Consider the following 71,568-nt stretch of genomic DNA (forward strand, 5'->3'; position numbering starts at 1 on the left):
TACTCTGTTTGAAGTCCTCCGTCTCTAATCTCTGGGAGTGAAAAAAAATTCTTTCAATGCAAATTTGTGAAGAGAGAGAGATGTGACGTCAGGGTGTGTTTTAAGTAAGAGATGGTTAATGAGAAACCGTGTGTGTGTGTGTGTGTGTGTGTGTGTCAGGGAGGAGTGATCCGAGCTGTGTGCAAAAACCTAAACCGCCCTTTGCAGGCAAGTGGAGGGTCAGCATGTTGCAGGCTGGATTCGCTCAACATGTACGTCAGCTACCTCCTGGATAAAGAAGGCAGCATGTATCCTAACTCTGTGCGGCACCCCAGCTTGAACCTAAACCCCCAGAACTTTGCTCCCCCTCCTCCTCCCCCTCAGTATTCCGACTTTTCCGGTTACCATCACCATGTCTCCGGGATCAGCGCTGACCTGCACCACCCTCAAGCGGCTGGCAGCTGGAGCACCCCTTACGTCCCATCACGCGAGGAATGGCATGGCTACGGCACTGGTGCCCCTGCCGTCACCTCCCCACCGGGGCAGCTGTCATTCGGCCCCTCCGACTTTGCTGCCGTGCAGCCCCAGGGGGGAGCTGGCCTGCTGCCCTCCATGAACAGCATGGTGCCCCAGCTCTCGCCGAGCTCCCCGAGGCGCAATCCCTACGATTGGATGAGACGCAACCTTCAGCCGAACCTTCAAGGTAAGACAGGAGCGCGGAAAGATGGTTTGGTTTCGGCCCAGCTGAAAATCGGTGCCAAGGGCCGCTCAAGATGTGTGACTTTAACTCAGGTGTTTAAAGCAAATCAGGTCCGATTGGAACTCCCGAGAAGCCCCTCGGGATGGTTTGCTACGTCGAGTGCGCTATATAAATGCAGGTTGCTGTTGTTGCTGAACTGCTGTGCTATCGGCAGCCTCCTACACGCAATGTTGAAATAGAACGGTGTGCTGAGAGATTGAAAGCTCATCAACAGGGAGTTTCAGAAGGTGTTGAGGAGCGGTTCCTTCCGCAGGTAGTGCTGAGAAGATCAAGAAGTTTAGCACAAAAATTACAGAGGCCCTGGGTGTCGGTTGCAGGGGTGCGAGGGGAGAATGAGGGTTAGTGGGAGAGAAAGTTTATGATGGCAACAATCGTGTTCCTTTCTGGATGATTGGGTGGAGCAACGAGTACGAGCCGAAGGAGGTTGCGGTGGGGGGAAAGAGGTCATTAAGTGTTTGAAAATGGAAGAATATCAGGATGGAGGGGGTTGATTCGTTTTGCAAGAAAGGATTCCACACCGGGTTGGAGAGAAAAACTTATTTTTATTAAATATGTTAACTATGATGTACAGCTCCAGTCGTTCCCTACTGGGTCTTCTCTAGTCATTGCCTGGCTGGCTGACTATTTATACAAAGGCACATGGACTTAGTTAAGGGCCCCCCCACCACGGGGGAGCTCATATTCTGCAAGCTCCCCGGGTAATGGAGCATCCGTACCCGGTGAGACCCGTGCCGGTTCTAACAATTAGGTGCAAGAATGTGGACTACATCCTGGCTGGGAGTCCCTGGGTTTTCTCTCTATTCCTCCCTCAAACCTCGAGATGTCTCCTCCTCCGCAATCTCTCTCAGGGGATGGTCTTCGTGTTTCACCGTGCACTCTCATACTCAAACCCAGATCACCCTCAGACCCCAATGCCTCAATCCTCCCCTCTTGCAGCTGACAAGCTTTCAAAGCTCAAAACGTGGGGTTGCTTAATTGGTGACTGGCCTCACCTTAACGGACAACGCCTTCACTACAAACACTCACGAGACAAAACAAAAGAAAGCCCGCTAAATGGAAAGAAGAAATCATCAAACAATTATTCAAGAGTTTAATTTATTGCACAGGTAACTGGATAAGCCCAGTGAACCACGGCAACTAGTGTTAGTTAAATGTTAGAAAGCTCATATCGTGGTTCCTTCAGGCGTGGGGTTGGTTAACGAGATGGCGGAGGTCGATCTTGAGTTTGTCCAACTGTGTTGTTACCGAACTGGCTTTACACCTCTCCCCAATCAATGGCAGTGAGAATAAAGATGGAGTTGAGTTTGAAAATGCTCCGCCAGTTCACCGCCGCCAGTGTAGTGACCTCGCCACAAGCATATATCGACCATCAGAGAGTTCCCAGTCCAGCTGGGATCAGGCTAAAAGCAACTAGGATCCCCTCAATGCCGGCAGCGGAGGAGAAAGCTCCAGAGAATCAGAGGAAATTCAGGCTCATTGATTGCGATTTTATTACAATTTGTATGAAAAAAAAACAATGCCAGGTATCCAGTCCGGGAGCGATCACTAGGTGATTGGGTGGGGAGGGAAACAAAATAGTCAGAAAGACTCACAGTTATAAATGACATTTCACAACAATCGGGCATCACAATTCGCTTTGCAGTCAATGAAGTGCTTTTTGAAATGGAGTCTCTGTTGTAATGTAGGAGTCGAGCAGCTAATGTGTGCACAGCAAGACCCCAGAAACTGCAATAATGCGCAGATAATCTGGGTTTTTTTCATGGTGTTTACGGAGAGATAATGGGGAAACTACGGGTAGACTCCCTTGCCCTTATTTCACATGGTGCCATGGGATCTCCTACCTCTACCCAAGCAGGCAGATGGGGCCTCAGTTTAACATCCCGTGCAAAAAGACAGCGTATCCAACAGTGCAGTTCTCCCTCAGTACTGCACTGGCGTTCCAGCCTTGATTTTGGGCTCGAGCCCTGGGGTGGGGCTTGAACCCCGAACCTGACTCACGGGGAAGAGTGCGACCGACTGGGGCTTTGCCTCTCACTGATTGGATAGTCCTTCCAGCACGGAGAACTTCCATTCAGCCCAACCACGCCGCAACGGCGCTTAACCTCTTCCCACCTCTCTTCACCTCACCCCATCAATGTAACCTTCTATTCCTTTCTCCCTCATGTCTTTATCCAACCTTCCCTTAACTGTATCAATGCTGTTCACCTCAACAACGTCTTGTGGTAGTGGCTTCCACATTCTCGCCACTCTCTGGGTAAAGGGGTTTCTCCTCAATCTCTTATTAGATTTATTATATTCATCTTATATTCAAGGACAATGGGTCTGGTCTTCCCGCACAGAGAATTTGTTGCACTGTCATCCTCTGTTCTATCACAATAATTGAACCTGTTTCCTTGATTCCATAGGGAAATACGGCTAGAACAGGTGAAAGAGCTAGTAGCAACCTTGGCTTTTTGGACTGTTGCCTGGTATGGAGGGTGCTAGCTATGAAGAAAGGTTGAGTAGATTAGGATTGTTTTCGTTGGAAGGACGGAGGTTGAGGGGGGTCCTGATTGAGGTCTACAAAATTATGAGAGATATGGACAGGGTGGATAGCAACAAGCTTTTCCCAAGAGTGGGGGTGTCAGTTACAAGGGTTCATGATTTCAAGGTGAGAGGGGGAAAGTTTAAGGGAGATGTGCGTGGAAAGTTTTTTACGTAGAGGGTGGTGGGTGCCTGGACGCTTTGCCAGCGGAGGTGGTAGAGGTGGGCACCATAGCATCATTTAAGAGGCATCTAGACAGGTATATGAACGGGCGGGGAACAGAGGGAAGTAGATCCTTGGAAAATAGGCGACAGATTTAGATAAAGGATCTGGATCGGAGCAGGCTGGGAGGGCTGTTCCTGTGCTGTAATTGTCTTTGTTCTTTGTTCTTTGTTCTTCGAATGGCATCTCTCAGCGCTGTGCATTTATACGTCCTCTAAAATCTATTTCAATGAAAGTTAAATCAACAATCAAATTAAAAATTTGACAGGGAGGCAATTGCAGATCTGATCATTGGCGAATCAGCAGGTAATAGGGAAGGCAGATGGAATTTGGCCTTTATTTCAAAGGGAATGGAGTATAAAAATAGGGAAGTCCTGCTAATACGATACAAGGCACTAGTTAGACGACACCTGGAATACTGTGAACAGTTTTGGTCTCCTTATTTCAGGAAAGATATACTAGCATTGGAGGCTGTCCAAAGAGGGTTCACTGATCCCCGACATGGAGGGATTTTCTTATGAGGAGGGGGTTGAGTAGGTTGGGCCTGTCCTCATTGGAGTTTAGAAGAATGGGAGGCGACCTGATTGAGACGTATCGGATTCTCAGGGGGCTGGACAGGGGAGATGCTAAGAGGCTGTAGCTGGTTCCTCTTGTGGGAGAGTCTAGGACCAGAGGGCATCATCTCAGAGTAAGGGGTCACCTCTTTAACACAGAGATGAGGAGGAATTTCTTCTCACATAGGGTAGTGAACCTGTGGAATTAGCTACCACAGAGCTGTAGAGGCTGGGTCGTTAAATACGTTCAAGGCCGAGATTGCAGATTTTTAATTGAAATAAGGCTTCAGGGGATTAGGGCATGAAAGTGGAGTTGAGGATTATCAAATCAGATCATTGAATGGCACAGCATACCCGATGGGCTGAATGGCCTACTTCTGCTCCTACACCTTATGATGCTACGGGTGTTAAAATTCTCATGGCTGTTTTCCATCTGACCTTACCCCTCCCCAACTCTCTAAACTTATCCAATGTCAAGACCCTCCGAGATCTCTGCGCTCCCTGATTCTGAGATCACTGCGCTCCCTGATTCTGAGATCTCTGCGCTCCCTGATTCTGAGATCACTGCGCTCCCTGATTCTGAGATCTCTGCGCTCCCTGATTCTGAGATCTCTGCGCTCCCTGATTCTGAGATATCTGCGCTCCCTGATTCTGAGATCTCTGCGCTCCCTGATTCTGAGATATCTGCGCTCCCTGATTCTGAGATCTCTGCGCTCCCTGATTCTGAGATCTCTGCGCTCCCTGATTCTGAGATCTCTTCGCTCCCTGATTCTGAGATCTCTGCGCTCCCTGATTCTGAGATCACTGCGCTCCCTGATTCTGAGATCTCTGCGCTCCCTGATTCTGAGATATCTGCGCTCCCTGATTCTTGCACGTCCCTGATTTTAAATGGCTGAAGATTGTGCCTTCAGCTGCCTCGGCCTGAAGCTTTGACTTTCTCTCCCCAACGCTGCCTGCCTCTCGATCTTTCCTTTAAAGACTTTTCTTCAAACCTTCCCCTTTGACCAAGCTTTTTGGTCGCCCATCCTGATGTACCTTTCTGGTTACATTCCTTAGAAGGTTTCGCTCTGTTAGAGGAGCTGTGTAAATGCAACCTCATGTTGTTTCCACCGCCGAAGTTCTTCGATCAAAACTTCTGAATTAAAATGGGATAACTCTTCGGGAGGAGAAGCTTCAGATTTGAGAGTGGGTATCTGGCGACAGTCAGCAGCTTCGATCAGTGTTTGATATACGGGCCCGTGATTAACGCTGTTTGTGCAGAATGCAAGATGACCCCCGACACAGCTGTGTGTGTTTCGAAGAAGAAAAGTTTATATTGTCTCTTAGCATTCCGTCTTAGCGGTGACCTATTTCACTGTTGACATCATTTTGTTTCTGAGGCCCCTTCACTAAAGCCTTGTAAAAACCCTTTGGAAAAATCCTCGAGACTTGTCAACGTTGCTTCAGGAATTCTGACTGTCCCACCCACTCGCTCTTGTGTATTGCAGCAGGCTCCTGTGAACCTCAAACATGGCTCTTTCCCAGAGACCCCGCTCTTCCCCACAGTGATCTCCTCAATCCACCAGTATCTGCACATCTTTAAGCTGTCAGTTTTATGTTTCACAATTCGCAGTGCAGTTAACTGATCGTTTTACAGTGAGTTGCATTTGTATAGCGCCTTTCACATTGTAAAATGTCCCAATGTGTGTTTCACAGCGGCAATTACAAACATATTTGACTCCAACTCACATAAGGAGATATTAGGACAGGTGGTCACAAACCATAGCCAGAGGGCGGGTTTTAAGAAGCGCCCCAAAGGAGGAGAGAGGGGTAGAGAGAGACAGAGAATTTTGGGACGGAAATTCAGAAGCTCAGGGTCCAGGTAGCTGACAGGCATGGCCGCCAATGGCGGAACAATTAAAATGGGAGATGTGCAAGAGGCCAGAGTGGGGACGTACAGTGATCTTGGAGGGTTGGAGCTGGAGCAGACTGCAGACAGCGGGAATGCACGAGGAGGCTTTGGTGGGATGTCTAAACAATGATGAGGATCTTAAAATCGAGGCGTTGTCAAATGGGGAGGCAATGGAGCTCTACAAGCCCGGGGTGTGATGTGTGAATGGGACTTTGCGTGAGCTACGACATGGGCAGCAGAGGTTAGAATGAGTTAAATTTATTGAGGGGGGATACGAGAGGACGGGCAGGCGGACATTGGAGTAATCAACTCTGTAGATCTTTCAACTGTTGGGGAGAAGGAAATGCCGACAGATGAAGCAGCTACGGGGAATAGTTTATGTCAATCTGCCTGATGTTGTGCATTAGTTGAAGTTTTCTCATGATTTGCTACACATATTTTGTCAACAATTATAAATATATAGGGCCCAAGATCTGGTTGTGAATTGAAAATCCTATTGTTAAATATGTTGAGGGGGAGTTGGTGTCTGTGAATACCATCCCCTGTCCTCTGACGAGGCGACACTGTAAAACCGAGGACAGTGCAGCATATTGAACCACGTCCCCTCTGAAAACAGCAATTTTCTTTCTCAACCCACGATGATCAGCCGGGCCACTTTCAGGAGAATTATTGGACTGAATTTTTAATCAGTTCCGGTGGTGAGGACAGAGCCAGGCATGTCCGGAATTTCCCACCATTGGCCCACGTACCAGTTCCCGGGAATGATCCCGCCTCCAAGCTATTTTCCAGGAAGCTGGGTCAAGAGTGAATCAGCAGCCTGCTCACATGAGCCAATCGAAGGGCCAATTGAGGCGCGTGTCCTGCGCTGACTAGAATTTTCCAGTCGGCAGGCAGGTGTCCTTGCAATGGCTGTGTGATGATATGATCTGCATACTCGTCTGCCATTGGGCCAGAACGTCGGCTTACCATTGGCCCTGGTCGGTCATGTGCCTCTCGACCGATTGGCCGAGAGGCTGAGTTAACCACGCCTCTATCAACGAGGTATAAATGCTCAGAAGCCTGACGATCGTTCCTTTCCACTGTAGACGATCGCCAGGCTGTGTTCTAGTTAATTAAAGCCTGACATTGGTAAATCACTCGCCTCGCGTGCAATCGATGGTGCATCAGGCTGAAATGTGACCAGGGAAAGGGGGTGGGTGGGATGGGAGTGGGGTTCTCCCTAGAATAGAATAGAAGTTCATAGAATCACTACAGTGCAGAAGGAGGCCATTTGGCCCATCGGGGCTACAACTACCCTCTGAAAGGGCACCTTACCTAGGGTCAGGCCACCACCCTATCCCCATAACCCAGTAACTTCACCTAAGGTTTTGGACACTAAGGGGCAATTTAGCACGGCCAGTCCACCTGACCTGCACGTCTTTGGACTGTGGGAGGAAACCGGAGCACCCGGAGGAATCCCACGCAGACACGGGGAGAACGTGCAGACGCCGCACAGACAGTGACCCGAGGCCGGAATTGAACCCAGGACCCTGGCGCTGTGAAGCAACAGTTATAGCCACTCCAGAGTTCCTGCAGCTCAAAGTTTCCCAGTGCCACTCACCACTCTGATTTGGAGGTCTGCTGGATACCAGGACCCAGCTGGGTCCCAGCTTGATGCTGCGCTTGTGGTACAGAGGTACCCGGAGCAGATACAGCCAATAGGGGATTGGCCGGGACATTCTGAGGGGGATGGCAGCGTCACCCCAGCAGATCCATAGCCGCTTAGAGGAGTTCCAGACACTACGGGTGCAGGGGATGTCGCCGGCAATGACTGGCGCAGTGCTAACCACTGCGCCACCGTGCTGCCCTTACCAGGCCGGCTTTGATGGGGTTCTGCGGGACATGTCCCGCTCTCAGCTGGGAGTGGCCGAAGTGCTGCGGAGCTTGTCCCAGTCGCAGGTGGGCATAGCCGAGGGTGTCGACTCGCTGGTGCAGACCATGGGGAGCCTCCAGGGCTGGCACAGTTAGATGATGTAGGGGTGGCCGGGGCTTGAACCAGCTGCCTCTGCATCCCAAGGTGAACCCCAGGGCCCTATGGGCATTGACCGGGAGGCGGGGGTGCTGAGTGCCAACCTGTCCCCGGAGTGGCACACGGGACAGAGGGCACGGCTGTGCATGTGCACCATCGGGAGGGGGGGGACTTGTGTGACACAGTAAACACCCTTGTGCACAAGCAGTATGATGCCTCTGTCACTTCCTTCCTCAATTGAGGCCGACCTCCGAACCCTTGGCCCATCTCTCTGGACATCCCCCTCTCTCTGTGGCACCCACCCACCCTTCGGCCATGGACATGTCCCCGGAGCTGTGTCCCATCCCCTGGGTGTTCGGACGTTGGCTGCTGCATGTGTGGTGTTGCGTCCCGCAGTGTTCAGGCACAGTGGCCAAGCATCAAGGTGTGATCGGGATGGTGGGCAATGACTCCCACATGCTACATGGCCCGCCCAACCCTGGGGATCCACTTGGGTTGTGTGAAATGCTCACTTAATCACAATTGCCAATTCCCTAATGGCAATAGCCTTCAGCTGCACAGCCAGAGGCCTCGGCAGTCAGTGATGGGTGATTGGTGGGGCAGACGGGTAGGGGCAAGGGTTGCCCCCAGAACAGATACACATGACCCAGTGGTTGGATGGTGGTTCCGTGAGCATTTGCACCCCCCCCCAAATGCCCTCCAGCGCCTCCCCCCACTCTCTTATGGTCGTCCACCCCTGCGGAGGGTCCCCCAACCCAGCACAGGAGCAGCAATCCCAGCACCCCCGGGCTCTTTGCCTGTGACCAAAGATTTTTTTTTTAATAAATGTTTTTATTGGGTTTTTTGAACAAGGTATAATTACCGTTATGTACACAGAATAAGAAACACACATATATATATACACACATTTAGAGGAGAAGGGCACACCCCAACATAAAAAAAAATACAATAACATATGAAATGGAATAACTGGTGGGGTATTGTGCACCAGCTCGACAGCGGCATCTCTGAACATCTGGCAAAATTACCCACCCCACAGAAGTAGGCGACTGCCTGCGGGGGGGGAGGCGGGGACTGGGGGGGCGGGGGTGGTGGGGACTGGGGGGGGGGGTGGCAAGCACACCTTTGGGTGCCGGGGAGAAAATCACAGCGTGCGATATTTGGCTGTGCTGTGTGTTGCTGTCGCCCGTCCTTCCCGGACGGGTCTCGCTGCCGTCCCACGCTCGCCCCCGCTTCTGCCGCTCCTCCCGTCCTCCACCTCCAGTTTCCTCGTTCCCCGCTCCTGGAGATGTCATGCACGTTTTGGCATCCCGTGCCCTCCCTCCGGCTCCCGCTTCCCTGCCCCCCGCCGGCCCTCCTCTCCCGCCCCCCCCCCCCCCCTCAAGTTTCTAAAGCTCCTCTGCTCCTTGCCATAGTGCATTTTGTGTTCCCTTGGATTACGTTTTATACAGACCGAAACTTGGCAGTGTAATAATAATAATAATCTTTATTGGCGGGCTTACGTTACCACTGCAATGAAGTTACTGTGAAAATCCCCTAGTCGCCACATTCCGGCGCCTGTTCAGGTACACAGAGGGAGAATTCAGAATGTCCAATTCACCTAACAGCACGTCTTTGGGGACTTGTGGGAGGAAACCGGAGCACCCGGAGGGAACCCACGCAGACACGGGGAGAACGTGCAGACCCCGCACAGACAGTGACCCAAGCTGGGAATTGAACCTGGGACCCTGGAGCTGTGGAACAACAGTGCTGACCACTGTGCTACTGGGCCGCGCACAATTGGAGTTGAATGTGATTAGCAGCATTGTCCCTCGTAAATGAGATCAATACCTGGGGCTATAAATAGAAGATATTCACTAATAAATCTAATTGGGGATTTGGGAAGCTCAGTAACGACATGAAATGAAAAGCAGGGTGAGATAAAGAAAGGTGAGCTTGTGCACAGGGTAAATACCCACATGGACAGCCTGCGCTGTTTCTATGTTGTACATTTTGTATAATTCTCTGCAACACGTCAGTCATTCATTTCCCTCTGTGCTGAAGGCCAGAGAGGGAGGCAGCGGGATCATCTCTGCACACAGACCACAATAGAATCATGAGGGCATCACTGTCAATCGCATAATCATTAAATACAATAAAAGCAAAATACCGCTGATGCTGAAATTCTGAAATAAAGCCAGAAAGTGCTGGATAAACTCAGCAGGTCTGGCAGTATCTGTGAAGAGGGAGAAACAGGGTTAACATTTCGGGTTTAATACGACGCTTCTTCAGAACAGAATAATTATAGCACAGGAGTCCATTCGGCCCATCGCATTACAGGAGTGGTCCAGTCGCCAGACCTCGCTCGAAATGGCGGCCCAATAGCCGGATTCCCCAGCGAGTCCCTCCAATCTTCACCATGTTTACAATTGCATGGTTAAGGGTGGGAACCCGCTTCTGGATTTGTGCTCCCAGCTCCCTGGGGTTTCTGGAGCGAGTGCCGTTGTAATCTTCTGCAACAATAAAGTCGATTTACTTGACTGTTGGAGGTAGAGATGGAAACTGGGTAATGTTGAACAACAAGAGGCTGCTTTCTTGCTATTGTCTTGGCCTGGGCTCCGTTATCCATAGGGCTGCAGTACATATAGGGCTGGATTCTCCGACCCCCTGCCGGGTCGGAGAATCGCCGGGGGTGGGGGGGGCGCGTGAATCCCGACCCCACCGGCTGCCGAATTCTCCGGCACTGGGGATTTGCCCCCGGCGATTCTCTGACCCGCGATGGGCCGAATGGCCACCCACTTTAGGCTGGTCCCGCCGGCGTAAACAGGTACTTACCAGTGGGACCTGGCTGCGCGGGCGGCCTCCGGGTTCCTCGGGGGGTGCGGGGGGGGATCTGGCCTCGGGAGGTGCCCCCACGGTGGCCAGGCCCGCGATCGGGGCCCATCGATCCGCGGGCGGGCCTGTGCCATGGGGGAACCCTATTCCTCCGCGTCGGCTGCTATTCCTCCACGATGGCCGACGTGGAGACGAACCACCCCTGCGCACGCGCTGGGATGACACCAGCACACGCTGGCGTTCCTGCGCATGAGCCAACTCGCGCCAGCCGGCGGAAGCCCTTCGGCGCCGGTTGGCGTGGCACCAAGACCCTTCCGCGCCGGCTGGCGCAAAGCAAACCACTCCTGCACCGGCCTAGCCCCTGAAGGTGCGGCAGACTCCGCAGCTTTGGGGCGGCCCGACGCCGGAGTGGTTTGCGCCACCCGTTCGCGCCGGTGTTGCCCGGCCCGCCGATTCCCACCGATTCCCGCTGATTCCCGCCTGTAGTCCCTGTCCTTTGATCTGCCCTTTCTGGCTTTCTGTTTTTCCCAGTGTTTGTCAAACACCTTTTTAAAATCTCTAACCCCTTCCCTCAAATTAACACCAAACAAATCTTCTTGGTTGGAAAAAGAGAGATACAATCAGTGCCATCTGCTCTGGTTTTATTCTAGAATTGTCTTCAGCAATGGAAGGTCAGAGGTCAAAGTTCGTCCTCTCTGTTTGATCAGACCTGCTATGTGTGTGCATGTGTGTCTGTGTACACGCACATGTGGATATTTCCATGGGCACTCGTGTGTCTGTGTTTCTGAGTGAATGTGTGAGTTTGAGTCCATACTTGTGTATTTGTGTCGGAGTGTGTGCATGGTGTACATTTACATTTTCACTGTAACTTCACTGCAGTGTTAATGTAAACCTACTTGTGACACGAATAAAGATTATTACATTACTGTCAATGTGTGTGTGTGTGTGTGGGTGTTGTGAGTTTGTGTTAGTGTGTGTGAGCCTGTGTGAGTACGTTGAAGTATGTGAGTGTCAGTGTGTGATTTTGTGTGTGAGTGTGTGAGTGTATGAGTGAGTGTGCGTGAGGGAATGTGTGAGTATGTGTGTGTTAGTCAGTTTATGTGTGTGAGCATCAGTCTGTGTGAGTGTGAGTGTGTGAGTGTGTGTGACTGAGTGTGCCAAAGTGCCCAGGTGGCTCTGCCAGCTAGTAAGGGCGGCATGGTAGCACAGTGGTTAGCACTGTGGCTTCACAGAGCCAGGGCCCCGGGTTCGATTCCCGGCTTGGGTCACTGTCTGTGCGGAGTCTGCACGTTCTCCCCGTGCCTGTGTGGATTCCTCCGGGTGCTCCGGTTTCCTCCCACAAGCCCCGAAAGATGTGCTTGTTAGGTGAATTGGACATTTTGAATTCTCCCTCTGTGTACCCGAACAGGTACCCGAGTGTGGCGACTAGGGGCGTTTCACAGTAACTTCATTGCTGTAAGCCTACTTGTGACAATAATAAAGATTATTATTATTAGTGAGTTGGGGCTTGGGGGTGTTGGGGTTGCGCCCAGAGATTGGGACGCCTATGGACCATTGTATCACATTACATCGCACTGTATCATGTTGGTGCCCATATGGGCTCTGCCCCTGGCTCCGCCCCCTCGGGGGAGGTGTATAGATCTGCTGCCCTGCAGGCGGCTCTCAGTACAGAGCAGTCACAGGCAGGCACAGTTCTAGCTGATTAAAACCACTGTTCGCTTCAACTCTCCGTCTCCTGTGAATTGATGGTTGTATCAGTGGGGCTATGTGAGGTCTGAGCCTCGCGTTCCCCACTGAGACCCCGTATCTAACCGGGGGTATGTTAAATACCGTTGTGTTTCTCAGTGCTGGGAGCGCCGGGAAACATGTGACCAAACGCGCTCGGTATGGGAGTTTGTTCCCATTTGGTTAGATTACTCCTTATATGTATGAGTGCCAATTTGTACGAGTGTGTGAGTGTGTGTGTGTGAGAGCATGAGTCTGTGAGTGTGATTCTGTGAGTCTGAGTCTGTGAGTGTGTGTGACAATGTGAGTGTAAATGTGTGTGAGATAGCTTGAGTCTGAGTGTGAGTGTGACTCTGTGAGTGTGAGTATGTGTGTGTGTTTGAGAGCGAGCCTGTATGTGTGTGTGTGCGTGTGAGCATGAGTCTGTGATATGAGTGTGTGTGTGAGAATGTGAGTCTGTGAGCTTGAGTATGTGTGTGAAAGCGTGAGTCAGTGAGTGTGCGTGTATGAAAGCGTGAGTCAGTGAGAGTGCGTGTGTGAAAGCATGAGTCAGTGAGTGTGCGTGGGTGAAAGCATGAGTCAGTGAGTGTGTGTGTGAGTGTGAGTCTGTGAGTGTGAATATGAGTGTGTGAGAGCATATGTGAGTATGTGTGAATCTGAATGTGAGTGTGTTATGTGAGTGTGTGCATGTGTGTGTGTATGTGTGCAAGCGTGTGTATGTGAGAGTGCGGGTCTGTGCAAGTATGTGTGTATGTGTGAGTATGAGTGTGTTTGTATGTGTGTGTGAGACAGTGTGAGTTGTGTGAATGAGTGTCTGTGAGAGCGTGAGTCTGCGAGTGTATATGTGTGAGTGTGAGTTTGTGTGTGTGTGTGTGTGTATATGTGAGTGTGTGTATTTGCGAGTGTGTGTGTGGGTGGGTGTGTGAATTTTAGTGTGTATGTATGCGTGTGTATATGTGAGTGTATGTGGATGGGTGGTTGTGTGAATCTGTGTGTGTGAGTGTGTATGTATGTGTGTATGTGAGTGTGTGTGATTCTGTGGGTGTGTGTGTGTGGGGGTGTGTGTGTGTGTGCATGGGGTGTGTGTGTGGGTGGGAGAGTGCGTGTGTGTGTGTGCGTGGTGTGTGTGTGCATGGGTGTGTGTGGGTGTGTGTGTGCATGGGTGTGGGTGTGTGTGTGGGGGGTGGGGTGCGTAGCCACATACCCCGCAGTCATCCCAATACACATGAAGCTGACATGAAATATTCTCAGTGTGAAGAGCTGGACTGGGCTAACTGCAGTGACAACTTCCTTGAAAACAAGGTAGGCCTGGAGGTTGAAGTCAAAATGAAGCTACAGATCTAAGTACATATCTTGGACTCTGAGCCTCTAACAGGATGGAGTCTAATAGGTTTAATTTATTGGATCTATATTGTATTTCATGTTGGCACAGGTTTTATTGCTTTGATTTTCTTTGCCTCACTGCCCCACTGAACTTTCACCTCTCATGTTGGCCTACTGCTCCAAGACTGTGCACTCCACACTGCGGCCTGACTCTCTCTCAGGACTGGTCTGTCTAACTCGCTTATCTGCCAGCACCCGTACTCTCCCCCCCCTCTGCCGCCCCCAGCTGCCCTCACTACTGCCTCCAGTAATTCATACCCAGTTGAGGTTGTGTGGTTGTTCTGATCTGAGGTGAGCTCCTGTCCACACCCTCTCCATCACCAGGACACTCGACTTCTCCTTCTGGAACATCACCTGACCCCACCCCTGCCTCAGCACATTGGCTGCTGAAACCCACGCCTCTTATTACCTCTTGGTCTGACTATTTCTGATTGACCGCCTATCTTCCATTCTCCGCATACAGGAGCTCTTCAAAATCTCTACAGTTCCAGTCCTAATTTGTCCCAAGGCCCGCCCACCCACCCCCCACCATGCCCGCCCACCCACTCCCCGCCATTGACTTACATTGGCATCCAGCTCAACACAACCTCATCTTTAAAACTCTCAGTCTCGTGTTCAAATCCCTCCATAACCTTTGGCCCTCGCTACCCTCTGCCACCTGATTCAGTCAGTCCTACAGCTCCCCCAGACTGGACACTTGCCTACCCCGGACTTCCGTTCCTCCATCACTGATGGTCGGACCTTCAGCTGCCTGGGACCCCAGCATGGAAACCCCTTCCCTATTCCTCTCCTCATCTCCCTGAGAGAGGGAAACCCGCATGACTCTTACAAGCCGGGTTTAATTTTTTTAAAACTGCACGCATCCCGAATACATGTCACAAAGTGGTTTTAAAAGCCACTCATTTGGATCAACCCGCTGCTATTGCTGAGTGCAGCGCACTACCACTACCTCAGGACAGTTGGAAACGGGCAATAAATAACAACTTTGCCAACAATGCCCAATCCTGAGAAGAAAATTACGTTGAAAATCCAGCTTTTCTGTTGTCCTGCTAATTAATTTATCAGATTGGCAGAGCTGTGCGCTTTCACCTCAGTCAAGAGACCAATAATTCCTAGGCCTCTTTGTAGAAAATCACAGGCTGGCTTTCGTTACATAAACCACTTTCTCAAAGCTTTTAAAACAGTCTGGGGTTGAATCCGACTCCAGAGATCAAAGCTCAGAATCCAGGTTAAAGGTGATACTGAGGGAGTGCTGCACTGTCAGAGGGACAGTACTGAGGGAGTGCTGCACTGTCAGAGGGTCAGTACTGAGGGAGTGCTGCACTGTCAGAGGGTCCGTACTGAGGGGGTGCTGCACTGTCAGAGGGGCAGTACTGAGGGAGTGCTGCACTGTCAGAGGGTCAGTACTGAGGGAGTGCTGCACTGTCAGAGGGTCAGTACTGAGGGAGTGCCGCACTGTCAGAGGGTCAGTACTGAGGGAGTGCTGCACTGTCAGAGGGTCAGTACTGAGGGAGTGCCGCACTGTCAGAGGGTCAGTACTGAGGGAGTGCTGCACTGTCAGAGGGTCAGTACTGAGGGAGTGCTGCACTGTCAGAGGGTCAGTATTGAGGGAGTGCCGCACTGTCAGAGGGTCAGTACTGAGGGAGTGCTGCACTGTCAGAGGGTCAGTATTGAGGGAGTGCCGCACTGTCGGAGGGTCAGTACTGAGGGAGTGCTGCACTGTCAGAGGGTCAGTATTGAGGGAGTGCCGCACTGTCAGAGGGTCAGTACCGAGGGAGCGCTGCACTGTCAGAGGGTCAGTACTGAGGGAGTGCTGCACTGTCAGAGGGTCAGTACTGAGGGAGTGCCGCACTGTCAGAGGGTCAGTACTGAGGGGGTGCTGCACTGTCAGAGGGTCAGTACTGAGGGAGTGCTGCACTGTCAGAGGGTCAGTACTGAGGGAGTGCTGCACTGTCAGAGGGTCAGTACTGAGGGAGTGCCGCACTGTCAGAGGGTCAGTACTGAGGGAGTGCTGCACTGTCAGAGGGTCAGTACTGAGGGAGTGCTGCACTGTCAGAGGGTCAGTACTGAGGGAGTGCTGCACTGTCAGAGGGTCAGTACTGAGGGAGTGCTGCACTGTCAGAGGGTCAGTACTGAGGGAGTGCTGCACTATTGGAAATGATGAGATGTTGAACTGAGGCCGGTATCATGTATCTATTTGAGGATTTATCTTTGTGTAAATTAGTCGCCATAATTCCCACGTTACAACAGCAGCTAATTTCAGAACACATTGTAGTAATAATAATAATAATCTTCATTATTGTCACAAGTAGGCTCACAGTAACACTGCAATGAAGTTACTGTGAAAAGCCCCTTGTTCCCACATTCCGATGCCTGCTCGGGTACACAGAGGGAGAATTCAGAATGTCCAATCAGCCTAACAGCACGTCTTTGGACTGTGGGAGGAACCGGAGCACCCGGAGGAAACTCACACAGACACGGGAAAAACATGCAGACTCCGCACAGGCAGTGACCCAAGTCGGGAATCGAACCCGGATCCTTGGCGCGGCGAAGCAACAGTGCTAACCAATGTGCTACTGTACGTTGACCAGCTGAGTAGTTTGGGATGTCCTGAGGTCCTGTGAGATCAGGAATGATTTTCAGGTTGTCTGTTACATGACTGTGCCTTCCACGGCTATGACACCCTTTCTTTCGGCTAATTGGAAGGAGGGTATACAGTGGGAGGGTTTTGTGAACCATCACAATTCATATGCGAGAGTCAGAAGGGCTGGAGTCACCCACACCTACTGGACACGAGGATCACCCTGGATGCCAACCCTGAATTTCCTGAGCCAGGCCTGTGGTTTTGAATCCTGTACCTCCTTCAGCGACCAGGCCAGCTTCAGTTGGATTCTTTTCTGAGCTGGCCACTGAAGGGTTAATGAATATTCCTGCACTCACATTCACACGAGCCCCTGCTTGGGGAATAAAGTGGAAGCCAGAACTGTGAGAGGAGGAGGCTTCGAGAGTGTTGATTACACCAATGTCCCAATACCTAACTCTTAGAGCTTGTTGGGAGATAAGAAAAGGTTAACTACCATTGTGTACGGTGACCTACAAAGAGAAGGAGCAAAGGCGAATTGACATTTACCCAATGCTAGTGCGTTCCTTGTTGTTTGAAAGATGCCCTTATCTATCTAGTTACATAGAGATGAGTGGGGGACAAATAGGTGGTGCTGCCGAGAGTAAGGGCCAGTGGCTGTTAGGATGTATTTGATGTGCTTTCTCCCCATCCCAGTTCTTAAATTATGAGTGTAACTCTGCCTCGCAGGCATTGGTATACCTTTTGAGGTCAGGGTGGCAGTATCGGGATCACAGTGTGGGGGTGACCGTGGATCTTTCAGCCTCATCCATTCAAACATGAACATGCCATACAACGGAAGAGGAAAGATGTTCACGGAATGTTTACACCTTTCATTAATAATATCAATAACCTTAACAGAATATATTACACTTGAATGACTATTAAATCGTATTAAAATGTGATATGATAATACATGAAAGGTTGGTGGACGTAGATTCCACAGGAACTTTCAAAAGGCAATTGGACATGTGCTTCAAGCAAAAAGTGGATCTTTATTCACTCTTGCGATGTGTGTGTTTCAGGCAATTCTAGCTCAACCCTGATTTCTCTGAGAAGGTGATGGTGTGCCATCTTCTTGGAAACACTGAGTGGCTTCCTCGGCCACTTTGAGATGGCCTGCGATATTTTCTTACGTTAAAGGAATTATGGAAACATACATCACTGTTAATGTTGGAAGCCCAGTGTCATCTCTTTCAAAGGATCAACTTAGACCAATCAAAAGTCAATGATTCTATGAAATGTAAGATACATCACAAAGTATTATATTCAAGTGACCTTTAAATCAGGGAGTCACATGGCAGAATTTAATGGTTAGGGTGTTGGGCCTTCCCCCTGGTGGTGGTACCCTGACCACAGCTATTTCGGGAGCCCGCTTGAGGATTCGTCCCAATTAAACAGATCTCGGCCCCATTAGGACAATTTCCCACCGCACTTTCTCCTGAAGGGCGGTTTTCCTGTCTCTGAGAGCTACCCGTCAATGCGTGAATGGCAGCTTTTTTAAAACTTCTGTGAGAATGGTTGTTTTAAAAATATTTTGGAGGAGTGATAATAATCTTTATTGTCACAAGTAGGCTTACATTGTCTCCTAGTCTCCACATTCCGGCGCCTGTTCGAGTACACAGAGGGAGAATTCAGAATGTCCAAATTACCTAACAAGCACGTTTTTCGGGACTTGTGGGAAAAAACTGGAGCACCCGGAGGAAACCCATGCCGACACGGGAAGAACGTGCAGACTCTGCACAGTGACCCAAGCCGGGAATCGAACTTGGGACCTTGGAGCTGTGAAGCAGCAGTGCTAACCACTGTGCTACCATGCCGACAACTCCTCCTACTTTCTATGTTTTCTCATACCTGTAAACCTCAGCAGCAATCTTCATCCTCAAGCCTGTGTGTCTGAGCCGGTGTGTGTGTGTAAATGATTTCATTAAGTAGGATTACGAGAGTCAGGTTGTCTGGGAGGTTTAAGACATGGAAGAATAGAGTTGCTAGGTTTGTGGATTTGGAATGAGATATTATGGTGGGTTTGAGGTACAAGTAAATAGGCTGGCACTAACATTTGCATATTTAGATACGTTGAGAGTTCATTTGAAAATCACAGGGATGTCAGAAGTGACATGAATCATTTTGCACATTATAGGAGTTCCATGGGTAAACAGAAGAGGCAATATTACATAGAGTCAGAGAGGTCTACAGCACAGAAAAGGCCCTTCAGCCCAACCACAATAGATGCCATTGCATTTTATTTACCTGAGAACAGATACAAAGAAAATGAAATGAAAAAATAGGAATATGAAAGATTATGGGCGGCTTTCTCCCCTACGGGTGGGGGGTCCAGGCGCCGAGGAGAGGCGTGAAACGCTCCGGCATCGGGCTGCCCCAAAGGTGTGGAATCCACCGTACCTTCAGGGGCTCGGCCAGCCCCGGAGTGGTTTGCGCCACGCCGGTAAGCGGGGAAGGGGCTTAGCGCCACACCAACTGGCGCTGAAAGGCCTCCGCCTGCCGGCGCGAGTTGGCACATGTGTGGGAGCGCCAGCATGTGCTAGCGTCATCCCAGCGCATGCGCAGGGGGGTTCATCTCCACAACGGCCGACGCGGAACAATAGAGTGCCCCCACGGCATAGGACCGCCCGCGGATCGGTGGGCCCCAATCGCAGGCCAGGCCACCGTGGGTGCACCCCCGGGGCCAGATCCCCCCGTGCCCCCCGGCGATTCGCGCCACTCCCCCCGGCGATTCTCCGATCCGGCAGGAGGTCAGAGAATTCCACCCTATATTTGGACAGGTTTGAGTTTCAAAGAGGAACCTGAGTTGAAAAGAGGAAAAAAGTATTTTAGACTTATTGTAGAGGGCGTAGGTGTGATAAGATCTCTTAGAAACAACACTGGGCTGGGAGAAAGTGCAGTTTGAATCAGCCGTCCAGTCAAGCCAGTAAAGTTTTGAACTGAAAAAGGCTTCTTTCTGATGGTTTCCTCGATTTCCACAGCAGAGTGGGTGTTGGTTTGAGAGGTCATGTGGTATACTTTATTAAAGCAACAGCAGCTTTGCCTTGGGTAATATTACAGGATTTTTATAATTAAACATTGAAAATGGAGTGATGCCTTGAAGATGTTGGAGTATTGTGTGCAGTTCTGGTCACCTCACTATTGGAAGGACGTGGAAGCATTGGAAAGGATGCAAAGGAGATTTACCAGGATGCTGACTAAGTAGGGAGTCTTTTTTGTGGGGAATGTTTTGTGGCTCTAATTTTAACTGTGCAACTGTAATCTTGTGTGCTTAAGTTTTCTTTTCTTCTTGTTAGTGAACCTTTTATTTTTTTAAATCCCAAAAGTGTTACTGGACTTCTTGCTGTTGAGATAAGTACATTTTTTTCTCATTTTCAAGATATGGGATGGTAAGGGCGGGACAGTAGCATAGTGGTTAGCATTGTTGCTTCACAGCACCACGTTCGATTCCCGGTTTGGGTCACTGTCTGTGCGGAGTCTGCACGTTCTCCCCATGTGTGCGTGGGTTTCCTCCGGGTGCTCCAGTATCCTCCCACAGTCCAAAGATGTGCAGGTTATTTGGGGTTGCGGGGATATGGAGGGGGAGTGGGCGGTGCGCTCTTTCAAAGGGTTAGTGCGGACCCGATGAGCCGAATGGCCTCCTTCTGCACTGTAGGGATTCTATGGAGACTCACTTTTTAAAAAAGTAACAAAAATAGTTTGTGGGTGCAAAGTTATCGAATCCATAGATAGATTTCCTGACCCTAATGATGTCAAGGGGTAGAGAGCGCGCAGGAGTATGGCACTGGGGTAGAGGATCAGCTATGACCGTATTGAATGGCGGAGCAGGCTTGAAAGGCCAAAAGTCCTACTCCTATTTTCCATGTTTCATTGCATCAATGACATATGGAACACAAGAGAAACCCAGGGCTGTTTAGCACACTGGGCTAAATCGCTGGCTTTGAAAGCAGACCAAGGCAGGCCAGCAGCACGGTTTGATTCCCATAACAGCCTCCCCGAACAGGGGCCGGAATGTGGCGACTAGGGCCTTTTCACAGTAACTTCATTGAAGCCTACTCGTGACAATAAGCGATTTTCGTTTCATCAGCAATGCCTGCACGGTAGCCTTCGGATTCAATGGGAGGAGCTCAAACAAACAATAGTATCATTCCTTAATCAGCTCCCTTAGAGCGCAGGCAAATTCCCACAAATCAACTTCAATGGACTGGACACAAGTCCTGATAGCTGAAAAATGCCTCCTCCTATCAGGTCCTGTTTTCCCAAATCTCAGCTGACCAACGTTCCAGGGGAGGACATTGAGGTCCCCCTTGAAGCACGGCAGCATTGACATTAATGACCAGGAGGAGCTTGCTACAAATCATTCTAAATGGCGACAGTTTATCCATCAAACTGGGTCACGCTTTGCGTCCAAACACTTCAATGATGAAGCAAAGTTGTGGCAAAGAAGGAAAAGAAATTAAACAATCGCTACCTGCAAGTCCACTACCTCACCGGACTTCCTGCCTCACATCCTAAAAGACGGGTCGAGAATCGGCCTCTTCAGGCACATGGTAAAAACTTGTGACCCTGAGGAGACAATCGAGGGATATCTGATGGCAACACCCTGACCAATATCTGACCTCTTGGACTTCTCAACAAGTGGAAACATCTATGTTTATCCTGCTGAACCTTCCATAATCTTGAAAGTCTTGTATTTGATCACTCTTTGACCTCCTCTTCCCTCTGCTGTCACTGCTATTATGGGGACAATGTCAAGCAATAATATTGGGTGGGCAATGTCACTGTGCTATCCGAGTCAGGCTGGACTTTATACGAGTTGCCAATAGGGGGCACAGCAGTAACGGAGATTGTGCTAAGTGCACAGTTTGCTTTATTTAGATTTGGTTGGGGTCAAAGTTGTGACCATTGATTGCTAATTGCTGGAGCACAAGGGTTACTTCACATGAAAACCAAGTCAGCTAGGACAATGCCCATTGTATTTGCTCTTTAAGGATGGACATTACGCAGACTGACACCTTGAGACTGAAAGTAACTTCAGCCCAGAAAATGTGAGGTGTATTTATAGCAGTTTTATTGCCGGCTATCCTGCGTTTCTGAGATAAGATTGATCGCAATAGCGTCTGCCAAGAGGTCAAGAATCCAGGTTGTATGGATTTTGAGGAGCAGCCACATGGTGATGTCATTGTCATACTCTATAGCTAAACTTTCCCCTCTAATTATCTCTCCCTTAGGGGCGACATAGGATTGGAAGGCAGGAACATTCAACGCCTCCGGCCCGCTCTGCCATTCAATTAAATCATGGCTGATCTGGCGATGAACTCCTTAATCCCATTTTGCTTCCATGAACCTTGATTTCCTAATTCAACAAAAATCTATCAATCTCAAGTGCTGAATCTTTCAATTGACCCACAGCCATAACACTCATTTTGGGGGGAAAGAGTTCCTGATCTCCACCCTGCTTTGTGTGAAAGAGTGTTTTGTTGACACTATCTCTGAGTGGCCTAATTGGAAGTCCGTTCCTTGGACGGGGGAGTGATAATCAGTGTCTGAGACTTTAGAGCGGCACAATCCCGGATTTAGTGCTTGTGAACTTGGACAGTGTTCAGCGAGCAATTAAACAATGGGTTCAAAGGGGACGTCACTCCTCCCAGGTGGATGGAAGGGACCACCTGGCATTATTTCGCGGGAGCGCAGGGAGGATTTATCTCAAATTAAGGCCTATATTTATCCCTCAACCACCACCAAAGTAGGTTGAACAACCTTATGGAGTCCTGAAGCATTTTACAGCCCAGGAAATACATTCAAAGTGTATTCACTTCTGCAGTGTTGAAAATATGGCATCCGCTTTGTGCATAGCAAGATCCCACAAATGGTACTGGTTTAATGGCCAGATTACCTGTTTCAGTGATGTTGTTGAGGGATGAGGACTGGCCCAGGACACAGATGAGAAAAGCCCAATCCCCCAAACCACTATTCTTCAAAATATCGCAAAGGGATTTTTCAAGTCTGAAAGGGCAAATGGGGCCTCAGCTTAACACCTCCACTCTGCATCTAACCCCGTGCTGTACCTGTCCTGGGAGTGTTTGATGGGTCAGTATAGAGGGAGCTTTACTCTGTATCTAACCCCGTGCTGTACCTGTCCTGGGAGTGTTTGATGGCGACAGTGTAGAGGGAGCTTTACTCTGTATCTAACCCCGTGCTGTCCCTGTCCTGGGAGTGTTTGATGGGTCAGTGTAGAGGGAGCTTTACTCTGTATCTAACCCTGTGCTGTACCTGTCGTGGGAATGTTTGATGGGGACAGTGTAGAGGGAGCTTTACTCTGTATCTAACCCCGTGCTGTACCTGTCCTGGGAGTGTTTGATGGGGACAGTGTAGAGGGACCTTTACTCTGTATCTAACCCCTGCTGTACCTGTCCTGGGAGTGTTTGATGGGGACAGTGTAGAGGGAGCTTTACTCTGTATCTAACTCCGTGCTGTACCTGTCCTGGGAGTGTTTAATTGGGACAGTGTAGAGGGAGATTTACTCTGTATCTAACCCCGTGCTGTACCAGTCCTGGGAGTGTTTGATGGGAACAGTGTAGAGGGAGCTTTACTCTGTATCTAACCCCGTGCTGTACTTGTCCTGGGAGTGTTTGATGGGGACAGTGTAGACGGTGCTTTACTCTGTATCTAACCCCGTGCTGTACCTGTCCTGGGAGTGTTTAATTGGGACAGTGTAGAGGGAGCTTTACTCTGTATCTAACCCCGTGCTGTACCTGTCCTGGGAGTGTTTGATGGGGACAGTGTAGACGGTGCTTTACTCTGTATCTAACCCCGTGCTGTACCTGTCCTGGGAGTGTTTGATGGGGACAGTGTAGAGCAGGGGTGGGCAAACTTTTCCGTGCAAGGGCCACATTCAGAAATTCACAATTTTAAAGGGCCACATAGTATATTAAGTAAAATAATTAATATTTTAAATAGCCAAAATAAAAGGTCTTTAAAGAAAAAAAAGCACATTTATTTGAAAAACAAAGTAACTCAGTAAGTAACAGAACAATGTCAATGAGAATGATGCATCTGACTGCAGTCATTTACCAGTTTGTTGAAATCAGGTGTCAAGTTGCTTGTGCTGATCCTTAACACTGACAGAAGCACAGCCCGGCCGAGTCAACGATAAAAACGCGCGTAGTGGGGTGGATGAGTGGGGCTGCCTTATTGGTCGGTTTAGTTGGGTGTGCGACCAATAGGAGTCCAGGTTACAAACAATAATAAGGCTTATTGTTTGTAACCTGGACTCACCCCACTACGCGCGTTTTTATGCGGCCCGCCAATGAGGTGCCCGGAATCATTTTTTTTTTATAAATGTTTTTATTCAGTTTTCATATTTTATATTGAACAAATTACAAATTGTTAGGAGAAAAAAAACAACAAACAAACACGCAAAAATTAACATACATATTTACAGGTAAGCATCTTCGTAGTAGTAACTGTGCCCGCCCCCCCCCCCCCCCCCCCCCAACATGTTTATTTAGTTTGGTTTTGGGCCTTAGCTAGCCATCGAACCCCCGTACCGAACCTGTAGCCCCTCCCGCTACCTTCCCCCGACTATTCTTCCTCTTGTACATTGGCCACATATAGGTCCCGGAACAGTTGCATGAATGGCTCCCACGTTCTGTGGAAGCCGTCGTCCGACCCTCGGATGGCAAATTTGATTTTCTCCATTTGGAGAGATTCCGAGAGGTCGGACAGCCAATCCGCAGCTCTGGGCGGTGCTGCTGACCGCCAGCCAAACAGGATTCTACGGCGGGCGATCAGGGAGGCAAAGGCAAGGGCGTCCGCCCTCCTCCCCAGGAATAGATCTGGCTGTTCTGAAACCCCGAAGACCGCCACTATCGGGCATGGCTCCACCCTCACTCCCACCACTTTGGACATAACCTCGAAGAAGGCTGTCCAGTACTCCACGAGTCTGGGGCAAGACCAGAACATGTGGGCGTGGTTGGCCGGGCCTCTTTGGCACCGTTCACATCTGTCTTCCACCTCCGGGAAGAACCTACTCATACGGGTTCTTGTTAAGTGGGCTCTATGTACCACTTTTAGTTGCGTCAGGCTGAGCCTTGCGCACGTGGAGGTGGAGTTGACCCTATGCAGTGCTTCGCTCCAGAGTCCCCACCCTATCTCCATCCCCAGGTCGTCCTCCCATTTCCTTCTTGTTGCGTCCAGTACGGTGTCGTCCCTATCTACCAGTCGGTCATACATGTCACTACAGTTCCCTTTCTCTAGGATACTTGCGTCCAGTAGGTCTTCCAGTAGTGTCTGTCGTGGCGGTTGTGGGTACGTCCTTGTCTCCTTTCGTAGGAAGTTTTTGAGCTGCAGGTACCGTAGCTCGTTCCCCCCAGCTAGCTGAAACTTCTCTGTCAGTTCGTCCAGTGTTGCGATCCTGTCGTCCGTGTATAGGTCCCTGACTGTCAGTGTCCCCCCGTCCTGCCTCCACCTTTTGAAGGTGGCGTCAGTCAGTGCTGGTGTGAACCTATGGTTGTTGCAGATGGGAGCCCTGTTCGACATTTTGGTCAGGCCAAGTTGCTGCCGCAGTTGGTTCCAGGATTGGAGGGTGGCTGTCACCACTGGGCTGCTGGAGTGTTTTTTGGGTGGGGATGGGAGTGCTGCCGTGGCGAGGGCCCGGAGGGAGGTTCCCACGCAGGAGGCCTCCTCCGCACGCACCCACTCAGCCTCTGGCTCCTGGATCCATCCCCTTACTCGCTCGGCGGTGCCCGGAATCATAACCGGCATTTTTGAAAAGCCGCCGGGGAAAAGCCGCTGAAGTAAATGCGCTTATTGAATAAGCACATTTACTTCAGCGGCTTTTCCCGGCGGCTTTTCAAAAATGCCGGTTATGATTCCGGGCACCTCATTGGCGGGCCGCATAAAAACCTTTGTCGGGCCGCATGTGGCCCGCGGGCTGTAGTTTGCCCACCCCTGGTGTAGAGGGAGCTTTACTCTGTATCTAACCCTGTGCTGTACCTGTCCTGGGAGTGTTTGATGGGGACAGTGTAGAGGGAGCTTTACCCTGTATCTAACCCCGTGCTGTACCTGTCCTGGGAGTGTTTGATGGGGACAGTGTAGAGGGAGCTTTACTCTGTATCTAACCCCGTGCTGTACCTGTCCTGGGAGTGTTTGATGGGGACAGTGTAGAGGGAGCTTTACTCTGTATCTAACCCCGTGATGTACCTGTCCTGGGAGTGTTTGATGGGGACAGTGTAGAGGGAGCTTTACTCTGTATCTAACCCCGTGCTGTACCTGTCCTGGGGGTGTTTGATGGGTACAGTGTAGAGGGAGCTTTACTCTGTATCTAACCCAGTGCTGTACCTGTCCTGGGAGTGTTTGATGGGGACAGTGCAGAGGGAGCTTTACTCTGTATCTAACCCTGTGCTGTACCTGTCCTGTGATGTGAATCATATTTCTCACCACAGATGCTACCTAACCTGCTGACTATTTCCAGCATTTTCTGTTTTTATATTAAATTCCCAAAGGCTGCAGTATTTTTAATTTGTTCTTTCTGAATGTTCTCACTCTGACTTTAAGGTTATGTTCCCTTGTTCGAGACTCCCCCACCAGCAGAATTAAAGATTTCCTCTAAATAAATTCAATCCAGTCGCCCATTAACCCTTGCATTCCAGGGAATACAAACCTACTTTCTGCAATCTCACCTTACAACACTTCCTGTGGATCCAGGTTACACTGCTTCCAAGTCCAATATATCCGGTGGCTACCTCCATATTGGAGGTGGGCCTGGAACGGAAGACATAAGGGCAATATCCATGCTTAATTTGACTATTTTTAGGGTCATGCCCTATGACCTTGGAACTGAACATTACTCTTTAATTAAGCAAAATACTGCGGATGCTGGAATCTGAAACAAGGACAAAGGGTGTTGGATAAACCCAGCAGGTCGGCCAGCATCCATTTGGAAAGAAACAGAGTAAACGTTTTGAGTCCTTCAGCTCCTCAGCAGAACTGAAAGGAGGGAAAATGTAGAAATCGTAACAAAAAGTAGCAACTTTAAGTAGCAACAAAACGCAGATGGTTGGCCGTGAGAGAGGGAGGAGGGGGCGGTTCGTATTGAGGCAGTACATGTTTGGGATATTAAAAGAAGGGGTTAAAGATGGATGAGAAACGGGCAGCACTGCTGCCTCACGACTCTGAGATCCCTGGTTCGATCCCGGCTCTGGGTCACTGTCCGTGTGGAGTTTGCACATTCTCCCTGTGTCTGCGTGGGTTTCGCCCCCACAACCCAAAGATGTGCAGGGTAGGTGGATTGGCCACGCTAAATTGCCCCTTAATTGGAAAAAATGAATTGGGTACTCTCAATTTTGAAAAGAAAGATGGTGGAGAAAGGTCAAAATCTGAAGTGGCCAAACTCAACGTTGAGTCCCGAGGGCTGCAATGTGCCCAACCGGAAGATGAGATGCTGCTCCTTCAGCTCGCACTGGGCTTCACGGGAGCTGTAAGAGCAAAGTGCTCGAGAGTAATTGGATTACTCTTTAATCATTGGTTCTGGAATTGATGAGATAGTCGGCCATTGTCTTCAGGGTTCAGCAAATCCCCTCATTCCTCCTGCTCTGCTGTGGGTCAGTGAAGGGTTAAATGCCATCCCCCTTCTCACCCAGCAGGAGCTCGTTCCTCCAGAACTGCCTCACTGGCACACTGACTCTCCTTCCCATTCCCCCATTGGGCAGACATCCTGGAACAGCAACAACAACTTGCATTTATATAGCACCTTTACCGTAATAAAACATCCCACGGAGCTTCACAGGAGTGTGATCCGGCAGACATTGACACCAAGACGCGTAAGGAGACATGAGGACAACTTGGTTAAAGAGATGGGTTTTAAGGCATGCCTTAGGAAAATAGGAACAGGAGGAGGCTAGTCGACCCCTTGCGCAGCTTCAACCATTGCAGATCTGCATCTTAACTCCATCTAACCACCTTTGTTCTGTAACCCTTAATACCCACACCCAACAAAAATCTACAAATGTTAATTTTGACATTGACAACTGGGTATTGCTGAGAAAAGAGACATCCTGTCGAAGCTTTTCATCCTGCACTTCTCATGACAGAATCGCAAGAAAACCAAATCTCAAAGTGAGCAAGAATTTATGCTATATGATCGGTTGGCTAGTGGACTCTGATTGGAGAGATGCTTTGCCATGGAGCATGCACCAAGGAACAGTTAAATGCAAAGCTTTTGTTTAAATTCAAATAGGTAAGTTGGCTCTGATTGATCTAGGCACTACCAAGGGGAATGAATCAGAGAATGGCTGTTTCCCGAGCTTTTGTTCAGTTGAGAAAGGACAACGTGTGGACATTTGTGAAGGCCAGGTCTGTGTGTGTGTGAATATATATAATTTCTAGCATGCGTAAGTGAGTCATACTGCCAGCTCAACTGATAAATTTAAATTGTTAGTCAGAATAATTCTTTGCACAACCAGGATTGTTCAGCAAGTGCTGTTCAATCGTGAAATCACATCTCATGTTGGACACTACGGGCGCGATCGAAAAGCCTCATTGAGCCTGACTCGGTGGTGCGGTCAAACCGTGGAGAATTTGCGACGGTTGGAACTGATGAGATCTTGTGATCTGTATCACTCCCTCGCTGGGCGAATTACAGGTTAAGGTACTTAAGTAAGTCATTAGGCTCATTTAAATATGTCACCCCCACCTCCCCCACCCAAGGGCAGCCTGGTGGTGCAGTGGGTTAGCACTGCTGCCTCACGGCGCTGGGATCGAACGGTCCCAGGTTCGATCCTGGCTCTGGGTCACTGTCCATGTGGAGTTTGCACTTTCTCCCCGTGTCTGTGTGGGTTTCGCCCCCACAACCCAAAGATGTGCAGGCTGGGTGGATTGGCCACGCTAAATCGCCCCTTAATTGGAAAAAATGAATTGGTTACTCTAAATTAAAAAGAAAAATATGTCAGCTCCCCATTTGCCCGAGGCCTGGGAACGAACGTCCGCCCTGGGAGACCTCACCATGGCGCTGATTAACATGGGTCCACACAACGTGGACCGGGCACAGCAGCAGCTGGGAGGGAGTCTCCAGCCCATCAGAGGCCCTAGGATGGTCGATCCCTGGACATGCTGGTACCCTGTAACTTCTACTGCCACCCAGATCCCTTGGCATTGCCAGATTGGCATGATGGCACTGCCAGATTGGCATCATGGCACTTCTATGGTGGCACAGCCAGGGTGCCAGGCTGGAAGTGCCAAGGTACCAGGTTGTCTGCGCCAGGAATCGGGCCTGGGGGTGCAGTGCCCTTAAGAAGTGGGGTGAGGGGTGCTTGAGGACCCCTTAAGAGGTATGTTGGGGGGGTCCGGAGGCTGTGCTGGGGAGTCCGGTGGGGGCCTGGGGTTCGAGAGATCGGGCGGCATTTAAAATGACCCCCCAATTTCTCCCTGCACTGACAATCATTAAGCGCTGCCTTGGTGGGGCGTTCCTTGCCAAGACCAAAAAAAAGAAGAGCCTCGTTTGTTAGCGGGTCGTTCATGGCACTGCAGGCACCGAGAAACACCCCGCTATATACGTCCAAAACGTTGAATCACATCCAATGTACTGAAATTTGTAAGCAGGAAACTTTTGTGTATGGTCAGTACTTGGCCTGCTGTGAACAGCTGAAAGGGCTACAACCTTAATCAGCTTGATACAATCCCCAAGTCATTGGGAAGTATGACCTACATACATGGGGGTGGCACGGTGGCACAGTCGTTAGCACAGCTGCCTCACGGCACCAGGCACTCAGGTTCAATTCTGGCCTTGGAGTTTGCACGTTCTCACCGTGTCTGCATGGGTTTCTCCAGATGCTCCGGTCTCCTCCCACAGTCCAAAGATGTACAGGTTAGGTGGATTGGCTATGCAAAATTGCCCGTAGTGTCCATGGATGTACATGTTAGGTGGAATTACGGAAATAGGACGCTCTTTTAGGGTGTTGGTGCAGATTCGGTGAGCCTCCTGCATTGTAGAGATTTCTACAAGGTATCACACTGGCACTGAAATTCATATACCACATTACTCATTTGTTTGGCAGGCTGGATGTTGGTTTGAGAGCAGAAGCTTGTTCGTTTGCTAGTGGAGAAGACCACCTATGTTGTTACTGCTTAGTAGCAGAGTGAACCAGCTAACTTCATCTGATTCTCAAAATGTGCGTTGGATTGAACCCTGGCCCATTCTCCATGGTGACACATCTACCAATCAGAGTCCACCTGCCAACTGATCAGCACTCTCTTATCATGCAGTATAATTGTTGTTCCCTGTGAAATTTGGAATTCTTGGGTATGTCCTGATGAGTACAAGATGAAAAGCTTTGACAGCATGTCTCTTTTTCAGCAATACTCAAGTCCTGGACTAACAAGCGACTATTTTCAATTCTGTTTTGAGGGACAGCGTTTCCAAATTTCTCCAATCCTCATTATCCTTTATTAAAGGAGCTATTTGAACAGGCGCCGGAATGTGGTGACAAGGGGCTTTTCACAGTAACTTAATTGCAGTGTTAATGCAAGCCGACTTGTGACAGTAAAGATTATTTATTTATTTTATTTATTTTTCAATAAAAGTTATGGGGAGGGATTTTCCGTTGGCCGATGCTGCAATCAGGGCTTGCATTCCGGCGGGGAAAACCTCCCGATGCCGAAATCGCGGCAGGCGTCGGTTTGACGCTGGATGGCGACGCTCCGCATCCTCGAAAACGGCATCAGTGCGACGCCCACCACTAGCATTAGCAGGCCCGCTCGCGATTCTCTGCCTCCGATTGGCCGAGTCCGCAAAGGCGCGGAACCCGTGTTCTCTCACAAATTGTGGCGGCTGCTGAGAGAGAGAGAGGGGGGCATGGACAGTGTCCAGCACCACCGTACTTCGCCGGCAATCGTGCCGCTGGCCGGGGGTCTTCTGCCAGGGCTGGGGGAAGTAGTGGGGGTGGCCAGGAGGCGCGCTGTAGGGTCGGGCTGAATGGGTACGCAACACCATTACCGCAGCCGGCAAGGCAGCCATGCAGCTGTGCATGCTGCAGGCAACCCACTTTAAACCTGGTGCCCTGGGTTATATAGGTAACCCACCCCCCCCGTGGGGCATCCCCTGGTTACCCTCTGGCCCCAAGCCAACCCATCAGCTGGATGGATGCTCCGGCATAACCTGTCCTATCTTTTCAGCCCCGATCAGTGTGTGTGTGTGTGGGGGGGGGGGGGGGGGGGGGGGGGGGGGGGGGGGGAGGTATTGTTTAAGCGCGGCTGCAGCATGTCAGCCCTGCGAGTGTCCATCATGGGCCCCGCGATTCCCGCAATGTTTTTCGTGGGTTTCGATGGCGATCCAGGTGGTGCCGGTGCTAGCTCCTCACCGGTAGCAGAATCGGTGCCGGTGCTAGCTCCTCACCGGTAGCAGAATCGGTGCCGGTGCTAGCTCCTCACCGGTAGCAGAATCGGTGCCGGTGCTAGCTCCTCACCGGTAGCAGAATCGGTGCCGGTGCTAGCTCCTCACCGGTAGCAGAATCGGTGCCGGTGCTAGCTCCTCACCGGTAGCAGAATCGGTGCCGGTGCTAGCTCCTCACCGGTAGCAGAATCGGTGCCGGTGCTAGCTCCTCACCGGTAGCAGAATCGGTGCCGGTGCTAGCTCCTCACCGGTAGCAGAATCGGTGCCGGTGCTAGCTCCTCACCGGTAGCAGAATCGGTGCCGGTGCTAGCTCCTCACCGGTAGCAGAATCGGTGCGGGTGCGGCGCCAATTTGTATGACGTGAAAGTCCGCGGATTCTCCGTTGGCGTCAACACTGAGACGCAGAAACGGAGAATCCGGCCCGTTGTTATTCCAGCCCTCAAATGGTTTTTTTTCTTGGAATGGATAAGTGACAATTCCTCTTCTCAACCGGAGAATTCACTGGGTATCTTCAGCTGCTCCAAGGCCCCCCTTTCACTTCCCTCTGAAGAGAGAATTGGACCAATTGGCTCCCAGCCTCAGCAGCCTTTATGAATGGAGACTTCCAGCTTTCACTGTTCCTTTTGCAAAGAAACCTTAAAGAAAGAGAGAGATATAGAGAGGCGGAGAGGTTTAGGAAGGCAATTCAAGAACAGCTGAAGGCACGGCTACCACTAGTGGCATGGGAAGGCCAAAAATTGGAGGAATACTGAGATGGCGGAAGATTGTGGGGGTGGAGGAGGTTATGGAGACAGAAAGTTCCGAGGGATATGAACACAAGAATGAGGATTTACTCATCTAACCGCATAATGTCCATCGACATTATGTCTCTGTGCAGTATCGGACGTTGGGCAGGAGGGAGCGAAGTATAGAACTGGGTGATCGGGTTATCTTAGACACAGTGCAATTAGCAACAGAAAACAAATGAGTTAAATCAGTGTGCAAACCTTCACCATGAGTCATCTCTGTAAATCATTCACAAGAGTCATAGCAATTTGAATAGGCGCCAGTGAGGATTATTACTCGGAGAAGCAGCAGAACGTGGAGTACAATATGTGTCTGGTGTCGATGAACACGGCCAAATCATCCTCAGTCGTTAGACCCATCAGCTTCTAAACTATCAGATTGTCAGGTATATCGCTCTCTCACCCTCACAACTCACCTCATGCCATTTGTGCCCATAACCCAGGCTGACGTTCCAGGTACAGGGAGTGCTGCAATGTCAAAGGTGCCATCGTTTTGGGGGGCAATGTTACACCCACGCCCCGCCCGCTCTCTGAGGTGGATGCAAAATCGTCCCACGGCCAGTCTTGAACAGGACAGTTCACCTGTGGCTGAGTCAATATTTATCACTCAACCAATACCACTAAAAACAGCCCAACTGGCCATTTATCACATTTGTGGGATCTTGCTGTGTGTGGAATATGCGCCACATTAACCACATTTATGCCAGCGACTCCACTGCCAAACACCTTCATTGGTTGTAAAGCATTTTAACATTAGGTGGGGTTACTGGGTTACGGGGATAGGGTGGAGGCGTGGGCTTAAGTAGGATGCTCTTTATAAGGGCCGGTGCAGAGTCAGTGGCCGAATGGCCTCCTTCTACACTGTAAATGTTATGATTTTGTGATTCTATAACCTTCAGTCCAAAGATGTGCAGGTTAGGTCGATTGGCCATGCTGAATTTCCCCTTGGGGTCCAAAGATGTGCAGGTTAGGTGGATTGGCCGTGATAAAATTGCCCCTTAATGTCCAATGATATGTAGGTTAGGTGGGGTTACGGGGATACGGCGGGAGAGTGGGCTGGGCCTAGGTAGGGTGTTCTTTCAGAGGGTCGGAGCAGCCGAATGGCCTACGTCTGCAATGTAAGAATTCTATGATTCCTTGAGTCATTAAGGATAGGATGAAGGGTCTTGCAGTGCAGAGGGTAGCATCCCTGCCTCTGAGCGAGAAGCTCAGGGTTAGAGCCCCACCTCATTCATAACGCGGCCAGACAGGTTGAGTATCAACCTGCAAAATGTTCCCAAACGCGCCAATAGCTGGCGGTAGGAGCGGGAGAGACTACTGGTCAGCCATGTTTGATATGGAGTGGAGCTCCTCTCACTGTAAGGCCCTGGTGACAGACTGACGACCTGTTCCGGGAATTATTAGCTGTGGAAACATATGAGAGGCTGTCCTACTGCACCACAAGGAGCGGGAAGAGAATTGGGAGGGCAGGATTAATTATTACTCCAGTTTCACCAGAGTGATACGGGGACTAAAAGTGTTAAATTCTGAGAATCACTTGCACAGACTAGTTTGTGTTCCCTTGAACACGCAGGATTAAGAAACAATTACATTGAAGTGTTTAAGATGATTAAAGGAGATGCTAAGGTAAATAGAGATAAACTATTTCTGCTGGTGGGGAAGCCCAGAGCAAGGGGGCAAAACCTTAAAATTAGAGCTAGGCCGTAGTGGAAATCTGGTGCGCTCTCTCTCCATAAAGCTATTGAGGTTGGAGGATCCATTGACATTGGCTAATGAAGAAAATGTCAAAACGGAGATCGGTAGATCTCTGGGTCTTGACGTAGCTCAAACTTTAACTCCGTTTCTCTCTCCACAGATTCTGCCTCACCTGCTGAGCATTTCCCGTCTTTTTTTAAATTTATTTACGATTTCCAGCATCTGCAGTATTTAGTATCTTTTTTGGTATCTTTTGGTTGGGCAAGAGTATTAAAATAGATGCAAGCAGAGGAGGAATGATGGGAGTTGAGATGAAGAGCAGAAGCAGCCCATGATCTGACCGAATGTTGGAACGGGTGTGAAGGGCTGAATGGCCTCCTCCTGCACCTGTGTTCTTCAGAGACTGTGGGCTCACTCTCCAGTTGGACTGACAGTTCAGTGTCCATGAAGTCCAGCGTTGGAGCTGCCGCCTGTTAGACCTGTTAAACTAAACCTCCAACTCTCTCTTCAGAGGGAAGCGAAGCAGGTGAAGATTCCCAGGGACCTCTCTGGTTGAGAAGAGGAACTGCTGACCATCCGTTCCAAGGTAAACGACCATGTGAGGGCTGGAACAACAACAATTTGCATTTAAATAGCTCCTTTGATAAAGGATAAGGAGTACAGTAGGAATCTGGAAACTCTCTTTCTCAAAGAACTGCTGAGGAAATTGAAAATGCCAAAATTGAGATTGATAGATTGCTGTTGGCAAAGGTAATAAAGCTGATGTAACCAAGGTGGGATGGAAATGAGCTGCGATCTAATTGAATGGTGGAACCTGCTCAAGGGGCTGAATGGCCTCTTCCTGTTCCTGCCTTTCATACGTTAACAAAGTGACTGCCCTTTTATTGTGTTTAACTGGCTGTAAAACACATTGGGACAAGCAAAGGTCATGGAAGGTGCTGGATGATTGCAAGTCGTGTCTTCAATGCCCCAAAGTGTTTAACAGGGAGGGTGGTCCGACATAACATTGACGCTGAACTGAAGATGATACTGGGAAAGGGTGACTAAAAACTTGGTGTAAAATGTTGGTTTCAGTGAACCGCCTAAACCGGAGCTCCCGCTCCTGGTCCTTTCATGATGCTCTGCTGATGTCCAGTATACCACCTGAGCGGAGGTAGACCAACTTGCATGAGGGTGAACGTGGATCAAAGTCGAAGCCACAACGTGGTTCAAAAGTAATTTTCCACAATTGCCCTCCTATCGTTCTCTGGGAGGATGATGACTGAAGGGTCCTGCAGAACATCTCGCCCGCCATGGGCAGCTATGCAATGGAGTTCCCGACAGAGACGGGCAGATGCACACTCATGGGTTCACAGCTGCAGGATGGCATGGAGTCCCATTCTGGTGGAACCACCACTTATTGTAGCCAGAGGAAACAGTCGGGGTCACTTTACTACCAGGGAGCCTGGGGGGGTGGGGGTGGTTAGCAATGTGTGGAGAAGGCAGGACAGGAACTGAATGGCCTGTGCACCCATCAGCCTCCATACAGTCTGTCCATTCGGTGGAAACGTTAAGGCTCACACCTCTTCATGCCAAATGTGGTAAAAGTGTGGGACTCTCTCCCACAGAAGACAATAGGCACAAACTCAATTAATAATTTCAAATCTGAAACACATTTGTTTCTTACCAGGCAAGGGCATAAAATAATCTGGAGCCAAAGTGGGTAGATGGAGTTAAGATACAACTTGGTCATTTCATTCATTGGCAAACAGGATTGACTGGCTGATTGGCCTCCTCCCATTGGCTGTCCCCACGTCGACAGGCTCCAAACACCAGCAATTGGTAACTGGGGAATTAGACTTGTAATCGAGTACGGCCGACCATGTGAAATGGGGTTTTGAAGCTGGTCAATGGAATCAATAGGGTGGTTAGGGAGAAATTACGTCTGACCTTGAGGTTCAGAGTGATGTCGGGAAGAATTGCTTCGCACAAACAGGAGTGGGAATGTGAAACACACTCCCCAAGAAGATACGGTTGAACTTGAGGGGGTTGGAAGGGTTGGGGGGGGGCGGGGGGCGTGGGGGCAGAGACATCAAACAAAAGTTTCACAGCGGAGATTGAAAATGTTAATAGCCAAACAGATTAAGGCTCAATGAACTAAAGTGCAGAGCAGCCCTGACCTAATTCAGTGGCAGAACAAGCACCAGGGAATGGCCTCCTGCTGATCCTATGATGCCAGAAGGCCCAAGGGCCATCGCCATATGCAACAAGAGTTTAAGGCCACTGATTGGGTCTCAGCTGAGTGACATCACGTTTGGTACGGAAGATCTAGAGGAAGAGAGAGAAGTGGGGGAAATATGGAATTCAGAAGTGCTGAGGTTTAGAAAAGGGTTTGTTCGATTAGAGGATGATACAGTGAGTCTTAGAACATAGAACATAGAACAGTACAGCACAGCACAGAACAGGCCCTTCGGCCCTCGATGTTGTGTCGAGCAATGATCACCCTACTCAAACCCACGTATCCACCCTATACCCGTAACCCAACAACCCCCCCCCCCCCCCCCCCCTCCCTTTTAACCTTACTTTTTAAGACACTACGGGCAATTTAGCATGGCCAATCCACCTAACCCGCACATCTTTGGACTGTGGGAGGAAACCGGAGCACCCGGAGGAAACCCACGCACACACGGGGAGGACGTGCAGACTCCACACAGACAGTGACCCAGCCGGGAATCGAACCTGGGACCCTGGAGCTGTGAAGCATTTATGCTAACCACCATGCTACCGTGCTGCCCCTAAACCAGAGCATCCGGAGGAAACCCACGCACACACACACACAGGGAGAAAGTGCAAACTCCACACAGTCACCCAAGGTCAGAATCGAACCCGGGTCTCTGTGAGGCAGCAGTGCCAACCACTGTGCCATCTCAAATTGAATTTACATTTCACCATCTGCCATGGGATTCGAACCCCTGTACCCAGAGCATTTCCCTGACTCTCAAGTCCAGTGACAATACCACTACATCACTGCCTCCCTCTCTTGATTGGAACACGGTGAGAAAACAGGGTGGAAAGGTTTAGTGGCTGGGATATTTATATTGAAGTATGGAACAGGTGAAGAAGGTTCAGAGCAGAATGAACACAGTGTTATAGCGATGAAAGGGTTATGATGTAGAGATGTTGAAGGCTGTAGATGAGCAAACTATCAGTTACCAGTTGATAGGCTTCACTGGGTAAGACTCTCCCTTCTGAGTCAGATAACCTGTATTCCTGTAGCCCCTCGAAAGTAATAATAGCATTTCAAAGGAGGGTTATGTGATAAAATCTGGCAGCTATACACATAAGGAGACACAACAGTGTAGGTGACCAAAACCTTTGTTAAAGAGATAGGATTTAAGGTGTGTCTTAATCAAGGAGAAAAAGCTGGAAAGGAACAGAGATTCAAGGAGGGAATTCCAGATTTTGGGAGTCAGGCAGCTGAAGGCATACCCGCCAATGGTGGAGCGAATGAAAACGGGAAGTAACAAGTGGCCAGAATTGGTGGTGTGGTGGGATCGTGGGGTGATCGTGGGGTGAAGGTTTGGAGGCACAGTGGGGAGTTGTGCAACTGAAGATCAGGGAAGAAATCATGGCTTCAAATCCCACTCCAAATACATCATCCAGGCCGATACCCCAGTGCAAGTACTGGGGGAACACTGCACTTTCTCTTTTGCAGATGATGATAATGCACGTGTATATTTTCAGACCGTTATCAGATCACAGTTTATGGGAGCATGCTGTGTAAAAATTGGCTGCGGTCCCTCTTACTTTACAACAGTAAGTACACTTCACAACAGGAGCACAATCAGAGACCAATAATATAAGATAGTCACCAAGGAAGCAAGTGGGGAATTGAAAGGAAACTTATTCTGCTAGAGGGCGGTGAGAATGTGGAGCTTGCTACCCCAGGGGATGGTGAGCTGAATGGAATAGATGCATCCAAGGGGAAGCCAAACACTACGCGGGGGAAAGGAATGGGAGGATATACTGAAAGGGTTGGATGGGGAAGGAGGGGAGGAGTGAAGCATAAACGGCAACATGGACTAACTCAAGTGTTTCTCAAACTTTTTGTCCAGGGACCCATTTTTACCTTCGCGGCCCACGCCGGCCGACCGTTGCGGCCCACGCCGGCCGACCTTCGCGGCCCACGCCGGCCGACCTTCGCGGCCCACGCTGGCTGACCTGCGCAACCCACCATTTTCTCTTCCCTTGGTTGTTGATGACAGAAATGGAGGCAATGGTTTTGGGTCCCTTTGGCCCTCCGAACTTGTAAAAAAAATGGCTACTACAGTATTAAAAAAAAAGGGACCGCACTGCGCATGTGTGCTCGATCATCGATGCGCATGCGCAGTGCGGCCAAATTCTTTTTATATGTTGTTGGCCATTTTGAAGGCCGCTTGCAGCCGGCATAGTTAAACGCCGGCTGCTGCGGCTGTTGCGTGCGGATTTGTGCGACAGGGAGCGGCGTGACGGACGGCTTTGCGACCCTCCCGACACCCGCCCGCTACCCACCCGCGGGTCACGCCCCCGAGTTTGACAATGCGTGGACTGACTGGCTGAATGAATCTTTTTATTGGCTATCTGCACGGGATTCTCTGCTGTCAAACACTTTGGGGAATTCTGAAGTGGTGAAAAGCACTCTAGATAAAAAAAAACTTTCTTGTTTCTAAACATTGTCAGCGAACATTGGCTGCGCAGGTTAAGATTTTGATTGGATGGCTACCAGGAGGAAGGGTCACCCAATGACACTGAGCTGTGGAAACACCAAGGACGTGTTGTTGAATTCTATGAGGGGATCTGGAATAAACCTCACATTAGCCATTAACCAAGATAAGCTTCTTATCAACAACTCAAGTTGAGTCTCTCAAGAGTCGCTATCAGGGACAGCAATTCTTCACCATAAACTTTCTGTCAGTGGAGACATTGTGCAATTGGCCTTCATTAATGTTGACAATCGAGATGGATAACTGGAATTCACTCGGCAATAAAGTTCGATTGGTGTGCACAGTCAAAACGTGGAGCAAAAGTGGAGGATAGTGTGGGGCAGTAAGGCAATTTCAAATCATGAAGCTTACTTCCTGGCTTCGGATTAGCATGTCTACCTGATCTCTAACGGCTACTCAGATTTCTTCACTCAGAAGGGTTATGTGGTTACCTATCGCGCCATTCAGAAAGACCTCCACCTACAATGAAATGAAAATGAAATGAAAATCGCTTATTGTCACGAGTAGGCTTCAATGAAGTTACTGTGAAAAGCCCCTAGTCGCCACATTCCGGCGCCTGTCCGGGGAGGCTGGTACGGGAATCGAACCGTGCTGCTGGCCTGCTTGGTCTGCTTTAAAAGCCAGCGATTTAGCCGAGTGAGCTAAACCAGCCCCTGAATTCATGAATTCATGGGTGCAGCGATTGTTTTGTGTGGTCAAAATTGGGCAGCCATTAATACGCTAAGGAAGATCCCACAAAACAGTAATAAGATGAAGGACCAACTCATCATTTTCCTTGGTTTGAGGGAAGAATGTTCAATACGCAATGAATGTTGCCTCATATCTAGCATTTTGGGGATACAGCCTTTGGATAATTTTGCGGCATGATTTCTGTAATGTGCTCGCGAGGAACATGTGACTGGACTGCAAGCTCCCGAATCCCTCCCCCACTGGAATTCTCACCTCATGTCTGGGTCTGTAAGTCTCATTTATAGAGGTTGGTTGATATGATTGGTCAGTAACTGCGTTATTGTTCTTAGCAACATGTATGGAACAATCTTTTTCACGTATGGAGGGATCTGCCTGGACCGTACGCAGAACAATACATTTCACTGTACCTCGGTACACGTGACAATAAATCTAAATCATAGAATGTTGACAGCACAGAAGGAGTCCATTCAGCCCATCGTGTCTGTGCCAGATCTCTACAAGAGTAACTCCCATGTCTCACTCCCTCTGCCCTTTCTCCATAGCCCGACAATGTTTATTTTTTCTTCAGGTAGTCCTATTCTCTGTTGAAAGCCATGATTTGATCTGCTTCCACCACGTGTGCAGGCAGTGCATCTAGATGCCAACCACTTGCTACATAAAAAGTTCTTCCTCATGTCGCTAGCGGAGCTTATTGTTGAATCAATCAGCTACCAAGGAGGTAGAAGGTGAATTCGATGGGTCTTGGGATTGTTTTTCCTCAAGCAGTCCCTATTTTCTTCAGGTAGGACCAAGTTGTCGTCCACATTCACGTGAGCAGTTGGGCAGAACCTGGTGAGACTCGGCCTTCAATAGTGCACCTCTCAATCGGTACTGCCCTGGAGTGACAGCTGAGCTGACAGACTCCAGCCAAGTAATGGGATTGCCTCCATAATGGACTGTGTGGATGACTTCTCAACAGGCAGGGTTATCCATTTCTGTCTCATCAGATCCAGGGCTACCCAGCCGAGGCTGATTCTTCAGTACTGAACAGTAATAATGAGGGAGTAAAAGTAAAGTGGCCATAGTCCCAGATGACCATTGGCTGCTTTCCCCTTTGAAGGGGGAGAGCTGACTGGTGGCGATTTAACCCGATGATCACCACACCTCAGGCGAGGGGCAGGGTTGAGAAGGCGGCGACCTCATGAATAACCTCAGCCGATACGAGTGAGGCTTTTCACAGTAACTTCATTGCAGTGTTAATGTAAGCCTACTTGTCACAATAATAAAGATTATTATCATTATTATTTGAACCTGCGCCGCCGGCCTCGCTCTGCATCACGAACCAGCTGTTCAGCTAACTGAGGTAAATTAGGACATGCTGCACTGTCAGAGGCAACGCCTTTCAGGTGAGATGCAAAACCTAGGCTGGTGGCTCAGGTGGAAGCCCAGATCTCCATTTGAAGAAGGAATAGGTAGTTCTTTCTGATGTCCCAGATCAATATTTATTCCAAACCACCAAGTCTTAAAAACACATGATCTGGCTCTGAAAGGAAATTAAGTGGTTGGGTAGGGTTTATGAGAGTGTCTGTGGGGCGGGGGGAATTGGGGGGGGGGGGGGGGTGGGTGTGGAGGGGGGTGTGGTGGGGTGGTTGAGATTTAGTTCCCAGCACCTTGATGAACATTATTTGTTTTTAACGTGGAAAACATTAATCTGCCAGGGACTATATAGGGCGGCACGATAGCACAGTGGTTAGCACTTCAGAACCCCAGGGACCCGGGTTCGATTCCCGGCTTGGGTTTACTGTCTGTGCGGAGTCTGCACGTTCTCCCCGTGTCTGCGTGGGTTTCCTCCGGTGCTCCGGATTCCTCCGAAAGACGTGCTTGTTAGATGAATTGGACATTCTGAATTCTCCCTCTGTGTACCCGAACAGGCGCCGGAGTGTGGCAACTAGGGGCTTTTCACAGTAACTTCATTGCAGTGTTAATGTAAGCCTACTTGTGATACTAATAAAGATTATTATTAATGTTATAGTTCCCACTAGTTTACAAGGTAACGGACTGGGGTTTTCAAATGGGCAGACAAGTGGCAGATGCAATTTAATGGAAAAGAATGTAAGGAATGACATTGGGTGGAAAAATATGGAAAGGTGTGAAATGGACAGAGTCAAGATCGCAATTGAATAATTTCTCGAGAGTGAACCTGTGGGCGAGTAAGGCCAGAAAAAGCCAATAAAGTTCTGGGATTTCTAAATGCAGTATTGAGAAAAGTGCAAAGAGGTAACGATAAATCTGTGCATGGTTCAGCCTATTTTGCATCACATTTTAGAGAAAGGACATTAAAGCCATAAAGAGCAGACAATGTGAATTCTACAGGGGGATATCGCATTTGGAAAGTATAAATATGAAGAGTCACATCACATAGAATTTACAGCACAGATACATTTCTACCCAATTGGTCCACGCCATTGCTTTTGCCCTACGTAAGCTCCTCCCACCTCTCCTTTTATCTCATTCAATTTGCAAATCCTCCTCTTCATTTTCTACGTGTTTCTCTAAGCTTCACCATCAGTGCACTTGTCCTATTCAATCTGTGCTCGACAGTTCCAGATTCTCATTAAAACGTGTCTGTTGAATTGCCTGTTGAATGATGATCTCGCATTGATCGACCTTGATTTTGGACTCTGCCACGAGTGGAGTCAGCTTTCTATGTCGGCCTTATCAGAATCCTCCGTCAGTTTAAGGACCCGCATCATCAGGCCACCTTCAGCCTTTCTCGGGAAAGGGCTCCCAACCTTTAATACTGCAGATACTGGAAAACTGAAAATGATGGGAATACTCAGCAGGTCTGGCAGCCTCTGTGGAGAGAGAAACAGAGTTAATGTTTTGAGTTGAATATGGCTGTTCTTCAGAGGCCCCCCCCCCCCACCCCCTCCCGCCCCCCATCCCGGTGGCGTGTATTGCGGTCACCACTGGCCAATGGCGGGATCTTCCAGTTCCCCGCTGTCAGCTGGGTTTACCCTTGTTCGCGCCCTCCGCCACCGGGGAACTCACGGTGGGGGATCTCTGTCGGCGGGACAGGAATATCCCACTGGTGGGAACGTCCGGAAAATACCACCCATTAACCCATGTGAACTTTGAGAAGGACAGTGTTAAACTTCAAGAGGACAAAGCCAGGCTGGGACCAGTGGCAGGTGGAATTTAATGCAGGGGAATGTAAGTTAATGCATTTCGAGAGGAAATGGGAGAGAAGAAATCCTGTAAAATAAAGGATACGGTAGGAACTTTCCAGCCCCCTCCCCACCCCCTTGCCCCCACAGCGGGGGAGTCTGCACTGGGGTTGCAAAGCCATTGAAATCTCCCTTCACATCATTGGGACTGGAACATTCCGCTGGCATGAAGGACTGGAAAATTCTGGCCTACGATGCTATAGGGGGTGCAGCAGCAAAGGGACTGCACGGTAGCACAGTGGTTAGCACAATGGCTTCACAGCGCCCCAGGGTCCCAGGTTCGATTCCCCGCTGGGTCACTGTCTGTGCGGAGTCTGCATGTTCTCCCCGCGTCTGCGTAGGTTTCCTCCGGGTGCTCCGGTTTCCTCCCACAGTCCAAAGATGTGCAGGGGTAGGTGGATTGGCTGTGCTAAATTGCCCTTAGTCCAAAAAAGGTAAGGTGGGGTTACGGGGATAGGGTGGAAGTGTGGGGATGGGGTGGAGGTGTGGGCCTGGGCAGGGTGCTCCTTCCAAGGGCTGGTGTAGACTTGATGGGCCGAGTGGCCTCCTTCTGCACTGTAAATTCTTTGTGTGTGTGTGTGTGTGACGTGGGATACATCAGGGTACATGTGGACAAATCACTGAAGGTGTCAGGGCAAGTTGAGAAAGTGGTTCAGAAAACATATGGGGTCCTATAATAATAATCTTTATTATTGTCACAAGTAGGCTTACATTAACACCGCAATGAAGTTGCTGTGAAAACCCCTAGTTGCCACACTCCGGCGCCTGTTCGGGTACACAGAGGGAGAATTCAGAATGTCCAAATTACCTAGCAGCACGTCTTGCGGGACTTGTGGGAGGAAACCGGAGCTCCCGGAGGAAAGACACGGGAGAACGTGCAGACTCCGCACAGACCCAAGCCGGGACCCTGGCGCTGTGAAGCAACAGTGCTAACCGCTGCGCTACCGTGCCACCCATATATAGAGGCATACAGTACAAAAGCAAGTCAGTTGTGTGGAACATTATTAAAAACACTGTTTCGTCCTCAAATGCAGCGCTGTGTCCAATTCTGGGCACCACGCCTTCGGAAGGATGTAAAGTCTTTAGAGAGGGTGCAGAAAAGATAAATAAGAATGGTTCCAGAGGTAAGGAACTTCCGTAACGTGGATGGACTGGAGAAACTGGGGTGTTATCCTTAGAAAAGTGAAGCTTGAGAAGGGATTTGATAGAGGTGTTGAGAACAATGAGAGGTCTGGACAGAGTAGGCAGTGATGTGTTGGGTATTCTGGATCCGTGGAGACTGCGTTTACCTCAGCAATAACACATACAGGCTACCAACACTTGAAATAGTACAACACTATCTTATTAAACTAGAAACTGTTGAACATACTTTCACTGTGGGTCGACACTATGTTAGATTAAACTAAAGACCTATGCCTATCCTAACCAGTCTATACTATCAGCACATGGTGAGGATCTGTGCTGTAAGCTGTGAGCTCTGTCCTTCTTAGAGGCTGCATCCCGAATGAGCTGGATAACTGATGCCCTCTGTCTTTATAGTGAGTGTGCTCTAACTGGTGACTGGCTGCGGTGTTGTGTGTGTTGATTGGTCTTGCTGTCTGTCAATCAGTGTGTGTCTGCACCATGATATACTTGTGTATATTATAGTAAGAAGTCTTACAACACCAGGTTAAAGTCCAACAGGTTTGTTTCAAACACGAGCTTTCGGAGCACGGCTCCTTCTTCAGGTGAATGGAAAGGCTTGTTCCAGAAATGTTTATATAGACACAGTCAGAGATGCCCCGGAATGCGAGCACCTGCAGGCAATCAAATCATCAAAGATGCAGAGAGAGAGGTAACTCCAGGTTAAAGAGGTGTGAATTGTCCCAAGCCAGTTCAGTCGGTAGGCCTCTGCAAGTCCAGGCTTGTTGGTGGGGGCCGAATGTAATGCGACATGAATCCCAGATCCCGGTTGAGTCCGCATTCATGCGTGCGGAACTTAGCTATAAGTTTTTGCTCAGCAATTTTGCGTTGTCGCGTCTCCTGAAGGCCTCCTTGTAGAATGCTGACCCGGAGATCAGAGGCTGAATGTCCTTGACTGCTGAAGTGTTCCCCAACTGGAAGGGAACAGTCCTGCCTGTTGATAGTCGCACGATGCCCGTTTATTCGTTGTCGCAAAGTTCCGCACGCATGAATGCGGACTCAACCGGGATCTGGGATTCATGTCGCATTACATTCGGCCCCCACCAACAAGCCTGGACTTGCAGAGGCCTACCGACTGAACTGGCTTGGGACAATTCACACCTCTTTAACCTGGAGTTACCTCTCTCTCTGCATCTTTGATGATTTGATTGCCTGCAGGTGCTCGCATTCCGGGGCATCTCTGACTGTGTCTATATAAACATTTCTGGAACAAGCCTTTCCATTCACCTGAAGAAGGAGCCGTGCTCCGAAAGCTCGTGTTTGAAACAAACCTGTTGGACTTTAACCTGGTGTTGTAAGACTTCTTACTGTGCTCACCCCAGTCCAACGCCGGCATCTCCACATCATGTGTATATTATGACAGGCAAGGAGGCAACGTTCCCACTGGGGGAAGGGTTGAGAAGCAGAGGACACAGATTTAAGGTAATTGGCAAAAGAAGCGACAGGAAGATGGGGAAAAACATTTTTTCGCAGCGAGTGGTTAGGATGTGGAATGCTCAGTCCTCCGAGTGGGGTGAAGGCACATTTAATTGTGGCTTTCAAAAGGCGATTTGGGTAATGATCTGAGCAGATGGAATTTGCAACGCCTTGAGGAGAAAGAGGGGAAAGTAGGAATGGACGGGTTCCTCTCGCATGGACACAGTGTCCTTATCGGCCTACCTTCCATGTGGTAACCATTCTCGGATGATGCTGTAACACTCCTGTGAAAAACCGTGGGGTGTTTTCTGCAGTGAAGGTGTGAGATGTTTTTGTTGCTGAAGAGCAGAGCTGTGCAGTGTACCTGAAGTGTGGTCACTGGGACTACATGTACTGCAACAGAGTAGGCCATCGGGAGGATTTAAAAAAAAAAGTTGTTGAAATCTTTTCACCAAAAGATACCTCTTTTCCCCTCTTGGGGGGCTGGTCGTGCCGAAATGAGTGAGGAGCGAAGTTAGTGGAAATAGTTTTACACTGTGTTGTTGGCACTCGGAATGCTTTGTCACAGGGAGTGGTTGAGGATAAAACCACCGCTGCCTTGAAAGCAAAGCAGCTATAATTTGAAGCAGAGAAAAACACAGGCTTTGGGGAGAGCATGGGACAGTGGGACATTTTGTGGGTTGCTCCAGCAAAGAGCTAGGTCAGCCATGATGGGCCGAGTGGTCCCAAGCTGCGCTATGAACCTTGGAAGTTCTGTCAGCAAATGATTGAAAGAATTGGGGGGGGGGGGGGGGGGGGGTCATTTTGGTGAAATGTTGAAAATGGTCCCTGAATGGGTGTAGTTCTATTAAGGTAAGCTGTTTGAAAATCTATTTTTGATTGTCATTTCTGACCATCATAATTTGAACTGTCTGCAGGGCTATCCCAGAAACTCATTGGTTTAGCATTTGGGTGCTGGTCAGATGCAATTTTCCTCAAGCTGTATGTCTGTGCTCCTTGCACCTACTCCCACTGTAAGCGTGCAGTCCCCTGGCTGCCAGACAGCACAACCTTTCGCGATGACCAGGCACAGAGTGAGAGGTTGCCCAGGTTGTCAGATGCTGCGCTGGGGGTCCTGCTTTCGAGATTCAGAAGAGGAGGGGGTAACTGTATCTGCCCTCCCACCTTTCTCCTCTCCAGCAGCAGGTCCTGCTCTGTCTGACATCCAGGTCCACCTCCCGTTCCTTCTCCACACCAAAGGAAACTCACCGATGGCCAAGCTCCCTCTCTCCTTTTTTAAAAGAATGTTTCCAATTAGGGGGTAATTTAGCCTGGCCAATCCACCTACCCAGCACATCTTTGGGTTGTGGGGCTGAAACCCACGCAGACACGGGGAGAATGTGCATACTCCACACGGACAGTGACCCAGGGCAGGAATCGAACCCGGGTCCTCGGCGCCGAGAGGCAGCAGTGCTAACCACTGCGCCACCGTGCCGCCCACACTCCCTCTCTCCTGGCGATTCACAGGCATTCTCCAAAATATGACACAGCACTTCCTCAATTCAGGTGGTGGCTCAATTTCCAGAATAAATGTTGCTCGAATATCGGGGAAATATGGAAAAATCCCCCCAGTGAGACTCCTGCCGTGTTTCAAAAACCTTCTTTGAACCTCCAGCAGTAATTGGACAGTGAAAGGCGATATTTAAGCAGCGCTCACAATGGCGTTTTTGCTTATATGCACCTAGCTGAAGTTTGGTGGGAGCATTGGGTTAAATTCTAGCCACCCAGGTGGCCTCCTGCCAGCAGGCCAATTCATTATCAATCAGCTCCTTACTAATCCCCTGGGCAGGTGCACGTCTTGAGTAAAATGGCGACTTGCTGTATTCATGGCCTAAACTAGCTGGTATTTCAGCGATGCCCCCCCCCCCCCCCCCCCAAGTGTTTCCAGCTGTGCTAGTCCACATGATAGACAGACAGATTAAATCCTGGTCCTGTGTTAACGGGAGTCAGGAAGCAACAACATGAACTGGTATCATCGATCCGGCTACGAATGACGGAACGTTAGCTGACAAACTACTGGGGCCTTCTCTAATCTAAACAATGAACAGGCAGATTGTAAAGGGTCAGAGGGAACAGGAGTGGTGACGACCAGCAGGGGCAGTAATCTCTGGGGTAAAATCTCTGAAATTAAAAGCCTTACATTTCCAGAGCCCATTGTAACCAATGAAGCAGTTTATTAAGTGTAGGCACTGTAATAGCACAGGAAATGCAGCAGTCAATTTGCAGCCAGCAGCTCCCACATTCAGCAATGTGATAATGACCAGACAATCCGGGTTCGTGCTGTCAGTGACACCTCGCTCGAGTCTCCTGAATCACAGGGCCAGGTGCGATCCAGCAGCTCCATCTCTAAGGAGCCAGTCCCGCCGGCGAGTTCAGCTGCCCACTGCTGAAAACATTTCAAAGTGTGGGCTAACCCGGGAGGATCTTCCAAGGCCCAAAGAAATGACTCAGGGTGGGTGAATCCTGGTCTGGATCACACACAAATAGCCGACGAGAAATATCCCGCCAAACTCGACCAATAGGAAATTTTGGGCGTGATCCACCGGCCGCGTTGCGCCCGAACGGCAGCGTGGCATGGCTGGTCGATAATGGGAGATCCTTCTTCCGGAATCTACTCGGCTCGCCACGCTTTGCGAGACCCAATGCAGTCCTGCAAGGGGTCGCGATCTGAATCCTGCTCATTGTGGACGGGATCACTGTCTGGCAAATCTGCATATTAGAGCGACAGAGCTAGTCTCACTCTAATAAATACTCACCTGATCTACCGGGGCCGTGGGATCTGACCCCTTAGCCTCGGAGAGCTCGGGTCTTCCTGGTCCCCCTAAATGGGGACCTGGGGTAACGGCACTTGGTGGGTAGCTGTCTCCCAGGGGATCGAAAGCACCCAGGTGGTTGCTCTCTGGGCCGGGTGGCACCCTGACAATGTCACCTGGGTGCTAGCCTGGCAGTACCAAGGTACTGGGCTTGCATTTCCCCCCATGGTGGAGTGCCCTGCTGTATGAGGTGTAATGTGGTGGCCCTGAGGACCCCTTTATATGTGGGATGGGGCTTTGGGAGGGTTGTTTGGGGGTCACGTCGGGGGGGGGGGGGGGGGTTGAGAGATCGGGCCGCTATTTATTAACGGCAACCCGATCTCTTCCTGCACTGACAGGTTCCAGTGAATGGAGCTCCTCAGTGAAGCAAATGGGACTACGTGCGGCCATGGAGGGGGGGTCCCCATTGAAGTCCCAAATTGCAACAAAGTCCCGTTAGATAGCGTGGTGTTTCTCAGCACTGCGAGCACCAGGAAACACCCGGCTAAACGCACTCGGCGCGGGACCCTGTTGCAATTTCGTTCGATCGCGTCCAACATTTCCAATATTTTTCAGACTAATAGGAGGGGCATACCTAGGGGGCTGGATTCTCCACCCCGCCGCATTTCTATTTCACCCTGGCGGCGGGATGCTCAGTTACGCTGGCCGGTCAGTGGAGCTTCCCATTGTGGGGCAGCCCCACGCCGTCGGGAAACCCCCGGGCGCCGGCAAAATGGAGAATCCCGCCGGCGGAGAATCCTGCCCAAGGTTCTTAATACTTGTATTGAAAGCAGTTGAGAAAAGGTTCACCCGGTTGGTTGCTGGGGTGGGTGGGGGAAAGCTTAAGCAAGTTGGGGCCGACACTCATTGGAGGTTAGAAGAAGCAGAGGCCACCTTATGGAAACATTTAAGGGTCGGAGTGGGTTTGACAGGCAGGGTGCCGAGAGGATTCATTGAATTTAAGAATTTATAGATTCATGGATTCATAGAATTTAGAGTGCTGAAGGAGGCCATTCGGCCCATCGAGTCTGCACCGCCTCTTGGAAAGAGCACCCTACCCAAGGTCAACACCTCCACCCTATCCCCATAACCCAGTAACCCAACCCAACACTAAGGGCAATTTTGGACACTATGGGCAATTTATCCCGGCCAATCCACCTAACCTGCACACCTTTGGACTGTGGGAGGAAACCGGAGCACCCGGAGGAAACCCACGCACACACGGGGAGGATGTGCAGACTCCGCACAGACAGTGACCCAAGCCGGAATCGAACCTGGGACCCTGGAGCTGTGAAGCAATTGTGCTAACCACTATGCTACCGTGCTGCCCCTTGCAATGGAATCAAAGAGGACTGGAGCGCAGCTTAAAAATAAGGGGTCCACCCATTTAAGACGGCGATGAGGAGGAATTTAATTTCAGAGGATGGTTAGTGTTTGGGATTCTATTCCCCTCTAAGAAGAGGAGGCTGGGTCGCTGAGTGTATTGAAGTTGGACAGATCTTTTTTTTTTTAATAATTTTTATTGAAATTTTTACAAAATATAAACATCTCAACTCTATTAACAAAACAACCGCGGTAACACCCCAAGAACAATACCCACCCAACTTCAAAAGCAACTACAAACAAAAGAAAAAAACAAAAGAACGCCCAAACAACAAAAGGGAAAGAGATAACACCCGCCACATCCCACAGACCCACGTACACAGTTCTCCCTCCCACCGATCCTAACCCCCCCCCCCCCCCGGGTTGCTGCTGCCGCCGGCCTATTTCCCTAACGTTCCGCCAGGAAGTCCAGGAAAGGCTGCCACCGCCTAAAGAACCCTTGTACTGATCCCCTCAGGGCAAATTTCACCTTCTCCAATTTAATGAACCCTGCCATATCATTGATCCAGGCCTCCACGCTTGGGGGCCTCGCATCCTCCCATTGGAGCAAGATCCTCCGCCGGGCTACTAGGGACGCAAAGGCCAGAACACTGGCCTCTTTCACCTCCTGCACTTCCGGCTCCACTGCAACCCCAAAAATTGCGAGTCCCCAGCCTGGCTTGACCCTGGATCCCACCACCCTCGACACCGTCCTTGCTACCCCCTTCCAAAACTCCCCCAGCGCTGGGCACGCCCAAAACATATGGGCATGGTTCACTGGGCTCCCCGAGCACCTAGCACACCTGTCCTCACCCCCGAAAAACCTACTCATCCTCGTCCCAGTCATGTGGGCCCTATGCAGCACCTTGAACTGTATGAGGCTGAGCCTCGCTCAGGAAGAGGAGAAATTCACTCTCTCCAGGGAATCCGCCCACGTCCCCTCCTCAATCTCCTCACCCAGCTCCTCTTCCCATTTACCCTTCAGTTCCTCCACCGAGGCCTCGTCTACCTCCTGCATTACCCGGTATATGTCCGATATCCTCCCTCCTCCAACCCACACCCCCGAGAGCAACCAATCCCGCACCCCTCGTGGGGGCAGCAAGGGGAACCCCTCCACCTGCTGCCTGGCAAACGCCCTCACTTGCATGTACCTAAGCATGTTCCCCGGGGGGAGCCCAAACTTCCCCTCTAACTCCCCCAAGCTCGCGAACCTCCCCTCCACAAACAGGCCCCTCAACCTCCTAAGTTGGACAGATCTTTGATTGACAAGGGAGTCAAGGGTTATCGGAGGCAGACAGGAAATTGGAGTTAAGTTCAGAATCAGATCAGCCTTGATCTTATTGAATAGCAGAGGAAGCTCGAGGGATCGGGTGGTGGGCCCCTGCTCCCGGTTCTTTGCTTTCCTTCGTAATGTATTTTTTCCACTGGATCTGTGCGCGCAGCAGTGTCCCGGGGGCTGATCCTCAATTTAAGGAGAGTCCAGGGCAGTCCTGCTGGATTGAGGACTGTAACCCAAGCTGGAATTATCACCAGTCAAGCAGGAAATGCTGGTCTTTAGGTAGAGTTTGAGGCCTGTCGGGAACGTTCTGATTTGAAGGCGACGCGGGGTTGGGGCCTGGCAGAGGGGAAGAAGAAAGATTTTTTTATTTTTCACAGCCAAATGCTGTGATCTGGAATGTCCTGCCTGAAAAGGCGATGGAGTCAGACACAATTAGTAGCTTTCGAAAGAAGCTTGGCTAAGTACTTGAAGGGGGAATGGGTTACAGGGGCAAAGGGGACAAGGGGCCAGCACAGGCATGGTGGGCCAAATGGCCTCTTCCTGTGCTGAATAGGATGGTATGTTGTTCCTTCTTGTTCTGCCCAGATCAAAAAGAGTGAGGTATAAGCAAAAGGACATGCTACTAGAGGTGATACATCGCACACTTCACTCCAATGCTGCTTTGGGGCAGTCACATTATGGAGTTAACTCCAGTCAGCAGACTCAGAAGCTGTATCGCTTAACCAACATAGTGACTCACACTGGTTGCCTGTGGTTTGCCTGATGCCAGACAGCCATACTTTCCACTGGTTACTGAGATGCTGGGATACTATTAGCCAACTCCACCCTCACCACTTGCACGCGAGCTTGGGGGGGGGGGGGGGGGGGGCTGTTTATTTTTGTATTGCTTTCAACAACAAAAACACACGGAAAATATCGCGCCTTTATCATCCGGTGATATCCGGAGCAGGAAAACATGAGGAGGGACGGGGAACCGACCCGTCAGGATCTAACCTGTGGTCTGGGGCAGACACTGCAGTGCAACGCTGAGGGAGCTCCGGCCTGGCTGCCTGATGATCTCTGTGCTCCCGGACCGTACAGCCTGCGCTGTCAGACCAATGGTGACTTCTAATCCCACCACTGGGATTTTGTCGCTGTGTTTGAAAATAAATCTGGAGATAGAAACACCCAACTGGTTCGCAAATGGCCCTTAAGGAAGCAAACCTGCTGCCCTTGCCCAGGCTGGTCTATATGTGACTCCAGGACCCACACCAATGTAGCTGACTCTCATCCCCCCCTTTGGCCCAGCCAGACATTCGCTTTGTACGAAACCCGCTCTCAGTGATTAAAGAAGGCCCATCACCCCTTCTCAGGGTGACCAGGGATGGGGTAATAAATGCCAGCCTCAGCGATGATAACAACATCCCCCACCCCTCCCAGTCTATAGATGTCTGTCCTAGGTCGCTAGCACTGTTGCCTCACGGGGCTGAGGTCCCAGGTTCGATCCCGGCTCTGGGTCACTGTCCGTGTGGAGTTTGCACATTCTCCCCGTGTCTGCGTGGGTCTCATCCCCACAACCCATAAATGCGCAGGGTAGGTGGATTGGCCACGCTAAATTGCCCCTTAATTGGAAAACAACCAGAATTGAACACTTTAAATGAAAAACAAAATTAGAAGTATGTCCTCTCAGGTGGGTGTATAAGGTCCCAGTCCCACAGCCCCTATCTTGAAGAAGAGAAAGGGAGTTCCTCCTGGTCTCCAGGCCTATATTTATCCCTCAGCCAACATCACTAACTGAGAAGATGCAGCCATTCTTGCAGTGTTGTATGAGGGCTCTTGCTGCACACAATTTGGTTGCTGTGCTTCTGACTTTATAAGTGACTGTACCTCACCGACTGGAAAGGACGCTGGGATGTCCAGAGAGTGTGGAGGATGATGCAGAAATGCAAAATCTCTCTTTCTGTCCAAAATCAATGTTGTCCGGCAGAAATTGCTGGAAAGCATTCCGCTGGACTGCAATTCACCTGCTCCCCCCCCCCCCCCCCCCCCCCCCCAACCCCCTTTACCCTTGTGTGTTTTTTTGGCAGGGGGCATGCAAAATAAGGCATCTGCCCAGCCCACCACTTTCCTTCCCACCCCTGAGCTGACTGCCAAAGTCAACAGCCCACCCACAAAAAATAATCAAGGGTCAATTCCCGGTCAGGGAATGACACTTTATAGGGCAGCACGGTAACACAAGTGGTTAGCACTGAGGCTTCACAGCGCCAGGGTCCCAGGTTCGATTCCCGGCTGCGTCACTGTCTGTGCGGAGTCTGCACGTTCTCCCCGTGTCTGCGTGGGTTTCCTTCGGGTGCTCCGGTTTCCTCCCACAGTTCAAAGACGTGCAGGTTAGGTGGATTGGCCGTGCTAAATTGCCCTCAGTGACCAAAAGGGTTAGGTGGGGTTATTGAGTTACGGGGATAGGGTGGAAGTGAGGGCTTAAGTGGGTCGGTGCAGACTCAATGGGCTGAATGGCCTCCTTCAGCACTGTATGTTCTATGTAATTGAGCTTGTTAACAAGGCGATTGACCCTGAGAATTTGCTGCCTATGCCACACCATAGTTGACATGGGTAGTCGGGTGCGAGCAGGCTGGCTGCTTTTGTACAAACCTTTCAAAAGGGCGGTAAGGAAGTGGGGTTGTTATCTACAGGGATTCCCTTTGCATACCGTCCCTTTTTCCCTCCCTGCCTGCTCCGTTACACACACATCAGCACCTCCATCCCCACCCGAAACTGCCCAAACGCTCCCTGCCCAAAACCCCAAACTTATCTTGCTCCAGGATCTATGGTCCTTCCTCTTGGGCCTGTTGCAGTCTTGGCTGTGCTCACGAGTGCACGCTTGGCACTGCCTTGACCTCTGGAGCCACTGGCCGTTTTGATTACACTTACAGCCATTTAGCCTGCCCGCAGCGTGTTATGGCTACGGGGCGGTCTAGCATGGAACGAGCCAGCCTTATGCGGCATTGCTCCTGGAGGTGAGGGTGGGGACTGCAGCCCTCCGTCTCCCCATAATATGCTGCCCTTCGTTCTCTGAGAAAATATATCATATACAATCACATAATGTGTGTATATTAACTTAACAAAAATCTAGCGCCATTCAGGAATGGCAAGGACCAAAAAACACTTGCATATTTTTCATCTATTTTAATCACCGACGCAATAAAACGTTAAAGTTCACATTTGCACGGTGCGTGAATGTGAATATTGGCATCACATAAGAATATAAAGGGCAGGAGGATGCTGTGTGGCCCCTTCAACCTGCTCCACCATTCAATACGATGCCGGCTCATCGCGGACATCAACTCCAATTTCCCAAACGATCTCCGATTCCCTTAAAATCCAAAATCTAACAATTAAAGATACAACAGCCACTGTGTTACTGAATTCTAAAGACCAATGACAGAATCTATTGCGTATTATTATTTACCAATCAGGAATTAATTGGGTAAGGATATTGAAGGTTCTGGAACAATTAATATATGGGGAGTTGAGATACAGATCAGCAAACATCTCAGCAAAGACGGAACAGGCTGAATGGCTTCCTCCTATCCCCTGTATCCCTAAATGTCTTTAACCACATCCGAATTTCCAATTAAGCACACGTGGCTGGGCCTTGGGCTAACGTATGGGACAGTGTTGACCTTTTTTTTTGTTCTTATTGTACCCAATTATTTTTTTCCAATTCAGGGGTAATTTAGCGGCACTTACATGTCACATCTTTGGGTTGTGGCACGGGGAGAATGTGCAAACTCCACACGGACAGTGACCCAGAGCTGGGATTGAATTCTTGTGCGTTCAAGGCCACATTTGCCTCATTTAATAAATCGGATTATTCCTCTTGTCGCTCAGCAGGCAAAACCAGAACGAAAGACAAGTACCGGGTGGTGTACACTGATCATCAAAGGATGGAGTTAGAGAAGGAATTTCACTACAGCAGATATATCACCATTCGCAGGAAGTCCGAATTGGCAATCACATTAGGGTTGTCTGAACGACAGGTGGGTGTGCCTCGTTTATGTGTAAGAACAACTTAGAGGGCAATGCGGTGGCGCAGTGGTTAGCACTGGTGCCTCACGGCGCCGAGGTCCCAGGTTCGATCCCGGCTCTGGGTCACTGTCCGTGTGGAGTTTGCACATTCTCCCCATGTTTGCGTGGGTTTTGCCCCACAAACCAAAGATGTGCAGGGTAGGGGGATTGAACACGCTAAATTGCCCCTTAATTAGAAAAAAATGAATTGGGCACTCTAAATTTATATTTAAAAATATAATAACGTAGATTGAAACAAACTATTGCCATCGGGTCCCTGTCAGTGACGTGCTGAGACATAGAAGCCAAGTAGGTCACAGGGTTGATCCGAAGTCTGTGCTCGGCGAGTACAGGAAGTAACCTCAGTTGGTCTGGTCCAGGTTGGGAGCAATTCAGCCAGGGACTATTTAGGGTGGCACGGTAGCACAATAGTTAGCACAGTGACTTCACAGCGCCAGGGTCCCAGGTTCGATTCCTGGCTTGGGTCACTGTCTGTGCGGAGTCTGCACGTTCCCCCTGTACCTGTGTGGGTTTCCTCCGGGTGCTCCGGTTTCCTCCCAGAAGTCCAGAAATATGTGCTTGTTAGGTGAATTGGACATTCTGAATTCTCTCTTTGTGTACCTGAACAGGCGCCGGAATGTGGCGACTAGGGGATTTTCACAGTAACTTCATTGCAGTGTTAATGTGAGCCTACTTGTGACACTGATAAAGATTAATATGCAAAAAATGTGTGGTGTGTGTGCGTTTATCTTTGTCGGTATCTGCAACATGTGCATGTGTCTGTGATTGTTGGTCTATGCATGTCTAGTATCCATGTGATTATTTGGGGCTGTGTGTGTTGTTCTAAGATCAATAACTTTTAAATAGAGGTGAATTTCCCCTTGACTGACAGAAAGAATTGCAGGACAAGAGTTCACGTTTTAAGAGTTTTTTTTTTTAAATAATTTTTATTGAAAATTTTTTTTTTACATGAAAGTATTTACCCCAACTAACTATAGAATATTACAAAATGTTCCCTCTGAACAAATTTCCCCCCCCCGCCCGAACTCGCGCGCGCGTTGTCCCTCCCCCCCTCCCCCTCCCCAAAAACAAACAAAGCAACAATCAACATCAAACATGAACTGCGAACAAATTTGCCCGCATTACAACCGTAAATAACCCACCACACCCGTTGTTGCCACCCCCCCCCTCCCCCCCCCCCCCCCCCCCCCCCCCGGGTTGCTGCTGCTGCGACCTCTGTACCCTATCTTTGAGCCAAAAAGTCGAGGAAAGGCTGCCACCGCCTGAAGAACCCTTGTACCGACCCTCTCAGGGCGAATTTGACCCTTTCCAACTGAATAAAGCTTGCCATGTCATTAATCCAAGTTTCCACGCTTGGAGGCCTCGCGTCCTTCCACTGTATTAGTATCCTTCTTCACGCAACTAGGGACGCAAAGGCCAGTACTCCGGCCTCTCTCGCCTCCTGTACCCCCGGCTCCACCCCAACCCCAAAGATCGCTAGTCCCCATCCTGGTTTGACCCTGGATCCCACCACCCTCGACACCGTCCTTGCCACCCCCTTCCAGAACTCCTCCAGTGCCGGACATGCCCAAACATATGGACATGGTTCGCTGGACTTCCCGAACACCTGACACATCTGTCCTCACCCCCAAAGAACCGACTCATCCTTGTCCCCGTCATATGGGCTCTATGTAGCACCTTAAATTGAATGAGGCTAAGCCTCGCACACGAGGAGGAAGAATTAACCCTCTCCAGGGCATCAGCCCATGTCCCATCCTCTATCTGCTCTCCCAGCTCCCCCTCCCACTTGGCTTTCAGCTCCTCTACTGATGCCTCCTCCGCCTCCTGCATTACTTTGTATATGTCCGATATCCTCCCCCCTCCGACCCAGACCCCCGAGAGCACCCTATCGCTCGCCCCCCTACTGGGGAGCAAGGGAAACCCTTCCACCTGGCGTCTAGCAAATGCCTTCACCTGCAAATGTCTAAACATGTTTCCCGGGGGGAGCCCGAATTTCTCCTCCAGCTCTCTCAGGCTCGCAAACCTCCCATCTACAAACAGATCCTTCAGCTGCCTGATGCCCACCCTGTGCCAGCTCTGGAATCCCCCGTCCATGTTCCCCGGGATGAATCTATGGTTCCCTCTTAACGGTGCCTCCATCAGACCTCCCACTTCCCCCCTGTGTCGCCTCCACTGCCCCCAGATCTTGAGGGTGGCCGCCACCACCGGGCTCGTGGTGTACCTCGTGGGAGGGAGCGGCCATGGCGCCGTTACTAGGGCCCCCAGGCTTATGTTGCCACAGGACGCCCTCTCCATTCGTTTCCAAGCTGCCCCCTCCCCTTCCATCATCCACTTGCGCACCATCGATACATTAGCCGCCCAGTAATACCCCGAAAGGTTGGGTAATGCCAGCCCTCCACTCTCCCTACTCCGCTCCAAGAAGACCCTCCTCACCCTTGGGGTGCCGTGCGCCCACACGTAGCTCATGATGCTGCTCGTCACCTTTTTGAAGAAGGCCCTAGGGATGAAGATGGGCAAGCACTGAAATAAAAACAAAAACCTCGGGAGGACCGTCATTTTAACGGACTGCACTCTGCCCGCCAGCGACAGCGGCACCATGTCCCACCTTTTAAATTCCTCCTCCATCTGTTCCACCAGCCTGGAGAAGTTCAACTTGTGGAGAGTCCCCCAGTTCCTTGCCACCTGCACCCCTAAATATCTAAAACTCTTTCCTGCTCTCTTCAACGGGAGTCTCCCGATTCCCTCTTCCTGGTCCCCTGGGTGTATCACAAATACCTCACTCTTACCCAAGTTTAGCTTGTACCCCGAAAAGTCCCCGAATTCTGCTAGCAGTTCCATCACCTCCGGCATTCCCCCTTCTGGGTCTGCCACGTATAGCAGCAGGTCGACCGCGTATAGCGATACCCGGTGCTCCTCCCCGCCCCTTGTCAGCCCTCTCCACCCCCCTGAGCCCCTCAATGCCATCGCCAACGGTTCAATTGCCAGTGCGAAGAGCAGGGGGGACAAGGGGCACCCCTGTCTGGTCCCCCGGTGGAGCCCAAAATACTCCGATCTCCTACCATTTGTCACTACACTTGCCGTCGGGGCCGAATAGAGCAGCTTCACCCATTTAATAAATCCCTCCCCAAATCCAAACCGTTCCAGCGTCTCCCACAGGTACTTCCACTCCACCCTATCAAATGCTTTCTCCGCGTCCAATGCCACCACTATCTCCGCCTCCCCCTCCACTGCCGGCATCATGATGACGTTTAGCAGTCTCCGCACGTTCGTATTAAGCTGCCGCCCTTTCACAAAACCCGTCTGGTCCTCGTGTATCACCCCTGGCACACAATCCTCTATCCTGGTAGCCAGGATCTTTGCCAGCAGCTTGGCGTCCACATTCAGGAGCGAGATAGGCCTATATGACCCACACTGCACGGGGTCCTTGTCTCGCTTCAAGATCAGAGAGATCAGTGCCTGCGACATTGTCGGGGGCAGAGCCCCCCCCTCCCATGCCTCGTTGAAGGCTCGCACCAGCACAGGGCCCACCAAATCCGCGTATTTTTTGTAAAATTCCACCGGGAACCCGTCTGGCCCCGGCGCCTTCCCCGACTGCATATGCCCAATCCCCTTGACTAGCTCCTCTAACCCTATCTGCGCCCCCAGCCCCTCTACCAGCTCCTCTTGAACCTTGGGGAACCTCAGTTTGTTCAAGAAGCCCTCCATCACCCCTCCCCTCGTCGGCGGCTCTGACCGATACAGCTCCTTACAGAAGTCTCTGAAAACCCCATTTACTTCTGGCCCCTTCTGCACTACGTTCCCACCCCTCTCCCTCACTCCCCCAATTTCTCTAGCCGCATCCCGCTTGCGGAGCTGATGCGCCAACATCCTACTCGCCTTCTCCCCATACTCATACATCGCGCCCTGCGCCCTTCTCCACTGTGTCTCCGCCTTTCTGGTGGTCAACAGGTCAAACTTAGCCTGCAAACTGCGCCGTTCCCCCAACAGCCCCTCCTCTGGTGCCTCCGCATATTTCCTATCCACGTCCAGAAGCTCCCCCACCAGCCTCTCCCTCTCCTGTCTCTCCCTCCTTTCCCTATGTGCCCGTATGGAGATCAGCTCCCCCCGGATCACCGCCTTCAGGGCCTCCCATACCATCCCTACCTGCTCGTTTTAAGAGTTTTAATATAACAACAAACTTAAAATCAACAAGGATCAAACATTATTTAACAGGCAACTAATAAAGCAAACCAAAGAAAAATTACTTTTGCATTTACTAATTGACTGACTGGAATGCACACTTCTGGCTGAATGGTAACAGTACAGTATTGGGGTACTCCCAGCATCTAGCCGGCTCACTTCTTGCTGCCGTACCAGACTGAATCTTCTAATATCCTTTTAAAATTGTTCCACTCAAAGTCAGTGTGCCATAGCAGACTTCCACCAGCCATGTTCATGTTGACTCCATGTTCCTTGAATCTCAAAGTCCCACCCGTACCCCTGTTCCATTGCTTTTGAGCATAAGACCAACTTTTATAATAATAACAATTGTTCTTATTGTCACAAGTAGGCTTACATTAACACTGCAATGAAGTTACTGTGAAAAGTCCTTAGTCGCCACATTCTGGTGCCTGTTCGAGTACACAGAGAGAGAATTCAGATTACCTAACAAGCACGTCTTTCAGGACTTGCGGGAGGAAACCGGAGCACCCGGAGGAAACCCACGCAGACACGGGGAGAACGTGCAGACTCCGCATAGACAGTGACCCAAGCTGGGAATCGAACCCGGGTCCCTGGCACTGTGAAACAACAGTGCTAATCACTGCGCTACCATGCTGTTTACTTGTTGAGACAAAAAACATTTCATCCTGCTCTTCGCCATGGTATCTGCTGACACTCTCACAGCAGTAAATCCTCTGTCCCTCTGTGCCAGATAGCAGCTAAACTGTTAGTGATTTTCAATCGGTTTGGGTTTCTTTCCCCGGGCGTTATGAATGCGAGGTTCTATAAGATGGCTATCTTTAAATTTAAGGTAAACAGGATGTCCTGGAATGTGGGTGGGCGTGGCTGTGTGAGTTGACCCCAATGCTTCCCTGACAACAGGGGCCAGGTCAAACCCAACTGAAAGTCAGGTTCAACATCTGGACACAAAGAGCGAAACATCTGGCTTTCTTAATTGTAGACTCGCAGACTCTCAGAACCAGTCAGATCGAAGGTGGTGGGGAAAGAGAGCCCACAGCAGGTTCTGTATCTTACCCCCTGATAAACAATGCAGACATTTTTTTCAGAATCATAGCATTTACAGTGCAGAAGGAGGCCATTCAGCCCATCGAGTCTGCACCGGCTCTTGGAAAGAGCACCCTACCCAAGGTCAACACCTCCCCCTATCCCAATAACCCAGTAACCCCACCCAACACTAAGGGCAATTTTGGACACTAAGGCCAATTCAGCATGGCCAATCCACCTGACCTGCACATCTTTGGACTGTGGGAGGAAACCGGAGCACCCGGAGGAAACCCACGCAGACACGGGGAGAACGTGCAGACTCTGCACAGACAGTGACCCAAACCGGGAATCGAATCTGGGACCCTGGAGCTGTGAAGCAATTGTGCTAACCACTATGCTACCATGCTGCCCTTTAGTTCTAGCCCTCACCTCACTCACTTTAAGTTCAGCAATAGAGTAAGAAGTAATTGTGTCTGGATATTTCAGCTTGGAATGCTGGAGAATGTTTTGATGCAGATTGCATATTCTCTTCCCTCGCTCTGTCACAGGTGAAGATCTGGTTCCAGAACAGACGGGCCAAAGAGAGGAAGATAAACAAGAAGAAGCAGCAGCAGCAGTCACAGCAGGCCAGCACGACAACACCGACTCCGCCAGGTCCCGGGGCTCCGCCAGCCATCGGTTTAGTTAGCAGCAGCAGTAACCTTGTAGTCTCTCAGTCCATCCCACTGACAATCAAAGAGGAATACTTGTCCTAACCCAACTCTTTGACCTATCTCCCCTGGGAAACGGGCCTACTCTATTCTGGATCCGGCTAGGCCGTGGCTTGAGCAAAGCCGAGATTCGCTTTCCACACAAAGAGGCCGCCATCTTTGTTTTTTGGGAGGTGACGTCATTTGACACTCGGGAAGACCACCTCCATTCACCCTCCCTCGTCACCCAGGGAAGGCACGGGGGTGGGGGGGGGGGGGGGGGGGGGGGGGGGGGTGGGGGTGGAAGGAATAGGTTGGGCACATTGGGATCGAGACTCGAACTCTGACCTTTGCTTTGCCGTGAATGACAGTTCATTGAGAAACCATGATTGCAGACTAGGGGAAACAGAACTAAACACAGAAATGGAGGAACTGCGTCTTAAAGTCAGCGTTTGTTGTACAGTTGATCGTACTGGAGACCGCATTCAGTCACAAGGCCATCTACCCCGAGCGGGATAAGTGTCCGCTTCATCAAACATGGGTCTCTGCTGTTGGGAATGCTTTCTAATATGTTTTTTTTGGATAGGCTGTAATATATTTCATGTGTGTAAAAGGGGCTTGTTTATTTTTTAAGAAAGAGTATATTATTCAAAGGAGTGCATAATGCCCAAATATGGAAAAACCTTCAAATTGGACTTCCAAGAATGTTTCTGTTTTTGACAAGATCTTGCTGCTTTACTTGTTTTATTCTGCATCCTGTCTCCCCGTGGAAGTCATGTAAAAGTGGTACAACAACAACTTGCATTAATGTAGCACCTTTCACTTTGCAAAATGTCCCACGGTGCTTTGCAGGCAGATAACGGCACCCAGCCTCTTAAGAAGGCATGAGGACTAGGTGTCCAAAATCTTGGTCAAGGAGCTCATGCCTCACAAGAGGAGGGAAAGGTAAACGTCATAACGATTAAAATTGGGGGATGTGGAAGAAGCCAGAATTAGAGGCCGGCAGAGGTCTCTGTGGGCGGGTAGAGATGGGGGTGGCCCTGGGGTCTTTGGAGGGGCAAGGCCATGGAAGGATGGGAATTTCACACCCGCTTATGTTAATGGCCGGTTAGTTAATGAGGTCAGTGAGGGTGATGGACGAACGGGTCGCAGTGGCAATGAGGATTTGCGTAGCAGGATGTGGGGCCAGCCAGGAGGGTGTCAAGCTGTTTGGGTCTGTAAAAGGCATGAATGAATCTTTTAGCATTTTAACAGCAGGTGGAGTCAGAGGGCAGGATTTTTGGGCCATGACTCCGGTGGCACATCATTGCGGGCGGGTTGGGAAAATTTGGAGAGCCAAATGGGACCGGAAAATCTTGCCCAGGGAGTCTTATGGAGAGCCACCCAAAGGAGGCCATTCGGCCCATTGAGCCCATTCTGCCTCCCTGCAATCCAATCAGCCTCACTTCCCCGTTCTATCCCCCCAGCCAGTTTATTTCAGTGCTCATCCGATTTCCTTTTGAACTCATGCATCGTCTCTGCTTCCACCACCCTCGTGGGCCAGCTGGTTCCAGCTCATTACCACTCGCTGTGTAAAAAAGGTTTCACCTCCCAAAACCTGAAATCAGTTGCATCCATTGGTCCTTGTATTGGAGCGAATGGGGACAGCTTTATCTGCCTTATCTTGTACACCTCGACCAAATCTCCCCTCAACCTGCTTTGCTCCAAGGAGAACCTCAGCTTCTCCAACCTAACCTTCTGGCCATCAGCCACTTCCTGCTAGCCCAGCCCCAAGAGTGTGGAGCAGGTATTAACGCACTGTGCCGTCACTGCCGTCAACCAATATACTTGGGTCAGTGGTACTGAAGGAGAGCGTCAAACACGAGGGGGGGGGGGTGACCTGTAATTAAACTAGGACCTAATTCCACTGAAGATTCCTCAAGTTGGAAGTGTATCCTGGATCTATTGTTCAAATCTAGAGTACAGTTCCCTCAGCCTCTGCTCCGCTCAATTTCTTTTCGTTGGGAATGCTGCTTCATATCGGGATGGGACATGGGTTTGTGGCTGTGATTCATCCGGAGAATTCCATGTACAGCACGGAAACAGGCTGCTCAGTGCAGCTGGCCCATGTGAGTGTTTATGCTCCATATGAGCTTCCCATCACTCTCATTCATCTCACTCTATTGCCATGGCCTTTTATTTCTTTTCTTCTATTCGATTCTTATCTGAAATGAAATGAATGAAAATCGCTTATTGTCACGAGTAGGCTTCAATGAAGTTACTGTGAAAAGCCCCTAGTTGCCATATTCCGGCACCTGTTCGGGGAGGCTGTCACGGGAATCGAACCGTGCTGCTGGCCTGCCTTGGTCTGCTTTAAAAGCCAGCGATTTAGCCGAGTGAGCTATCTGGCTTCCCCTGAATCATTCCTTATGACAGCCTACTCCAAATTCTCACCATTACCTTGGCAAGGAAGTTTCTTTTGAATTTTGAATGGATTTATTACGTTTATGATCTCCAATTCCTTTTGTCTCCCCACAAGTGGGAACATCCTCTCCAAAGTCATAGTCTTAACGACCTTAATTAATTCATGGCAGAATGAACAAACAAAAGTCTGTGGTAGCAAGTTCCACATTTGCTCCATTCCCTGGGCCAAGATTTACCCCTGAATTCCCTCTTGGGTTTCTTAGTGACTATCTTATATTTACGGCCCCTAGTTCTGCACTTTCCCACAAATGGAAACATCTTCTAGACACAACCTACTAAACCCTTTCTTAGATTGAATGACATCTATCCACACGACCATAAGATGCAGGAGCTCTTCGGCCCATCGAGTCATCTCCGCCATTCAATGAGATGTGACCTCTGAACCTTCCCTAGAGAAGGGACTCAGCTTGTCCGATCTTCCCTTAGATATCTCTCAGCTCTGGTATCTCCATGTGGTGAGTTGCTGGTTGCTTCCTGGAGACTGTGGTGAGTCCACCCCCCTCCATGCTGGTTCAAGATGTCCTCTTGCTTGCTGTACTGATGTAATCCTCAAGACAAGGCCTTCAGCAGGGGGAAAGGAGCCTGTAGCTGGTTCCCAGCATCAAGTGTCAGCCTTGGCTCAGTGACACTTCCTCCTTAGTCAGCACCTTCCAAACCTGTGCCCTCTACCTCTAGAAGGTCAGGGGCTGTAGATGCCTGGGAACTCCATCACTTGCAAGTATCCCTCCAAGTCACACTTCATCCTGACATGGAAATATGTCGCAGTTCCTTCACTGTTGGTCAAAATCCTGGAACTTCCTCCCTAACACACGATGGATGCATTACACCACATGGACTGCAGCGGTTCAAAAAGGCAGCTCACCACCACCTTCTCAAGGGAAATTAGGGATGGGCAATAAATGTTGGCCTAGCCAGCGATGCCCGCATCCTGCGCAAGAGTTTCAAAAAAACTTCAAAAGTACTTAATTGGCTGTAAAGCATTTGGCCTACCCTGAGGTTGTGAAAGGTGCTATAGAAATGTAAGTGTTCTCTCTTCTCCTTTCAATGGGTTACCACTGTCACCCCTGAATCAGATAGAGGTTGGTTCAAGTCCCAGTCCCGGAGCGTGGGCACAATAATGCAGGCTGCCGCTCCCAATGCATTACTGAGGGAGCGCTGCACTGTTGGAGGTACCATCTCTCCGATGAGACGTAAATCTGGAGCTCCACCTGCCCACTCAGGTGGACATGTTGGTTCCCCAAAGCAGAATTTTAGGGGAGCTGGGTAATTACCCCCAGTGCCCTACAGTAAATGGTTGTCCCTCAGCTAACAGACTAAAAATAAAATGATCTCATTTGTATCAGATTGCTGTTTGTGGGAACATGCTACGCACACCTTGGCACGGTTTCTGTATCGCAATTGTGGCTCCGTCCTTTAAAAGTACTTTATGAGCCACGAGGTGCATTGGGGAATGCTGAGGTTATGAAAGGCGCGATAGAAATTATTATTCTTTTCATTTTTCCTGCAGTAACATCCCAGAACAGGATGGTATCCCAGAAAGGGTGTTGAGGGCTGTGGGTGAGCAATCAGAGAGGCCTCTGCGATATGAGGTGTGTCACTGATGTAGAAATCTATACAAGCCATGTCCCCTCTAACAACACTGTTGCTATAGCAATGGTGGTAGATTGTTCTATCGCAGTGAGCCCAGACAAAATTGTTCACTGCTGATGATAGATTTAACAGAGGTGCGAATCGGGCTGATATTAATGATCTGTCTGACAAACTGACCTTTAATATGCTGATCAGTGATGTGTGTGGGTTTGCTATATTTTTTTTGCATGAAGGACATAAGGGGGTTAATCTATTTTTCTTGGTGTTTTGGGGAGTGCCTTGAGTTTATCAAGGAGCAAACATTCCACTCTCACTGCACTGTGCGCATGTGACATGGAATTTGAGCGAACACTGTTCTGTGTTGGAGTGTGCATCAGGCACCATATAGAATCAGAGTTAGTGGCGTTCCAGATTTTTGCTCAACAATTGCAACAGGCTCTTCCCCAGCCCCCAGGTGGAAATAAAAGATTCCAAGGCCACTATTTGGAAGAAGAGCTGGGGAGTCACCCCCGGCGTTTATCCCTCAACCAATGTCACTGAAGAAGCAGATTGTCTGGTCATTCTCTCATGGCCGTCTGTGAGATCCCGCTATGCCCAGATTAGCCACGTGTTTCCGACATCACAACGGTGACTACGCTTCAAAAGTACTTAATTGGCTGTAACGTTGGCACAGCACGAGGTTTCGAATGCTGCTGTAGAAATGCAAGTTAATTCTTTTAATGACCATAACCATAGTTAGAAATGGTGCTGGGTTTGCTCAATGGGAGCTCAAATGGATTATATTTCAAAATCACTGCAGTTCTTAAGCCTTGACTGTAAGGTAGCCTGGTATTTTTTAAAATAAAATATTTTCTCTCATATAGTAGAGTTTAATTATTTTTGCTTTTATTTTTAACAGATGTATGTATATCAGTGAATTGTTCCAGTTTTTAGCCTTTTTACTCTTTTCCTGTCGGGATAGGAGAAGGCCATTCAGCCCCTCAAATCTCTCATTCCATTCAATTAGGTCGTGGTTGATTGGTCTCTTGATTGTAAAACACTTAATAGCCGTGCCCGACAAAAACATCTATCAATCTCAGCTTTGAAATTTTCCATTGAAGCTTTTGGGGGAAAGAGTTCCAGATTCTCACTAGTCTGTGTGTGTGTGTGTGTGGTGTGTGTGTGTATGAGTGTGAGTGTGTGTGTATGTGTGTGTGTGAGTGAGTGATAGTGAGTGTGTGTCTGAGTGAGTGTGTGTGTATGAGTGAATGTGTGTGAGAGTGAGTGTGAGTGTGTGTGTTTGTGTGCGTAGGTGTGTGTGTGATTGTGAATGTTAGTGTGTGGTGTGTGTGCTTGTGTGTGTGTGTGTGAGTGTGAGTGTGTGGTGTGTATGTGTGTGAGAGTGTGTGGTGTGCATGTGTGTGAGTGTGAGAGTGTGTGAGTGTGTGCGTGAGTGTGTATGTGTGGTGTGTGTGGGTGTATATGCGTGAGTGTGTGTGTGAGTGTGAGTTTGTGTGGAGTGTCTGTGGGTGTGTGTGTGGTGTGTGTGTGTAGTGTGTGTATGCGTGTGTGAGTGTGTGTGTGGTGTGTGTGAGTGTCTGTGGGTGTGTGTGTGGTGTGTGAGTGTGAATGTGAGTGTGTGTATGAGTGTGATGTGTAGGTATGCGTGTGTGAGGGTGTGTGTGAGTGTCTGTGTGTGTGTGGTGTGTGTGAGTGTGAATGTGAGTGTGTGTGTGAGTGGTGTGGGTATGCGTGTGTGAGTGAGTGTGTGTGGTGTGTGAGTGTGTGTGTGTGAGTGTGTGTGTGAGTGTGTGTGTGTGGGTATGTGTGTGCATGTGTGCGTGTGTGTGTATGCATGTGTGAGTGTGTGTGTGTGAGTGGCTGTGGGTGTGTGTGAATGTGTATGTGAGTGTGGAGTGTGAGTGTCTGTGGTGTGTGTGTGAAGTGCGTGTGTGTGTATACATGTCTGAGTGTGTGTGTGTGTGAGTGTCTGGGTGTGTGTGTGGTGTGTGTGTGTGTGAGTGAGTGTGGTGTGTGTGTGTGTGTGAGTGAGTGTGGTGTGTGTGAGTGTGTGTGTGAGTGAGTGTGGTGTGAGTGAGTGTGGTGTGTGTGTGTGTGTGAGTGTGGTGTGTGTGTGAGTGTGGTGTGTGTGTGAGTGTGTGTGTGTGAGTGAGTGTGGTGTGTGTGAGTGTGTGTGTGAGTGTGTGTGTGCGTGTGTGAGTGTGTGTGTGTGGGTATGTGTGTGCATGTGTGCGTGTGTGTGTATGCATGTGTGAGTGTGTGTGTGTGAGTGGCTGTGGGTGTGTGTGAATGTGTATGTGAGTGTGGAGTGTGAGTGTCTGTGGTGTGTGTGTGAAGTGCGTGTGTGTGTATACATGTCTGAGTGTGTGTGTGTGTGAGTGTCTGGGTGTGTGTGTGGTGTGTGTGAGTGTGTGTGAGTGAGTGTGGTGTGTGTGTGTGAGTGTGGGTGTGTGTGAGTGTGTGTGTGTGGGTATGTGTGTGCATGTGTGCGTGTGTGTGTATGCATGTGTGAGTGTGTGTGTGTGAGTGGCTGTGGGTGTGTGTGAATGTGTATGTGAGTGTGGAGTGTGAGTGTCTGTGGTGTGTGTGTGAAGTGCGTGTGTGTGTATACATGTCTGAGTGTGTGTGTGTGTGAGTGTCTGGGTGTGTGTGTGGTGTGTGTGAGTGTGTGTGTGAGTGTGGTGTGTGTGTGTGAGTGTGGGTGTGTGTGAGTGTGTGTGTGAGTGAGTGTGGTGTGTGAGTGAGTGTGGCGTGTGTGTGAGTGTGGTGTGTGAGTGTGGGTGTGTGTGTGTGAAGTGCGTGTGTGTGTATGCATGTCTGAGTGTGTGTGTGTGAGTGTCTGGGTGCGTGTGTGGTGTGTGTGAGTGTGTGTGTGAGTGAGTGTGGTGTGTGTGTGTGTGAGTGAGTGTGGTGTGTGTGTGTGAGTGAGTGTGGTGTGTGTGTGTGTGAGTGTCTGGGTGTGTGTGTGGTGTGTATGAGTGTGTGAGTGAGTGTGGTGTGTGTGTGTGTGTGAGTGAGTGTGGTGTGTGTGAGTGTGTGTGTGAGTGAGTGTGGTGTGAGTGAGTGTGGTGTGTGTGTGTGAGTGTGGTGTGTGTGTGAGTGTGTGTGTGTGAGTGAGTGTGGTGTGTGTGAGTGTGTGTGTGAGTGAGTGTGGTGTGTGTGTGTGAGAGTGGGTGTGTGTGTGTGAAGTGCTTTCTGACATCACCCTTGAAGGATCTGGGCGTAATTTTAAGATTCTGCCCCCTTGTCCTTGACTCCCCCGCCAGGGGAAATAATTCTATCAACCACTTTAAGTGTCTTAAACACCACAACGTGATCATCCCTTAATCTTCGATACTTCGGGGCCGTCTCTTAGGCTCAACTATGAACATAAGAATTAGGAGCAGGAGTAGGCCATTCTGCCCCTTGAGTCTGCACCATTCTGTAAGATAATGGCTGATCTGAGTGTGGCCTCAACTCCATCTTCCTTTGACAAAGTTCCACATAAGAGATTAGTGCGTACAATTAAAGCAAATGGAATTAGGGATAGTGTATTTAGATGGATGGGAAACTGGTTGGCAGACAGGAAACAAAAAGTAGGAATAAAGTGGTCTTTTTCAAATTGGCAGGCGGTGACTAGTGGAGTACTAGAGGGATCGGTGCTAGGACCTCAGCTATTCACAATGTATATTAATGATTTAGATGAGTGAACAAAATGTTGGGTCTCCAAATTTGCAGATGACACCACGTTGGGTGGGAGGGTGAGCTGTGAGGAGGATGCAGAGATCCTTCAGTGTGATTTGGACAAGTTGAGTGAGTGGGCAAATGAATGGCAGATGCAGTATCATTTGGATAACTGCGAGGTTATCCACTTTGATAGCAAAAATGAGAAGGCAGACTATTATCTGAATGGCCATAAATTAGGAGAGGGGAACGTGCAACGAGACCTGGGTGCCCTCGTACACCAGTCACTGAAGGTAAGCATGCAGGTACAGCAGGCGGTAAAGAAGGCAAATGGTATGTTGGCCTTCATTGCGTGAGGATTCGAATACAGGAGTAGGGATGTCTTGCTGCAATTATACTGGGCCTTGGTAAGGCCACCTTGGAATATTGTGTGCAGTTTTGGTCACCTTATCTGAGGAAGGGTCCCTCTTGCAATAGAGCGAAGGTTTACCAGACTGATTCCTGGGATGGCGGGGCTGATGTATGAGGAGAGATTGAATCGGTTAGGATTGTGTTCTCGGGAGTTCAGAAGAATGAGGGGGGATCTCATAGAAACCTATAAAATTCTAACAGGACTAAACAGGGTAGATGCAGGAAGGATGTTCCCGATAGTGGGGGTGTCCAGAACCAGGGGTCACAGTCTGCGGACACGGGGTAGACCATTTAGATCAGAAATGAGGAGAAATGTCTTCACCCAGAGAGTGGTGACCCTGTGGAACTCATTACCACAGCAAATAGCTGAGGGTCAAAACATTGCATATTTTCATGTTTTCAAGAAGCAGTCAGATAGCACTTCGGACAAAGGGGATCAAAGGATTTGGGCGAAAGCGGGATGAGGCTATTGAGTTGGATGATCAGCCATGACCATAATGAATGGTGGAACAGGCTCGAAGGGCCGAATGGCCTCCTGCTCCTATTTTCTATGTTTTCCTGCCTGACACCCTCAGAACCTCGATTCCCTTGTCAATTGAAGATTTATCGAACTCAATCATGAATATGTTTAATGACTTAACCTCCACTGCTCGCTGGGGAAGAGGATTTCAAAGACCAATGACTCTCTGTAACAACCCAGATGAGGCATCCAATAATTGATCACCAAGGAGGTGCCAGGGCGGGAGACACATTCATCCCAGACCCTCACACCCCCCTCCACTCCTCCCTGCTTTCTGTCAGCTCTTCGCTGATCCACACTCACAACTCAGATCTGGAGCTGGTGGCGAACTCTTGTCCAGGGGCATTTTTCTGTTTGAATTAATGTCCAATGAGGCAGAGAGGGATCCTGCAGAAAGCACCTTGTGGTCTGCAGCTCAGGCGAGGATGGGCGGGCGTGACCTTGATTTGAAGCCAGCACCTGGCTGCACTCGTGCTATTGGTTACAGGTGCCAGTCAATGCTGCAGCTCTAACGCTGCTGCGTCACCTGGTTTGATCAGCAGAGAGGTGGCACAGAAAATGGAGATCTGCTGCTGGCTCCTTGGCCCACTCTCCTAACCCTGGGAATTGAGGGCTGACACTTGGGTTTTCAAACCTCCAGGATTATCCTCGACTCTCCAGGAATTGCCAATTAAGAAATCGTAGGGTTTTAATAAATATATTGTTTCGACACCTCTGTTTATTCATTCTACGAGCGCCGGAGATGAGAGGGGAGATAAGGTTGTTTGATTAGTAGCCCCCAAAAAAAAATCATGAAATGAAAATCGCTTATGGTCACAAGTCGGCTTCAAATGAAGTTACTGTGAAAAGCCCCTAGTCGCCACATTCCGGCGCCTGTTCGGGGAGGCTAGTACGGGAATTGAACCGTGCTGCTGGCCTGCCTTGGGCTGCTTTCAAAGCCAGCGATTTAGCCCTGTGCTAAACCAGCCCTTTACATAATAATCACTTATTGTCACAAGTAGGCGTCAATAAAGTTACGGTGAAAAGCCCCGAGTCGCCACATTCCGACGCCTGCTGGTACGGGAATTGAACCTACGCTGCTGACAGTGTTCTGCATTACAAGGGGCTTTTACTAGCTGCTTTTCACAGTAACTTCATTGGCAATACTTGTGACAATAAGCAATTATTATACTATTATTACAAGCCAGCTGTTTAGCCCACTGTGCTAAACCCCCAACTTCCAGTTGGGTGACAAAGTTTATTTTCACAGTCTGATCGCTCAAGGCGAGGGCCCCAGGAGGATGGACAATGGCCGGAGAGGGTGGGGGAGGGTCAGTTGGATGAAGGAGGATGTCATGTGATAAAACCTCCAGGAATCCAGCCAACGTTGACGAATGGAGAGGAAATGATTCACCGCTGACACGCCGATGGGACTATCAGTTAGAAATTCTAAAAGGTTTGTAATGATTCTGAAATGTTCAGTGAATCATGCCAATATTCGAACGTGTGAATAAGGAGCTAGAGGAGGCCATTATAGAATTTATAGTGCAGAAGGAGGCCATTCAGCCCATCGAGTCTGCACCGGCTCCTGGAAAGAGCACCCTACCCTAGGTCAACAACTCCACCCTATCCCCATAACTCAGTAACCCCACCCAACACTAAGGGCAATTTTTGGACACTAAGGGCAATTTATCATGGCCAATCCACCTAACCTGCACATCTTTGGACTGTGGGAGGAAACCGGAGCACCCGGAGGAAACCCATGCACACACGGGGAGGATGTGCAGACTCCGTACAGACAGTGACCTAAGCCGGAATCGAACCTGGGACCCTGGAGCTGTGAAGCGATTGTGCTATCCACAATGCTACCGTGCTCCCTTAAAGCTCTGCCCCTCGAGCTCGCTCCGCCATTCAATAAGATCCCGACTGATCTGTTTGTGTTGAGTTCCACATTCCTATCTACCCCCCCCCCCCCCACCAACCCGATAACCTTTGATTCCCTTGCCTAACAAGAATCCGCTTCCAAAAAGATTCAGTGGCACGCCTTTGCCTCCTCCTGAGGCAGAGAGCTCCAAAGTCGCACAGCCCTCAGAGTGAAAAATCTCTCCTCATTTATGTCCGATAAGAGCGAACCCTAAATGTCAAAACAGTTGCGGAGTCGGCCACAAGAGGAAACATCCTTTCCACATCCACCTTGTCAATGTCGTTCAGGATCTTACGAACCTCAATCAAGTCGGCCCTCACTCGTCTAATCTCCAGTGGACACAAGCCCAGTCTGTCCAACCTTTCCTCATAAGAAAACCTGCTCATTCCGGGTATTAATTTAGTAAAGATCCTCTGAACCACCTCTAAAGCATTCACATCCTTCCTTGAATAATCAGACCAAAGATGCACACAGTATTTGGGTGGTCTCACCAATTCCATGTATAACTGATGCATATCATCCTTACTTTTATGTTTAATTCCTCTCGTAATAAAGAGTAATGTTCCATTCACCTTCTTAATTATTTGCTGCACCTGCTTATTAGCTCTTTGTGACTCATGTACTAGAACATCCAGATCCCTCTGCATCTTGGAATTCTGTGGTCATTCTCTGTGTAAGTAATACTTTTTTTTAATTCTTCATGCAAAGTAAACTTCACATTTTCCCACATTATACTCCATCTGCCAGAGTCTGCACCGACCCACTTAAGCCCTCACTTCCACCCTATCCCCAGAACCCAATAACCCCTCCAACCTTTTTGTACACTAAGGGCAATTTATCATGGCCAATCCATCTAACCTGCACATCTTTGGACTGTGGGAGGAAACCGGAGCACCCGGAGGAAACCCCACACGGGGAGAACGTGCAGACTCCACACAGACATGGACCCAACGGGGAATCGAACCTGGGACCCTGGCGCTGTGAAGCCACAGTGCTAGC

General features: G+C 49.8%; 1 protein-coding gene across 1 annotated transcript; it reads left to right on the top strand.

The window, feature by feature from the left end:
- Positions 1-249: 249 nt before the first annotated feature.
- cdx1b (caudal type homeobox 1 b) lies at positions 250-60,238 on the top strand. Its single transcript, XM_038793489.1, has 3 exons — positions 250-682; positions 53,928-54,076; positions 59,879-60,238. The coding sequence occupies exons 1-3, from the start codon at positions 250-252 to the stop codon at positions 60,083-60,085; spliced, it is 789 nt and encodes a 262-aa protein (XP_038649417.1). The 3' UTR covers positions 60,086-60,238.
- Positions 60,239-71,568: the final 11,330 nt, after the last annotated feature.

The sequence above is a fragment of the Scyliorhinus canicula genome, chromosome 4, assembly GCF_902713615.1.
Source record: "Scyliorhinus canicula chromosome 4, sScyCan1.1, whole genome shotgun sequence".
Lineage (NCBI taxonomy): Eukaryota > Metazoa > Chordata > Chondrichthyes > Carcharhiniformes > Scyliorhinidae > Scyliorhinus > Scyliorhinus canicula.

What these genes read in the sequence shown, in the direction of transcription:
- cdx1b (XM_038793489.1), top strand. Translation starts at nt 250, where the DNA reads ATGTACGTCAGCTACCTCCTGGATAAAGAAGGCAGCATGTATCCTAAC. An exon ending in CCTTCAGCCGAACCTTCAAG is followed by an intron (nt 683 to 53,927) that starts GTAAGACAGGAG and finishes CTTGTCGCTCAG; the next exon opens with CAGGCAAAACCAGAACGAAA. An exon ending in TAGGGTTGTCTGAACGACAG is followed by an intron (nt 54,077 to 59,878) that starts GTGGGTGTGCCT and finishes GCTCTGTCACAG; the next exon opens with GTGAAGATCTGGTTCCAGAA.